The sequence below is a fragment of the Miscanthus floridulus genome, chromosome 7, assembly GCF_019320115.1.
Source record: "Miscanthus floridulus cultivar M001 chromosome 7, ASM1932011v1, whole genome shotgun sequence".
Classification (NCBI taxonomy): Eukaryota; Viridiplantae; Streptophyta; class Magnoliopsida; order Poales; family Poaceae; genus Miscanthus; species Miscanthus floridulus.
The window spans coordinates 115204301-115276061 of NC_089586.1; the positions used below are offsets into that span (position 1 = coordinate 115204301).

Genomic DNA, 71761 nt, shown 5'->3' on the forward strand with positions numbered 1-71761 from the left:
TCCGGTCAACACTTAACCACTGGAGTTCAGGGTTACTGACCGGTGCGTCCGGTCAACATGACCGGAGCGTCCGGTCACCCCGCAGAGGCACATAATGGTTTGTTTTTCAGCCGGTGTTATAAATACAACCTCTACTCATGTGTGGGGCACTTTTGCTCATTCCAACAGCTGAGAAACACCTTAGAGAGTGCCAAGAAGAGCAAGGTTCTAGTGAGGTGATTGAGATTTGAGAATCCCAAAAAGAGCCCTCATTAGTGAAGATCAAGAGTAGCAAAGTGTGCATCCACCTTCTCATTAGGCTTGTCGTGGTCAAGTGAGAGTTCGTGCTTGTTTCTCTTGGTGATCGCCATCACCTAGACGGCTTGGTGGTGATTGGGAGTTTGGTGATCACCCGACAGAGCTTGTGGGTGACCCAATTCAAGTTGTGAGCGGTTGTGGGTGATTTACCGCGACGGAGTGTCGAAGAATCAACCCATAGAGAGCACTTGATCCTTGTGTGGATCAAGGGGGAGCTACACCCTTGCACGGGTGCTCCAATGAGGACTAGTGGGGAGTGACGACTCTCTGATACCTCGGTGAAACATCACCGCGTTCCTCCTTCTCTATTTACTTTGAGCATTTACTTTGAGTAATTCAATTCTTATCTTTACATTAATAGAATTGCCATGATAGAGTAGGATTGGAACTTAGGTTGTAAGTCTTTTATGCGGTAGAACAATTAGAAACACTTTCTAGGCACAAGGGGTTAATTGGGCTAACCATAGGATTTAATTATTGCTAAGAAATTTAGAATTAGCCCAATTCACCCTCCACCCTCTTGGGCATCTTGATCCTTTCAGACGGTTCTACCACAAAGATATTGGGGCCTGAGATTTCTAGACCTAGAACACTTCGCAAGGGTTTTAAGGTTGCAATGGTTGTGGTTTAAATGGAAGCATACGGATGAGGTGTGATATTTGATATATCATGCGATAATTCTTCAATGCATCTACAACAGTCACAGTCGGGAATGGGAAAACCACATTTTTAAGAGGTAAATGCATCATAGGCCCTTGAACTTGTCTTGGGTGCCACTTAGGTCTACAAACTCTCAAATCATACTTCTGGCACCCTAATATTGTTTAAGTATGCCACTTAGGTCCATAACTCATCGGAACAACGTTTTGACCGATGTGGCATGGATAGCGTGGCGCTGACTGTGTCCAAGCACACATGAGTCGCGCGTGAGCCTGGTTTGGGGCGTGCAAATAAGTAGAGAGGCCACCCAGTTCTTTTCATATCCTCTTCCTAGTACTACAACCGGAATAGGGTGGCCCGCTCTGTCTCCCCTTCTCGCCGCCAAATGGGCCCGCCCTGTTGGACCCGTCTCCCACCTCCGGTCTCCGCCCGCCATGGCCAGGCAGTCGTGCGACCGAGCCCCATGTGTAGACCGAGCCGCAAGGACCCCCGTCGCGCCTTGCTGAGTCCCCCCGCTTCACCCTCGCCAAGCTGCAGCCGCTCCCTTTCCCTGCTCTCCCACGCGCCGAGTCAAGGCCGCCATTGTCGGCATGTGGCCAAGCTCGTGACCTGATCTCTCCGCTCCCTCCTCTACTTAACTCAGTGGACTAGAGGCCTTACACGCTCACTCCGCATCCACCTGGCCCGCTCTAACTCTCTCTCGCCCTGTAGCACCACCAGTGCCGCTGCCGCCGCCATTGACGAGCACACCTTCGAGCCGTACGCCGTCTTTGAAGCCGCCGTGTGCCGGGTGGTGCGGATCATCATGCACGATGAGGACGCCACCGACTCGTCTTCCAGGGAGGACGAGGAGGAAGAAGAGGCGGGAGAGGCACATCCGGGCTCGGCGGAGGCAGTGAGCGTGAAGCGCAGCCACGTGCTGCTCTAGTCTGCCGGGTGTGGCAGCGTGGAGGAGGAGGACGATGAGGACAGAGAGGGGGAGGGCGCGAGGTTCACGGGCGTGCGGCGGCGCCCGTGGGGCCGGCGGGCTGCCGCGTCTGGCTCGGCACCTTCGACACCGCTGAGGAGGCCGCCGTGGCGTACGTCACCGCGCGCCTCCACATCCGTGGAGGGCCCAAGGCGTCCTCCTCCAGCAACCTGCTCCCGTCCGGGGGTGCTCACGGCGGCTCGCTCCCTCCGCCCGCCGCCGCTGCCGCGCACCGCCCGGCCCTGCCGCCCCGTCCCCCGCCGCCACCACCGCAGCGGGAGAAGCAGCTGCCGGCACCAGCGAAGCCACCACCGCAGCGGGCAAAGCAGCAGCAGCCGCCACCTCTGCTTCCGCCGAAGAAGCAGCTGCAGTACCCGCCACCGCCTCTGCTGCTCCCGCAGAAGAAGCAGCTGTACCCGCCACCGCTTCGCCCCCTCCCGCCGAAGAAGTAGCAGCATCACCACCACCACCCGCCCCCGCCTCTGCCGATGCTTCCGCCGAAGAAGCGGCTGGCGCCCCCCGCCTCTGCTGCCGGGAAGCAAGAGGAAGTGCATGGCCTCCTCCTCCCGTGATTTTACCGAGACGAATCATGGCCTGTAGGCCCTTCTCTGTGTTCGCTGGCAAGGTTTCGCCTCCGGCAATGGCCGCCGCCGTACCGGCACCCTGTTCCGACCAGTTGAAAACCAGGCTCACGCGCGGCTCACGTGCGCCAGTGCCACGCTGTCCACGCCACGTCGGCCAAAACGTTGTTCCGATGAGTTATGGACCTAAGTGGCATACTTAAACAAAATTAGGGTGCCAGAAGTATAATTTGAGAGTTCGTGGACCTAAGTGGCACCCCAAGACAAGTTCAAAGGCCTACTATGCATTTACCTCTTTTTTTAAAATCACGTTGGATCAACAACGCCCCAACTTTATACACCAAAGCCATTCAAAAGAATACTATAGTGGATAAAAGCACTTACACACAACAAATGGGTCGACCGTATTACACCTATTCACACCCAGCCGAAATAATAGAATTTGCTAACCTGTGGGAGGCAATACAAGAAATAACCTTACACCCATATCAAGATGATCTGATTAGATGGAGGTGGACTACAAATGGAGAATATATGCAAAAAGTGCTTACCAAGTCCAATTTAAATGAAACTTTACCAAGATTAAGATCATGCCAATATGAAAAGCAAAGGCCAAAAAAGTGTCGTTTTCTACTTGGACACTGTTACACCAAAAAAATTCTAACAACAAACAACTTGTGCAAAAGAAACTAGCCACGTGATCCGATTTGCAAACTCCGCAAGGTTAGTCTAGAAACTCCACTGCATCTTTGTACAGACTGTCCGCTCACTGTAGAGGCGTGGTCATAATTCAAAATTGGTCGAACCTCTCCCAACTGCAAAATATTTCTCGAAATAGATCACTCTACAAGCACTCGAGCAAATGCGGAGCGCACTTGGATAAATCCCATAGAACCTCGTTCCATCCTTTGATGCTATCCTCATTTATGCCTAGTGGACTATTTGGAGAGAATGCAATTGAAGAACCTACCAACAATGCAACCGAGACAAATAGATGGTTTGATTCCAAAAAATTCTCAACAAAAAAGATGATACCCAATAGTTTAATTGCGCGACACAGCCTACATCGCTAGCATTGCCTCCGCTTGATTTTAACTCTATTGTATTGGTTCGTTTTTTCCATTCTAGTTTAGTGGATCCATTTAACCTAGGCCTTCCCTTAATCTCTTCTTGTCTTAGTTTTCTTTTTTTTTTTGTATGTGGAGTTGGCCAAGTGGTGAAGTAGTAATGTTTGTTTTTTAGTTTATTGTTCTATTGTCTAACAAAATTGGGGCAAATCTTTTATCGTCCTTTAAAAAACATTAGAATTACACTAAAATAAGACACATTAGAAGGAACAAACACAATTAGTAGAAATTACAAATGCACAAAATCTGCAAATCTTATGCATCATGTTTAGTCAAGAGCCCAACAAAAAAACAAGAACGGCAAGAATGTGGCATACAAAGTGTGTATCAAAATTTGGTTTTAGGTGGCACATGTTTTCCGTTTTGTAGTCCCCATTATGTGTGTGAATGCATTTTTTTAAAAAAAATCTAGTACTATATTCTCCATGACAATGAGGGCAAGCGAAACGAACATCACTTAGAGCAAGCCCAATAAAACTGCTATAAGCCAAGCCAAGTGATCAATAGACAATTTTATAGCATAATACACAATTAGTCTCTTCCTATACACCATATGTACTGTTTTTATTTATGTAGGACCACATGTCAGTGTCATGCCTTGTCTCCGTGATATTCAAAAGTAGAAGAGGAGCATCGATTGTCGTGGTCAGCCGGTCGACGGACACAATGCCAAGCTTTGCATTCTCTGTCCTCCACCGCATGCATGTAGCTCAGTGGCGGTCGATTCACCCATCACTGTACCTGCTCTTATGAGAGCTGATGTAAATGAATAAAGAAACTACACTTTTTGTATTTAAGAGCAAAGGGGGCACGCTAGCACAAAGACCAATGTTAATTTGGATGAGACAATTTGACTAAACCATCTAGTACGTGATCTTTCAAGGTAACAAGGACCAATAACATTCTAACACGACTGCCAACATAAACCAAGTTTCAGAAGATGAGACAAATTGGCCGTTCATGTCATCCCATGACACAAATAAAACAATCACATAACAAGTAAATAACGATATAAAACCCATGGTTCAAGCACATGTCCGCCGTCACCCATTTCCTCACTATTAGAAGACGATTAGATGCCAGTTCGAATTGATTAACAGCATGTAAAATAATCTGAACCACATGCGTTACACCCATTTCAGTTTGATCAACATATGCAAAAAAATACATTACAATGTAGCATCAGGACATGAGCCAACGAGACCATATTAAGGCTGCTACACGCCGCTGCATAGCAGTTCGTAGTCAGGCAAATAGTCTGCCTGGGGATGGTCGGGGTGCTCGTCGGCCATCAGGTATGGCGCCCACCATGGCTTCTGAATGCTATTTGTGCCGCGCACGTGAATAAGAAAAGAGCTGACTTGCATGCTAGCGGCGGTGGCGTTCAAGGTCGCGGCAGGCGAGTCCTTAGCCATGTGCGACTGTTATGTCACCCATGCTAACAGGGTCGCTGACACTATAGATATATTGTTTTTATTATGTATCTAGATATATTATATATTTTAGTGTATAGTAAAATCTACTATATATTAAAAAAAACTAAAACGTCTTAGAATTTAGAACGGAGAGAGAGAGAATCATGTGATAACACATCAATTATGGATCCCACTTTACGACCATGGGGGAATCAGACGCCCTATACACAGCTACGGTACTATCAGCGCTGACTAATTTTTAGATACGCGTGCGCTTCACGTAGCCCTGGCTGCCATTGCCATTTAAGATCATGAGCAAGCGTCGCTGTACACTGCCACAGCGTTTGCCACCACAGCAAGAACAATCATGAACAATGCCAGGAACTTGTCTCTCTTCTTTGCTATGCCATGACGATCCCTGGTAAACCAGGACAAACAACATGAGAAGAGAGTAGCTAACAACAAAAACATCCAAAGCCATGATGCATGGAGAATTTTGTGTTTGTGCTATATATCAGAGTCACCTTAGCGTGATCGCAGCAGGGAAAATGTAGGCAACGCAGACGGAAGCCGTGGCTCCGGTGAACTGGAAGGCGTCCCAGATATTTGGGATGAAGTTTGCGGCGAGGAATATCACCGCAAGGAGCGCCGCCGTCAACCCGCCAAACCTTCGGTTGTCATAGGACAGCGGTCGCGCCGAGGGGAAGAGGAGCCCGTCCATGTTGAGCCGTAGCGCTTGGAACACGATGGGGAAGACGAGCATGAGGTGGAGCACGTAGCTGACCCTGACGGCGTCGTTGAAGAGTGAGCTGTAGGGGATGCCGAGGTTGGAGTCGAAGTTGGCGAGGACATCGTCCAGCGTCGAATCGCCAAAGAGGAGGAAGCCGAACAAGCTGGTGGTGAGGTACACGGCCGAGCACAGCAACAACGACGTGCGCACTATAGACCTGATCTGCTCAGAATCCTTGAGTTCCTTGCAAATTGGGAGAACTGCAAAGTTGTTAGTCAGTACTTAGTAAGCTGTCCTTAGATATATATGTACCAACAAACAAACCAAATCTGAGCAATAATGCATACTCGAGTTAATTAAGCAGCACATGTTTATTACAGTAGATGTTGATCATATATACCATTGTAGTGGCAAATGTAAGCGGTGACAAGAACTGGAGCCGCTGTGAAGAGCCTCCAGACGGATGGCCAGTCATGGACGTCTGGGAACAGCCGAGGCATCAGAATCTGCCCTCTCGCCAGCTTGAACATAGCGATCCCGGCAGTGATCACGACGAACACAACGGCCAGAGCGACCGATAGAGCAGACGTGTATCTCAGTGAGTCTGAAATGGATCACGAAGGAAGGAAGGAAAAGAAACAAGCTATATGGTCAGACCTAGTGACTGACAAAGACAAACAACAAAAATGTTCAGACGTGACAGTTGCTTACCGACATGCTTCACACATGCCAGCGGAGTGAACACACCGAGAGTTGCGATGGTGAGGATCGCGAAGCGTCCGTTCCACCGGTTTGCGCCGAACCATCCTTCAAACACACCGTGATGGTGCACGCCGCTGGAGGAGGTCCCAGAGAGCACGTCACCTTGCATTGTGCAGACAAGATCAGAGTTGTCGTCCTTAATAGATTCATAAAAAGAATTCTTGATGAAAGCAGTAATCACAATTCACAAACATCGACGACGCCGCCGCCATACCAATGATGATCATGTAGACGACCAAGATGCCGAGGTTGTTGACGATGACGCACAACTGGAGCTGTTAGGGAGTTTGGATCATCTAGTAGTGGATCCAGTGGGTGAGTTTTTTTTTTTCCAATTGAATCAAATAGACTTAGAGTTTGCTTCGGGAGTAGGAGACAGAGAGAGAGAGGGAGATGTAGGAGCATCTGACCGTCGGAAGAGCTTCCTGTCTTCGCTGGTTCGTCGGTGAAGATCTGCGCACGGGCAGCGACGTTTGGTGTAGCTGTGGAGACCGGCGGTGGTGGAGGCAGTGGCGCTTCCCGCCGCTGGCAGTGCCACCCTCTGGATCAGATTAGGGTTAGGACAGTGGGGCTGTGGCGGCGGTGAACCTCGTATCCCGAGCCGTTTACCCCACCTCCTCTTTATAGGCACTATGCGACGGGGGCCCACTAGCCACTAGATGGCTGGACGTCCCCGATCAGGACGCGATCAAGGGGTCCGTCTCGACCGTTGGGTCAAGACGGATGAGATTAATTCTAACATTCTCTCTCTTGATCTCAACTCATACTTTAACTTTGAACTTTGACTTTAATCCCTTTCACTTTTATTTGTTCCATCATAGATTAGTGCATAGAGCATGCTTCATCGTCACGGTCAATCGCCGATAGACTTAACAGCTACAATGCACATCTCTGTTCTGAAACAGATTCTTTAACTTTGGGCCCTTTATTGTCCGAAAATCATAGGCGTATCCCATGTCGATTGTGTGTTCTCCAAACACACTGGGTGGTAAGCCTTTTGTACGCGGATCCGCAAGCACTTGCTTGTTACTTTTATGTTCAATACTTTCAGTATGATTTCGGACTTTCTCCTTCACAACGTATAACTTTAACGTCAATGTGTTTGGCAGCACACTTGACCCGTTGTTATAGGAGCGAACTTCTTAAATGGTTATTGCTGTTGTATACCATTATCAATTCCGGGTGTAAGTTCTTTTAACCATTTTGTCTGTCCTTAAGCCTCATAACAAGCTATACCATGGGTATGCATCTTTGATGACACCACAACTGTTTCTTTGGAGCTTTTCCACAATAAAACTCCAACTACGAGTGTTAGCTACTATGTGGGTTTCACTAAACATCTCGCTAAAATTTAACTTTTGTACCCACAACTATTTGAGAGTACTTATTCTTTCTTACTCACCATGAGGCCTATAAATCTTTGCACAATTGCAAAACATTCTCAACTCCATTCCAATGATCTATATCTGGACTGGACTTCTGCCAAAAACATCCCGGATACATAAACTGTGTCAGGGTAAGTTCTTGCTTATAAGCATTCAGTAAGCTTCCAACAGCTGAAGCATATAGGACGTCCATTTGATCGATCTCACATTTATTCTTGGAACACTGAAAGTTCCGAAAACTATTACCCTTGACTATAGGAACAGGCGTAGGTTTATTCACATATATACTTTATTTCTTTAGAATCTTCTCTAAGTATACACTTGAGATAGTTCTAATACCCCTTTTCCTTTTATCTCGGTAAGTTCCAATTCCTGGAACGAATGATGCTTTACCAAGACCATTCTCATTGAAACTTGAGGACAAGAACTGCTTCTTCTCCAACAGTAGATTAACACCACTACTAGCGAGTAAGGTGCTACCCACATGCAGGATTAGGAAAATAAATTTCCCATGTTTCAACTTTGCATAAATACAATTGTCCTCTACATTCTCTTTAAAACCCAAACTTTCTTATTGTACTGTCAAACTTCAAGAACCACTGTCTTGAAGCTTGCTTTAATCCATAAATGGATTTCTTTATGTAACATCCCTTTACGTTCTTTTCCTTCCACGACAAAACCTTTTGAGTTATGTCATGTAAACTTTTCCATACAGATCCCCGTTGAGAAATGTGTCTTTACATCCTTCTGATGTTACTGTAAATCGTAATGTGCCACCAACACCATTATGATTCTAAAAGAATCTTTGCATGCTCATTATAATCTATTCCTTCTCTTTGTGTAAATCATTTCGCCATAAGTGGTCCTTTATAGCTGTCAATATACCCTTTGGATATCTTTCTATATTCCCTTTGGAGTCACCTTTTCTTGTAGACCCATTACAGCCTACTGTTTTGGCTCCATTAGGAATTTCTTCTAAGTCCCAAACATCGTTGGTATTTATCGATTTCATTTCATCTTCCTTTGCTTCCTGCCAATTAGACGAGTGAACGCCACTCATGGCTTTTTCAAATGAGGTGGAATTACCCTCCATTTGAATTTCTTTCTTAACATTGAATCCTTAGTCACCAGAAATATCTATTTTTCTTATTCTTTGAGACCTTCTGGGGCCTCGTGGCACTTCTTTCATATGGGGCTATCGTTACTCTTCATTGCCAAAAGGCAATTGTTCTATAGCCTCCTGTATTACAAGATCCTTATTTGCTTATTCATCTTCTTTAAGAGCTAACAACAGGTGTTGTATATGTCATACAACATCAATATGTATTAAGCAATTTGTTGCTCTAAAACACTATAGTGGATATGTAATCCCACTTCTATTCAAGCCTTAGGTATGTACATACCATGCTCCCCTAGATTACTCCATCTTCTATAAAGATGGTGTATCTACAAATTTCTAATTTTGGGTTTAATCTGCTAAAAACTCATATGGCGCGTTTAGCACCGTCTTGATAACTCTGAACTCATCCAGTATGAATACTAGTCGACTATGCTATCTTCCTATCGAAACTGTAAAAGGTCCAGAAATTTAGCTATTTCTTTACTTTAGGGGTATCGTTATTATGACCGTCTTACTCCCTCAACGATCACATTCATCTTTTATAGATCACTTTTACCCTCAATGCAAAGTATGCATTGCATTATCTGAAGTATAGAGAACTATCTTTCTTAATTAATCTTACATTTCTCCCCCTCGAAATATGGTATGAACTTTTCTACCATAATTTCGAAACATTCAGAACTCTTGTGAATGAGGAAACTTTGATTACTTACTTCATCCACATGATTACATCATACAAACAAAATTCGTATGGGAGTACATTTTCCTCATTACACTTCAAAACTCAACATAGTCTATTATTATCAATACTTCTGTAAGTCACACTTGCATATCATTCTTATCTTTTGGTTCACATGCAACTTTCTTTTGTTCTCAAACTCATTGAGTACTTATGACCATGACACAGTCAGAGTGTACGGTAAATACTAGGATAGCATAAGAGCTATCCCAAACTTCTCTCCATGTGCGGGATATTTCTTTAGAGCACATGAATCATCACATCCTCCTCCCACCATGCGGGATAAGTACTATGCCAAACTCTCCCGCCATGCAGGATTGGTTAACATATGTACTATGTCAACTTTACCCCGCCATGCGGGTATTTTCTCAAACTTTTCCCGCCATACGGGTACTATCACAAACTTTTTCCCGCCATGCGAGATAATTCCCTTGAATAGACATAATTGCCAGGATTGGCTCGTGTTCAATCATCAAATTCAGAAATAAATCCGAATATTCTTTAACACACATGTGTAATCCAATGTTGGTCAAATTAAACATATATATGACTTTTACAACTCTCATAAGTGAAATTGAAAATAAATTCTTCTTCACAGAGAGTACATAAAAGATATTTCTCAATGAAGACTCTCATTGATCTATCTCTTTTTTTGGATCAATATCCTAGAATTCTTTTCTTTTGAAGCCATTCTTGAAAGAGAACACAGTCCCTTAAGCAATGACATTCTTTCATACATAACTTGCCCTTAGGCATTTCATCATCTGAGTCACAAGTACCCAGCTCATTTCTTTTACTGCTTTCAAGACTGAAAGCATAGAGATCTTTTGTCTAAAAAAATATTCAACAATAATGCTCATTAAACTTTGAAATCTTTATGTTCTATTCTATATCACCGTTGGGCAGAAATAGAATAAAACATCATTCTTCTACATTAATTCCACATCACCATTGGGCAGAAATGGAATTAACGTATAGAAATTCAATAATCTTGAAAACATAGAACTGCTCCTCAAAATTAAATTCTCCCGTTGGTTTGAATTTAATTAGAAGACTATCAACTTCATTGCAGCGGAAACATGAAAATACTTTCTCTAGTTTAAGAGCATTCCCTGATCTTTATCTATTCTCTGAAAAATTGGTCACTTTGATGTAAAATTCATCAGAGATTTAAACTTTAAACATAAAACTCATAGAATTATAATATTGTTATCATCAACGTTGGTCAGAAAATAACAATACCATAATTTAACTTTAAGCTTAAATTCATAAATAAACTTATAATATTGTTATCATCAACGTTGGTCAGAAAATAACAATATTATAATTTATCTTAACTATTATCCGACTATTCCTCTAATTAAAATAATCCAAAATTTAATCGGAGTATAAAACAATCTTTGCAGCAGGAACTATGAACATGATTGTTGAATTTTACCCACAGGAAAATTCCCTTTTTCCAATTTTCTTTGAGCCATTTATCATTTTCTAGGAAATTGCATTTTACTGGAAATTAGAAAAAAATGGCTTAATTCTTTACTGCGTTGTGGCCCAATCGGCAAAACGGCCCGACCTAACTCGGCACGCGCGCGCACGCAGCCACCCAGGCCGCAACGTGGGCCTGGGCCAGCAAAGCGCCGTGGCGCACTCGCCCGCCTAGGCCACTGAGTGGCCCGGTGATTCCACGCCGTCGGATCAAATCCGACGACCGTCCAGCCGTTTCGCCTGATCAAAACCCCGCCACGGCCGACCTCCCTCTGAACCCTAGCCTCATTTCTTTCTCCCCTTCTCTCTCGCGCGTATCTCTCTCTCTCAGCAGCGCGCCGCACACGAGCGACAGCGAGCCACGCCAGAGGAGAAGACGAAGACGGCGCCACCGTGGGCCCTCTTGCCAGCGAGCACGCTCCCCGTCGGAGAGCGCGTCGTTGTCAAGCGGCTCCGTGTCGGCACCCTGTACCCGTACCCGCGCGGATGCATCTCGGCGACGAACACCGGCGCGGTCCAGTCTTTCCCGCACGACGGCGGAGATGGTAGCGGTGAGGTAAGCCACCGGCCTTGCTTTTCCCTTTCCCCGTTTCTGCTTGTTTAGATCTTGCTTGCTCTTCTCGGTTTTGACCGATTGGGATGGGGATCGAGTTAGGGTTAGGGTTTCGGGTTAGGGATTCACCCTTTTCTTCTTCTTCCTCGAGTCTGTAGCGGGTTAGGGTTCGGATCTCATCGTTTTCTTGAATCCGAGCCCTCTGTTTCCATCTTCACCCAGTTAGGGTTAGGGTTAGTGAAAACCCTAGTCTGTATGCTCAGATCCGAAAGGATTTAAGCCGTTCTTTTCTTTTCTATTCTTTTGATTCTCTTCCCGCACGTCAGCAAGTCGGTGGCGGGTGCTCCATCCCGTGTGAGGCGGTAGTGACGGCAGCGGGGAAGCCCTGGTAAGACTTCCCCGGACCGTCCAATTTCTTTAGGGTTAGGGTTATATTTTCTCTGAACCGAAGTTCATTTCTCTTTCTTTTCTTTCTTCTTTTCTTTGCCCCGAGATCTGGTCGCGGGTTTAGGGTTCGGATCAAGCGGTCTTGAAGCCGAGCCCCTTCCATCTTCACCCAGCTAGGGTTAGAGTCTGTTCTTTGTTGAAACCGTGTTTCAATCTCATCCCCACTTTTCCCGTACCCGATCTAGGGTTAGGGTTCGATTTGCTTTTCTTTCCCCGATCCAGATCCACATACTAAACCTTGCTCTGGTACCATTGTTAGGGAGTTTGGATCATCTAGTAGTGGATCCAGTGGGTGAGTTTTTTTTCCAATTGAATCAAATAGACCTAGAGTTTGCTTCGGGAGTAGGAGACAGAGAGAGAGAGGGAGATGTAGGAGCATCTGACCATCGGAGGAGCTTCCTGCCTTCGCTGGTTCATCGGTGAAGATCTGTGCACGGGCAGCGACGTTTGGTGTAGCTGTGGAGACCGGTGGTGGTGGAGGCAGTGGCGCTTCCCGCCGCTGGCAGTGCCACCCTTTGGATCGGATTAGGGTTAGGACAGTGGGGCTGTGGCGGCGGTGAACCTCGTATCCCGAGCCGTTTACCCCACCTCCTCTTTATAGGCACTGTGCGACGGGAGGCCACTAGCCACTAGATGGCTGAACGTCCCCGATCAGGACACGGTCAAGGGGTCCGTCTCGACTGTTGGGTCAAGACGGATGAGATCAATTCTAACAGGAGCAACCCCCTGCCGAGCACCCCGAAGGCGTCACCCATGGTCTTGGCGTAGGTCCTGACGCCCGCGGCACGGTTGAACCTGACGAGGAGCTCGATGGAGGCGTCCGTGAGCAGCACGGAGAGCACGATCAGGACGAGGCCCGGGACGAGGCCGAGCACCTTCATGGTGGCCGGGAGCGCCATGATGCCCGCGCCGACGATGGTGGTGGAGAGGTTGAACACCGCGCCGGAGAAGGACGCGCCGTGGAAGTCGTCGCCGGCATCATCCGCCCCGCCGCCGCGCTGATGCTTCTCCAGGAGCAGGGGCTCTGCGCTGCCCTCGCCGCCCACCGCGGCGTGGTGGTGGTCACCGTCGCTCGAGATCGGCATCACCATCCTCGCCAAGGCGCCGCTGAAGCCCGGCTCGTTGCTAGGACGGTGAGGCCTCCGCGGATGGAATTCCAGCTTCCAGTTGCCGCCGGTCCCTCGTTGCACAGAAATGCGAGTGTCTTCACGCATGTATGGATTGGAGAGCTCCTCCGTTATGACTTTTGATGGAGCGCATGCAGCGAGGAAGAATTGGGGATAGTGGAGTGTGGACAAGCTTTTGATCGGAGGAGACGAGGCGTCTTGTAATTAGAGTGCCTCCCCATTTAGCAATATTGAAAGCATGGCCATGCATCCCAGCTGGAGCCTGCCACCCGAGCACCAGCATGGCGCCCATGGCAGCGTGGCAGGATTGCCATTGCCTTCATCCCCCCCACGCGCGCGTTGATGCCTTCGGCCGCCGCAGACTAGCAGTGGGCTGATGGGCTGCTGCGAGTAGTGCCTCTACCAGGCTGAGCCTCTAATGGGCTACAAGTGGCCGTGTTTTGTAGCGCCCTCTAAGTTTGAATGAAACTCAGGATTTTGTATCTTGGGCCCATACAAAATCAGAAATCTACACGGTAAAGTCACCCTTTTTTTTTACTTCACGGTAAAGTTGTTAGAGGAAATTATTTTCTTGACCCTACAAAAGTGCTGCCTAGGTCCTTGGCTCTTTTTTCTCAAACTTACTTATTTGGCCCTAAAATGAATTTCCTTTGGTTTTTTTGGCCCTTCCGTTAGTTTGATGGGCTAACGGTGTTAAGCTGTACGCAAATGACTCTTTTACCCCTCGCACCGAATGCTACAGTTCACGGGTCTTTCTGGCTACCTCTATCAATAATTTCCCAAAATAAAGTACACTATTTTTTCAAGCATGGAATCATTATTTTTTATTTTTTTAATAATATTTTTTCAAGCCAAAGGTAAAAGAGTCATTTCGCGTATAACTTACCACCGTTAGCCCCATCAAACTAACAGAAAGGGCCAAAAAACCAGAGAAAATTTATTTTAAGGCCAAATAAGCAAGTTTGAGAAAAAAGGGCCAAGAAACCAAGCACCATTTTTTTAGCCAAGGAAATAATTTCCTCAAGTCGTTATGGCCAGAACAGAGTCCTTTTACTTGACTGAAAGTGCTAATGGGAAAGATACAACACCAAACTAAATATGCACAACAAAATAGTGGAAGCGATTGTGGATGATCAAAGCTCCACCGAAGATGAACTTTTTTTATAAAGGCTTGCACACAATTGCTTACCAACCGACCAACAATTGAAAATAGGACGTGTCCTAGCCCCCTAACACTTATTTTTATTGCGGCAGAGGAAAAAACTCAAGAACATGGTTGCCTTGCTTGCCAATGTGTTGCTAAAATTTGGAGAGAACCGGAGAAAGAATGGCTTAACAAGGCGCCAGAAAGAACTACTCATCTCCCAAGAAATGGCTATTTGATTATTTGGCAAAGTCCTCACTCAGAAAGAAGCCACGATCGTAACGATCACTTATGGCATATTTGGGAGGCTAGAAATAATGTTAGAAATGGTGATTTCTAGGTGCATCTTCACTTTACTGCAAAGAAAATACAAGTATACACTGAGATAGTCCTACTGCATCTTTACAAAAACTATTGCTTCCAAAAGGTGTGACCCTGCTAGATCTAAACAATGAGCTCCACTGCTAGAAGGATGTTGCATCTTCACAAACGTATGGCTTCCAAAAGTTGTGACCCCGCTAAATCTAAACAATAGGCTCCACCGCCGAAAGGATGGGTGAAGGTGAATGTTGATGCTGCTTTATTTGCATAATCAGAGTATGAGAAATCGAGAATTGGTTTGCGGAGACCATATGCTTCGGGATGCAATAGGAGTATAGGACCAATGATCTAGAACTTGTAGAGGCAATTGCTCTCAGGCATGGTGTCTGTTTTGTCTCAAATATCCCATATAATAATGTGATAATTGCCTCTGATTATCTCTCAGTGATCCATAAGCTCTAATCAAATAGAAAAGATCGCTCTTTGGTGGCTTCCATCATCCATGACATCAAGCAAGAGACAAGAATTTCATCTACTAGTTCTAACTTTATTCATGTCAGTGGAAGCTATAATATGGCAGCTTATATTTTGAGCCTGTTCGGCTGGCTGGTTAGCCGGCTTGTTCTGTTTTTTTTTCTTCAACGGGAGCAGTATTTTTCTCTCACAACATTTCAGCATGAACAGTATTTTCAGTATAAACAGTACATAATCCAGTTCAGCCGAACACTTTCTTTAGCTAGATCACCTGGTCTCGTAATTCAATCTTGTTTGACCTATACTTCATCCGAGCTTCTTTAGGCTACCCATTATTACTTTAATGTTTTGGACTGACGGTACTCAAATTTGCATCCGCACGATCCATCCAAATGGAGAGCGTTGACAACTTATCGCCTCCAGTCTCCCGCATTTAACGCATTGCTCAATCTGGTCCGTTCAGGTCGGATCTCACGGTCCACGGGTGCCAACGGATGGATCGCGGAATCCGTCCCCATTCGCCTGGGCAGAGAAGGGAGCAGCATGAACTCGCCGCCGCCGCCGGCGATGTCCGGGTGCGCCTCCCTCGCCAGACGCCGGTACCCCTCCTTGAATTTACTTTCCAGTCTCCACTCGCCCTAGAACACTCTCAGCGCCTCTCGGTGCGACCTCTCCGTTGCCGCCGCTGTCGCAGGACCCGCACACGGTGACGGGTCACAGCAGCGGCGACCGTCGAAGGACATCATCACTGCTCCACGTATTTTTGGTGCCTGGTAGAGTGGTAGTTGTCTCACATAGCAGCACGTCACTGGCTCAATTTCTTTTGGTTGAGCGAAACTTTGACCCAAGGTTTAGTCCATGACTTGAATTTGGACCGGATTAGATCATTAGATGTGTACAAACGGTCAGTGCTCCGCTGATATGCCAAACTTGAAGCATCAGACTTTTTGTCATACCATACTCGTCCTAGTCATAGGGTTGTTCAACAATCAACATACAAGATGTCTTGGTTCCCTTGTCTTACTCTATTTTATGATTTTGATGCTCATAGTCTTGCTTGTGCTATCCAATCATAACCACTCTTTGGGAATATTTATAAAACCTGGACAGTCACTAGCCATCATCATTTGGTGCAAACCATTTCCTCAAAATAATATTCAGAAATACCTTCCCCTGTTGTCCCTTTGTTTGACAAACCTATGCAATGAAGTAGCTTGTGCGGTTGAGCCTGTGTTGAGCTACAAGGTCTCAGGCCAAGGTAAAATTTAAGAAATGCTCTAGACATTAAAGGTTGCTGAACCATACAATCCTTCTGCTAAAATTGGAGTAGATTAACACACTTAAAAACTAGCAAATTTATGGTGAGCTATCTATGCTTAGCTACTTATGGTTACTGTTTCTGAAGCATGCATGCATTTCAGTACCCAGCAGGTGTTCAAAGTAGTTTGCTCCCTCTAGGAATTTCGATCATGACCTAAGAAGTGACATCATGCCTCTTCCCCATCCTCTTTTTATCTATTGAACCATAAAGCTTTCGGCAACTTCCTTGATATCAGCATCATTGTGTTTTTTGGGGCAGCTTACCAATCTGCCCATAGCCTAACTTTTTTCCTGCAACTGATTTGTATTTTTCTTATTTTATAGTCTGAAGTTCCTAAAGGCTTATTAAGCTAAGTTTTCTGGAAGGATGCCAGTCTGTCATCAAGACTGCGACTTACATGTCATGCTTCTCCTGCTGATGTGGATAGCAGTCTGATGGAACAGAAAGTCAACACATCAGGTCTATTTGGTGATAATTAGTTGCAAGTTGGAAGGGTTTTACGAATACCCAAATAGAAGAGACTATATATTGAACTTATCTTGCTTGGTCTGCGCTATTTGCATTCATCTATCAGAGAATGTGCTTATGCACGCAGGGAACCAAGGCCAGGTTATTTGCTGGAGCAATACTCCTCCTATAACTCTTCTGACGTGGTACCTCTGTAGAGTTCAGATCTTTGAGGTCTTCGCTAGAACCATACAGGTACCTTTTTTGTTTTATAATTATCTTTATTGCTTTATTTAGAGGGTTAGGCTTTGTAGAAGAACACTGCAGCAAGTTCTTCTGAGAAATATAAGGCGGTAAACTTTGTTCAAGAAGAAAGACTTCTATTTTTGCTTCAGCTTAATGGTTATTTTATTTTCATGGTTCCTAGTTTAATAATTTTGGTACAAATAGGCACAAGTATGATAATGCTGTTATCTGCATAGGTTTGCACAGCTATTTTAAAGCTTATCTTCTACTCCATATCCTTATGATTATTTTTTCAGCTCTCTTATGATGATTTGATTTCACTGGCACTGCTTGTTTGAAAAACATTTACATTTCTCTCTTTCAAGTTTTGCTGCTTCGGTGTGGATGCAGTCATGTTGTCAGTAGCTACCACCAATGTCAGCCAAGGGAACACCATGGAATCAGTCATGGCAACAATGGAGCGACAAACAGCTCGAAGGACCCAGACTAATGTGACACAGATGATAGAATCTCTTTCTGCCAGTGTCAATCTTGCTAAAGATCTTTCTGCTAGGTGCAAAGGCAGAACATACACGGCTGATGAGATACAAAGCATAGCACAAGACCTGGAGAATGTCTTGCAGAATATATATGATGATCTTTGCAGGATACCAGCCTCAGCATTTGGCAGTAATTCTTACATGGATGTTCTTATTAAATCACAGTCAATGATGGATTACTGCGAGGCTGATATACCCATAAATGTAACGGGCAACAAGCCTAGGAGAAGGTCTCTCCAAGATAATGATACTCCGAGGCTGGTGGACTTTCTGCAGGGAATGTACCATGAATCACATGAATTTGGTGGCCAGATGTTCAACACTCTCCCAGAGGTTGCAGAATACATTGAGCCACTGTATGATGCGTTCATCTGTCCACTGACAAATGAGATAATGACTGATCCTGTGACAATTGATAGTGGTGTGACATGTGACAGGAGGGCCATAGAGGAGTATATTGAGAGGTTTTCAGACAGTTCTGAACCTGTCTATTGCCCTGTCACAAAAATGACAATGCAAAGTAAGGCAATGGTGAGCAATGCTTCCCTGAAGAGTGTAATTGAAGAATGGACAACGAGGAATGAGGCCATGCGTGTCAGGATTGCTCGCACTGCCCTTTCTCTGTCAACTGCAGACACAATGGTGCTTGAAGCTATACATGAGCTGAAGTTGCTGGCCAAGTTGAGGGTGAAGAACAGGGAGCTGATGCACAAGATCGGGGTCACCAAGTTCTTAGCACGGTTGTTGGATAACCACAATGGACAGATTCAGTTTGACGCTCTCAAGCTTCTGTGCTTGTTAGCTGAAGATGAAGAAGGAAAGGTGAGTAGGAAATTTTCTTGCCTACAGGAGTTCATCTCCAATTTAGAACAGTTTATACTGATTGCTCAGCATCTTAGCCTTGTTCTTCAATTATGATATAAGTTTTCTGCATGACATACAGGATATCATTGGAAAAACTAAGGCCATTGCCAGGACAGCAAAACTACTGTCAAGTAATTCTACTGATGAAAGGCATGCAGCCATCTCTTTCTTGCTGGAGCTTTCAAAGTCACAGTTACTGTTGGAGAATATTGGAATCAACACCTGGAAGCATTCTGATCCTCACTACAATGAAGATCAACAGTTCAGATGATCCGATTTCTGCTGAGAAAGCTGGAGCAGTCCTTAAGAACCTGGAGAAGTGTCCAAAGAACATCAAGTACATGGCTGAAAGTGGCTACTTAGAACCTCTTCAGAGTCATCTAGTGGAAGGTGAGATGCAGAGTATTAGGAAAGCATATTTTGCAAGTATGGTAGTAGTTATCTTTACAAGTTTGGTTTTGTTTAATCCACCAAGTTTCTGACATTGTATAACCAAATGGCAATTCTGTAAACTTAAGCTACTAGAATACAGCTGCACATGTCGAGTCTTGTATTAGCACTTCATCAGTAAAACATCTGAAAGCTTGCTTTGCATACTAGAACTAAGAGATTTCACTAAGGGCGTCATATTCCTGTAGTAAATTGGTGTTTTAAACTGACTTGAAGATTACAAAACAGGCTCGGAAGAGATGCAGATGGAGATGGTCGGCTACCTCTGTGAGCTAGTCCAAGAGCAGGAGCTCACCATTGACATCAACAGAAGCACCTCGGAAATCCTCATCAAGATGGCACACGGCTGCAATCCCATGGTCTGCAAGGCAGCATTCAATGTCCTTGCCCATCTTTCTTTGCACCGCCCCAACAGCAAGATGCTTGTCAACGCAGGCGCTGTCCCTGTCATGATCGAGGAACTGTTCATCAGAAAAATGGATGATGAACCGGTGAACTCCATGGCCACCGCTGCCACTGTCCTGGCCAACATTGTTGAGTCAGGCATTGACCCGGAGACCACGGTAGTGAACAAGGAAGGCCATGTCCTCACTTCAAAGTACTCCATCTACAACTTTGTGCACATGCTCAAGTGCTTCATGCCGGACGACCTCAACCTCAGCATCATCCGCATCCTGCTAGCGCTCACCGTGCTCGCCAAACCACTGGCCACAGTGGTCTCGGTCATCCGGGAGAACCACCGCGGCCATTCTATCATCGAGCTCATGAGCTCCCCAACGGAGGTGCTCAGCCTCGCTGCAACAAGGCTGCTCATCACCCTGTCCCCACACATTGGACACACCATCGTAGAGAGGCTCTGCAAGACACAAGGACAGCCACGCAAGGTGGTCAAAAGCATCAGCCTTGCCGGGCGCATCACCGAACGGCAAGCTGCGTTGGCGACACTCCTCTCGAAGCTACCTTATCGGAACACCTCGCTCAACATTGCGCTTGTGCAGGATGGCGCCGTGCCAGCCATACTGACGGCGATAAAAGAGGTTCAGAATGGCGCTGCTAGATCAAGCAGGCACACGGTGCCATACATGGAGGGTCTCATCGGCACGCTCGTGCGGCTCACTGCGACTCTGTACAGCCCAGAAGTGTTGAAGGCGGCCATGGACCACGATCTGGCCTCGGTGCTCACTGAGCTGCTCGATGGAGCAGCCGGGAGCGACGAGGTGCAACGCCTTGCTGCATTGGGGCTTGAGAACCTCAGCTACCAATCCATCAAACTGTCCCAGCCCCCGCCCGATGAGCTGCAATCGAAGAAGAACACCATACTGAAGCTCCTGAAGGACTCAAAGGCGCACAGCAACAACAAGAAGAGCTCACACCACCAGGTCAACATTTGCCCGGTGCACCGGGGAGTCTGTTCCCCAGCGACGACATTCTGCCTCCTCGAGGCCGGCGCTATGGAGGGCCTCCTGGGCTGCCTCGAGAATGACAACATCCGGGTGGTGGAGGCTGCGCTCGGAGCACTGTGCACTCTCCTCGACGAGAGGGTGGACGTCGAGAAGAGTGTAGCGGCCCTTGCCGAGCTCGATGCTGCTCGGCACGTGCTTGCTGCGCTGAGGCAGCACCGGCAAAACTTGCTGTGGCAGAAGTGCTTCTGCGTGGTGGAGAAGCTCCTGGAGCACGGCGACGACCAATGCGTGAGGGAGGTGACAGGCGATCGTATGCTGCCCACGGCGCTGGTGAGCGCCTTCCACAGGGGGGATGAGAGCACTAAGCAGGCAGCCGAGAGCGTCCTCCGGCGACTACACAAGATGCCTGATTACTCTGCAACCTACGTATCCATGGAGTTCTAGTCGTTGGAATGTACACAGTATCAAAGTCTGTGCATATGCTACTTTTTTACTTGCTTGTGTGAACAAACTTACAGAATCGGGCGACCTGGCTTGCTAGTTTCATTTTTGTACAGCACTATGATTTTCACAACCTGAATGTTGTAACAGATGAATGGATATTGTCAACTAGTAGCGCAACTCCTATGTTGCTTACCTTTAAAAGGTTAAGTTCTCAACCCTGTTTGTTGATTTAAGATCAAAGTACGTAGATTATCTCCCTGTGAAAGACTCCCTTTTGATTTTCTCCCAGTTAAATATTATTCTCTTTCATTCTAAATTATGTCATTTTAATTTTCTTGAGAGTCAGAAAATCTCAAGATTGACCAAAATCGTAGAGAATTACAAAGATTTATGGTATTAGAGCATCTCCAAGACTCTCTGTAAAATGGATCTCTAAAAACTAAGATTTAGAGGATCTCCAAAATAGATAACTTTAAAAGAAACTAGAACACTCCAACAGCCTCTCTATGTATTAAGCAATTCTCTTTATGTGTTGCTGACGACAACACAGTTCTTCCTCCTCGCGCCTCTGTTCTGAGCCTTGGGGCCTCCTCGCACTCCATCACAGCCGTTGCCACCATGGCCCTGCGGCTCCGCTCGATCCAATTAGTGAAGGTTTCTTGAAGCTGAGAAGATGACAGTGAGTGAAGACAGAACTTTGCTGCTTCAGCGGTCAAAAGATTTATCCTTGGGAAGATCGCATTTATTCTTGTTGATTCTCATGTGTTCCTTCTTGCCAACTCGAAATGCAAGCGCTAACCCCACAACTGACTGAAGCCTGTAAAGCTTTTACCCTGGGAAGCAATGTACACGAAGCAGCACAAGGAGAACTTGGCTTGGCCCTGCACCTTGCCGTCGCGCTGTTCGGACGAATTTTGCCATCTCTGGCCTCTTCCGCGAGGCGGAGGCCTCGCTGCCCTGTTCTTGTTCCCCGCGCCCTTGCTGCATGGTACGAGAGCTTTTCCCGCAGCTTGCCGGCGCACTGCTCGACGTCCGGAACCACGCTAGCGTGCAGCGCGTCATACACCACCGATCCCACCACCGGAGTCGAGCATTCCTTGGTGCAAGAATCCAACCTACTCATGGTCGCCATCCTTGGCGCGACGGCGCCCTCTTCACCGTCACGTGAACAACGAAACAGCGCTAGGGGAAAGACCCGGGCACTCGCCCGGGAAGGAGGAGGCACGTGCGAGTAGGGATGAAAACGTCACAAAATCTCTCAACCGCTTTTTACTTCTCCTCTTCTACAACTAAAAAGAACAAAATATAAACATCGTTTTGATGCGACAATTACCTTGGTTCGTCCGTATGCCATCCCACCTTCCACGTTGTCCAACGGACGAACGAGAAAAGGAAAGACGCCTGCGATCCCTGTCTGCTTTATAGATGGTCTTTTAAAGCAGGCGGGGATCGCAGGGATGACAGTTTCTTTTTCTATCGCGTCTTTCCTTTTCTCGCTCGCCCGTTAGATAGCGTGGGAGGTGGGATCGATCGCATGGGATGGCAGACGGACGAACAAAGGCAATTGTCGCACCAAAACGGTATCCACACTTTGTTTTTTTAGTTGTATTGTAGGAGATACGTGCAGATACATAGGCATGGTGTCGACACAGAATTTTCGTCTCCGTGCCGAGGACACACGTAGCAAGCCAGAAGGATCCGCTCGATGGAGCAGATCCGCCTAGCTTCAGCACAAGGGTGGTTGATCCTGCGCAATCCTCCCGAGACGTGTCAGTCAATTTGACCCTGCAATTGACAAGGAGAGAAAGCTCATCAGTAATAAAGGGCGAAACGCGCCGGTGTTGCCAGATAATTCCGAATATGCGGCTCTGAGAGCCGATATGAGAGGAGATCGACTAAATAGTTGATTACAACATATTCATAAGAATAAATCGATTAAACCTCATGAGGTCGTATAAGAAGAATCGGTTATCATTCAGGATAAATATTATTTAAGCAAATAATAATCGATGGCAATAAGATATCAATGATGATCGGTTTATACTGAGCCAATGATTACAAGTAACCGAACTTCTTTTTATATAAAGAGACAATTCAACACCACTTAACCATTTAATAAAGATAAATCTAATGAACATGTTAGATCTCATCCATCGCCATAACCAGTGGGGCATGAGGCAGAATCATGTATGTCGTAGTAACAACAATAGACTCGACGACCCTAACTCATTATTAATATCAGTGGAGCATGAGGCATAATCATGCAGGTTGTAATACAATAATAAGATCATGGAGCTAACATATCTTTTAACTTATCTCTACTTCAATGATCTCGTAATGTGAACTGTTCGTGAAAGCACTCGATATCGGCTAAACAGCCGATTCAGGCATAGCGCACAGTTAAGATCATGCCTCCTTAGAAACGGGTCCACCAACTAACGATCCCTACTCCATGGTGCCAACAGTGGGGTGAGAGGTAGAATCCCACAGGCCGTGATGACGGGTCATGGAACGGTTTTCAATAACCAATAGATCTATTCGAGATCGGACATGCCTTAACCGCACGCTATGCACGATTAAGATTGATGTAAAACAGCCAATAAAAGCATAATTCATCGTTTAAGGTGTAGATTAGGTCAACTTTAAATTAGCAAACGATGAGTTAAACAAGATATGAGGCCGATCCAGATCAATCTCAATCGGACAGAGTGATATTGCTGTAATTAGATAAATGATGAAAACAATAAGCAATATCGGTAACTTAATAAATCTACCAAAGACTGTCATACTAAGGTAGAGCCGATAACTTGACCTTGATCTAAGTCAAGCAGTGGGGTGTGAGGTAGAATCACATAGGTCATACTTAAATTAGACAATAGTCGATAACTAGCCTATACCAGAGTCGCAGTGGGGGTCGACCGGATCGATGCAGCCATACGAACAGAGGTATAAACTATGACGGTACTTACAGACTAGCAGTGGGGGTCGACCGGATCGATGCAGCCATACTCGCTGAAGAACTCACCGAGATCTACTCTACTCCTACTCTAAGGGGTGGCCGGAGTCGGAAAAAATAATTGACTTGTATTTGATTTATTGTTATTTTTACAATAGCCGAGGCTTTGATATTTATACCCGGGACCTAAACATGAATCCTACTCGAGCACGATTCGTTACAATCCTTGGCATAAACGAAAATATTCCTAATTTAAGATAAATTAGGCTCTAATCTCTCCCTTTTTGTAGAGTCCAGCATGTCTTGTCCTGGCGCCGATCATAACCTTCGTCATTATCCATTGGTGCTATCTGAAGAAAGCCGATTCTAGTTTTGCGCTCAAATTAGCTGGTTCCGATCTGCACGTAATTGATTCCCTGACGACATGACCTCAAGAGCCTTTGAGTCCCTGTGACTCTTCTTTCAAATTTTGGTGTAAACACATGCCCCCCAATTTTGGGATAAAAGTAATTTTATTTTAAAATTATCTTGTCTGCATCCCTGATTGGTCCACAGTCACGGGTAGAGAACCTTGATCTAGGATCCACCGTTTGTCGCCGTTTGCGTCTATTCACGAGCCCATGCCTCAAAACTTTTGCAAGAGCACCACTGTTTCACGGACATTTGTATTCATCTTTCCGGATCGGCTATAAAATGCTCGTCTGACCCTGGCGAGAGCAACTCGACACTTCAGCCATGTTTTTCTCCCATCCGTCTTTTCGAGTGCTCCCAACTCTGCTGGACCCTCCATGGCCTATCCCTTTGCGATAAAGATCTTGAGCGGTTAGAAGAATTCTTGTGCATAGGGTGATCGTGTCGCCCATTCTAGCACCTTGTCGAACAAGAGGATCAGCTGCTGTGGCTAGAAGAAGTCTTGTGACATGCCTGCGTCTTCTCACCATGCTCACAGAGCTGTTCTAGTGTTTGCAAGGGCTAGAATGTGTGGACACTTTTTCCTTGTTCGTTCCATCAAATGCCTATCGGGAGGACCGCAAGCTTCTTTCCAGCGGTTTCCCCAGTCATCGAGAAACCTGTGGATATCTGCTAGTCAGGCGGTCTTTCCCCTTCTTTGGCATAATCTTATTAATAGACCGATGTGACTTGGGTTTATGATAATCCTCGGCCTTGTGAGGATCTAGACTTCCTTCAATCTAAAAGAAGCCTTGGTGGGTTGATCTTTGGTCCATGTAAATTCTTTGTATCCGTCCCACGATGTTTTGTAACTTGGGGAAGTGATAAGTTCGAATCTGTTACCTTTCCGTTATCCGTCCCCTAAATTCCTGTTGTGTCGATCCGTTTCCGTCTCTGATTTCAATTTCATATCTCCGGTGAAACTGATTTTGCCTTCCCGGGCTATATATACAGGCCACGGCTGAAGGTCGAACAACAATCCGCTTCGTCTCAATCCCTTCGCATCCTCAATATAGTCCTTGTTTTTCCTGTAAGCTTGAGATCATGGAAACCAGCAAGAGGTCTACTAAGGGGGCTCTCAACGGATCTGTAACATCGCACCAGCGCATCCATCGTCGAGAGGGTGCAGCCCGTGATGCACCCACTGCCTCAGGTCATAGGGCCGACTCCGTTCGGCCCCTAGGGTGTTCCTTGTCAACAGCTTATCGCCAGCTTCCTTGCTACCCGAGGTGGCGGATCGGCAATGATGACCTGCTCGCCACCATTGACAGCCATGACTAGAGTCTTGCCAAATGTCTTTCTCTCGCAGAATCAACCCTGGCCATGGCTCGATGCCGATCGCCTCCCGTGGTTGATTCAGTGGATGATAAATTGGCAAAAGCCGAGGCCAGAATCATGGGTGAAATATCATAACCTTTGTTTCCTTTCAACTTCACCTTCAGGATTCCGATCATCTCCCTTTTGAACTTTTCAGATTTGTCCGCTCAACTGGAGAGCCTTCAACTAGTTGCGGAGTACGCAGTAGGATTTGTCAACGCCAGAGGTGCCGTCCCAATAGTTCGCCTATATGACATCCCGAATCGCGTCATGGAGGTCACTCTTCATGGCGTCCATCATGGTGCTGCCACGGTGTTGGTTGCCGCATAGGCTCGTTCTGGCCACAATCTTCGGCTTCTCCCTCATAGTTTTCCGGATGCGGTGCACCCTGGGGATCATGAGCGTTTGACAGAGGATTTTCTTAGCGCCGCCGACTCCGTGGCCTTCAACACCCTGGCCGATGATATAGTAGACAAAGTGTCTTCTGGCCCATAACTTGTAATAGGTGGTATTTAGCAAACAATTTCTTCGTCTTGAGTGATTTCTCCTTTATTTTATATTCCACATTACACGCATCACTCTGTTAGCATAATCGATACGCATTGTACCAGCTTTCACCCCTTCGGGTTTACTTTTTCGCTAGCAACGATACCCTTCCGGTATCGGCTACTAAACTGATGATCGAGCAACTCGGTTGTTAAGTATCAATCCAAATGCTTGGGTAATATTCCTTCAAATATTTTCCATTTGATCGCTCTGCCGAATTTTCTTTCTCTTCTCAGTATCTACAAGTATCACTAGGCGCATAACATTTGATCCGATAAGGTCCTTCCCAGTTGGCTAACCTTTCGCCGAACCTGCTGTTCCCTGACTTGATCGGTGACTTTATTTTCCAGACTAAGTCTTCTTCAGAAAATTGCTTGATCTTGACCTTTTAATCGTAATACCTTGCAATCCTCAGTTTATTGGCTTCAGTGTTTTTAAGAGCATGCAGCTGAAGGCACCTCAAGTCTTTAAAGTCATCCATCACAAAAATCTGGTAGACTTCAGCTTGATAAATCATTTTGCAACGTAACACGCCTTGATCCAGTTTGAACTTCCCAAAGAAAGATTGCATTGTATTTATGCACAAGTCCATAAGGCGGTCATATTAGCTCCTCTGCTCTTGGTTATCAAGGACAACCTATTCTCAGCCTTCCCTAGAGTCTTGTCTCCCTTTTACATTTTTGAAGATCAGGTCCTAAAGGTGAAACAGGCTCGGAGGAGTTTGTTTGACCATGAAACCCCTTTGGCCAAGGGGCATTCGAATAGGTGGGAGGTTTAAAGAATCACTATAGTTGACTGATCACCTCCGCTTCGGCTAAAGAGCCGATTCTTTTGCAAATAACTGATTCTAGACTCCCGATCTCAATCCCACTTAGGTCTGAAAACACGGCTTTTGTCAAGAGAGCCATTCGATCTCCTATCCTCAGTTATATGGCGCCGTATTTCAACATTTGTGGAGTGGCGATTCACCTTCTATCAATTGCTGTTGTCTTTTGCGCGTCCTGAGGCGTCCGCCTATTCGCTTCATGTCTTCAAATACCAACCGAGGGCTTCGGCTTCAAATGCCTCTCTATCTGCAACTGTTCCTTCGCTTTCTTCCGTCTACCAAAACCTTGTAGCAGTTCCATTCCTCTTTTCTGCAGATTCAATCATTCCTCATGGCCAGCGAAGGTAATGGAGGTAAGCGTGTGGCAGAGGAGATCCCGGCAGAAGACATGTCGATAAACCAGCGTCTGCGACGCAAAAGGTAAGATTGGCAACCCCTGTTCATGATGATGACCTGTTCCGACTTGTCTATAAGCTCATTGTGAATGACAACCTTCACCCTTTTCCCAGGACTGACAATCCCGCTAACACTACATCTTCAGCACCGGCTTCATCGTTGGGTTCTTCTAGCTCGTATGACAGTGATGATGCCCGACGCTTCTTCCGAGAAGGGAGGGCGGCCAAGGACCGCTATTCCAAGGCGATTCAGAAAAATGGCCAACTGGAGATTCGTCTGGGAGTCCTCTAGGCTGCTCTTAATGCGGCGGAGGAGGAGACCAACGCCGTCTGAGCGCGGCTGGCTGAGTCTGACGCCGCGATAGCAGGTAAGATGAGCTCCATGAATGTTTCCATTCTGGTTTCTATTGCCTTTGCCTTGATATTCTTCTGCAATCGCTAGCCCAAACGGTGCAACTGGAGTCTCTTCACTTGGCGGCGAATGCGGCCATGGACGCCGTCAATGCCAGGGGTTCCCTCATTAACGCTCGTCTCCAAGACATCCTAGTCCGTGTCCAGAAGATTGCCCTTCATGGCGTTCATCACGGCGCGTCGGTGGCGCTAGCTGCGGCGCTGGTCCAAACCGAGCATGATCTCCACACCATGGAGGTTGGCTTCCCGATCGATGATGGCCCTAAGGGACATGAAGATCTAATAGAAGATTTCACCGCAGCGGTAGAGGCCATCGTGGACATCACACCCGCTCAGGATGTGGTGAACAAGGTCTTTGACTAGTTTGTATTTAGGATAAACTGATGAATGAAGACTCCTGTTCCTTTATGATTGTGCTTCAGTGTGACATCCTTGCATATGACTATTTTTGCTTTTTGTTTTTGCTCTGTAGGCGATACATATCATATCGGCTTTTATTATCTTTGAAGATTTTTTACTTTTTGAACTAGAGGCAATACCCTCCTGGTACCGGCTATTGGAGCCGAGAACGAATCGGCTATCAAATTCAGATGTCAGGATAACATCTCTTCATGCATTTTTCATTCCAAAGATCAAACGATCGATCAATCCAAGTCAAGCATCCTATTAAGTAAAATAGAACTTCTCTTAAGAAATCCAATAGCTTTGAATCGCACTTACACTTTAATTCATCATTCACATACGTCGGCCTAAACCTATTTCCAAGACTCAATGTTTATTTTTCCTTAACTCAATGGCTGATGCGACGCCATAATTATCGATTAAAACAAACTTTCAGAGCCGATTGCTTGAACCGGCTGTTGGCCTTCATTATTAATCCTGATGAAGCCTCCTTCCCATGTTCTTCCAAAAAGGCATTCGAAGTCTCCTAATTCCCAAAACACTGGATTGGTTGTTGTGATGCTCACAGACTCATCAGCGCGAACCACCTCGACATCATCCCTATGCCATTGAATCAAACATTGATGCATGGTTGATGGCACGCAATAGTTTGCATGAATCCAGTCATGACCGAAGAGTAAACTGTATGAGCCTTTTCCATCAATGACAAAGAACGTGGTGAGCAGAGTTTTACTCCCGATTACCAACTCGATGTTTATTGCCCCTAGATCTTAGATGTATTCCCTCCGAAGTCTCTAAGCATCATGTCGGTCTCAAGCAAATCTCCTGGTCCCTTACCAAGCTTACAAAAAGTAGTGTATGTCATAAGATTGATACAAGCACCTCCGTCCACTAATATTTTGTTCATCGGCTTCCTATCAACAAAACTTTTCATGTATAAAGCCTTCAAGTGCCGATGTTTGATTGGCTTATCAAATATCGCTTGGTGTGTAACCATCAACTTGGCAACCATCTCTTCATACTCTGATTCATCGAAGTCTGAGTAAACTTTCTGATCTGCCGGAGCTCTGAATTCTGATGGCAACAGAAAAGCCATTTGGATATTAGCCGATGGTTGCTTCTTATCAACTATTTGCTTGGTACGCCATACTTGAGTTTTACCGGATGACTGAGCCTATTCCATCTCCTTATTCCTTAGGCGTTGCACTCTTCTTTTCTGGCTTCTTGTTAAACCTCTAGGGCACCATTGGCCTTTCTACCAAACATGTTCCCTTTGGTTGCTTCCTTCTTCATGATCAGCCCAGTCTTGGTCAATAACTCTTTTTCCCAGCCGATCATGAATACTTTTATTTTTAAGCACCGATCCATATTATTATGATGATATGCATCCTAGGCATGGATAGACCGATGGTTGACTTGAGATTGCCTAAACTCCTAATATTGATTGCTACATTCTGGACAGTTATGTCTGGTAGGCAATTTCAAACCTTCGTTCCAGTAGTATCTGAAGAAAGGACAATTCCAGTGCGATTCGGCTTGCTTCCTTTCATACCTCTCTTCTTCTAGTTGACGCTGGTATTCTTGATCCTCTAACCATCGCTGATAATCTTTTTCCTTCTGCCACTGCCACTTGTTTAACAGGATCCGAGATGTGACTCGTGGCTTTGTCGCTCCATCCTTTGACGTTTCCCCTGTTCATATTGGCTCCTCTGCTAATTAGGATGTTTTCTAATCTCTCTGTATTCGTCAGCCGATATTTGTATCTTGGGATCAACTGTTCTAGCTTCTCTCGATTTGGCCGATGTTAGAACCTTAGTTTTTTCTTTGAATAGGCCAACATCAACCATATTTTGATTTCCTAGGAAAGGATTATCATCTACCTTCATCTTTTGAGGTGTATCAAACTTGAGCCTCCCTTGCTGAATAGCCCTCTGTATATGCTGCCGGAAAATTCTGCATTCATTGGTGGAATGAGAAGTAGCATTATAGAACTTGCAGAACTTCGTATTCTTCAACTGTTCGGGGGGCAACATAACATGATTGTCAGGCAATTTGATCTGGCCCTTCTCAAGCAAGAAGTCAAAGAGCTTATCTGATTTTGTGACATTAAAGTCATAGCTCTCCTCGACTCTTTCCCAAGGATTTAGCACCATTACTGTCTTCTTGCCCCAATTTCATTTAGCTGCAGCAACCTTCTCTTCTTCATCTTCATAGCCATCATCTGCTGAGTATGGATCGTAAGCTTCAGCTATGGTGGTACTCTTCTAAAATCGGGTATCTCTACGCGTACTCTAGAATTGGCTATTGAGCGCTGCTACTCGTTGAGCCAATTGACCTAAGTTGTCAAATTCCTGTCCTAGCAGCTTTTCTTTTCATATTGGCAACATTCCTTGGAAAGCTAAAGCAGCTAGCTGATCATCGGCCAAGTTCAATGAGAAGCACAAGTTCCTAGTCTCTCGGAATCTCTGAAGAAACTCAATGCCCGATTCATTAGTCCTTTGTCTCATGGTTGTCAAATCGGTTATCTTCTTTTCTCTAGTCCCAGTGTAAAAATATGTATGAAACTTCTTTTCTAGGTCAGCCCAATTGGTAATGGAGTTGACTGATAGTGACAAAAACCAAGTGAAGGCTGACCCCGATAGGGATAAGGAGAAGAAATGAACTCGATGAGCATCCTCAACTAACGCTTCGCCCAATTGTATAAGATACCGACTGACATATTCTATTATGCTTGTACTGTCTTGACCGGTGAACTTGGCGAACTCTGGGAGCCTGTAATTTGTAGGAAGAGCGACCAAATCATACCATTCTGGATATGGGCGTTTGTATGAAAAGGTCAGTCCCTTTGACTTCAGACCGAACTGATTCTTCATCATATCAGTCACCTTTAGTAGCAACTCGTCAGCTTGCGGACTTAGGTTTCTCGGTACTTGCTGACCCATCTATGGATTGAAATCCCGCGTGTCTTGATATCCTGGATTTGGCATCATGTGGATGGTGTTATAATCCATAACATAGTGATAGCCTTGTGGAATCTTAATCTATTGGGTCCTTTGCTGGCTCGCTGCTTGAAGCCTCTGGTTATAGATATAAGGATCTATATCTCTACGGATCCTTTGAATTGATGGCACTATTTTTTGAGCCGACAACGGTATGTGGCCTGATGTGCAAAAATTGATCACCTGATTCTGACCTTGCCCCGCCGGCTATTGTATATGTTGTATTGACGGTCTAGGTTTGTATTGTATCTTATTCGTAGTGGTACCTAAAGTTTGTTCAGATGAACCTTGAAGTGTCTAGACATCACCATTATCAGCTGGTGCTGCTTCTTGATGGCTGGTACCGACTTGATTAGTTCCTTGAGTCGATGGATCTGGAATGTTGTAACAAGTCAATCCAACCTGACCAACTGGAATTCCATGAATCACCTCTTTCATGACGTTGTGAAATACGTTAACGAAAGCTTCATTGCGGCTTGATATGGCATCACGAATAGATTTATCTATGGCTTCCGTAAAGAAATGCATGTCTTCAGTTTTGACTGTATCTGTCTGCCCGTGTAGTAGAACTCTTGGTAGTGGAAATTTCTGAATAATTGTGATGTCATGTGTTTTGGTGTAGGACAACAAACACTTCTTTTGAAATTCTTCTGTAGCTTTGCTGATGATATCCTTATCTTCATCAGGTAGGTCTTCATAATGTACCATAAGGATGTTGTCGTTGTTGTGAGCTGCCATGACGATTGTGGTGTCCCACCGAGCGTGCCAGAAACGTGTATCGACACAGAATTTTTGTCTCCATGCCGAGGACACACGCAGCAAGCCAGAAGGGTCCGCTCGATGGAGCAGATCCGCATAGCTTTGGCACAAGGGTGGTCGATCCTGTGCAATCCTCCCAAGACGTGTCAATCAATTTGACCCTGCAATTGACAAGGAGAGAAAGCTCATCAGTAATTAAGGGCGGAACGTGCCGGTGTTGCCAGACAGTTCCGAATATGCGGCTCTGAGAGCCGATATGAGAGGAGATCGACTAAATAGTTGATTCCAACATATTCATAAGAATAAATCAATTAAAGCTCATGGGGTCGTATAAGAAGAATCGGTTCTCATTCAGGATAAATATTATTTAAGCAAATAATAATCGATGGCAATAAGATATCAATGATGATCGATTTATACCGAGCCAATGATTACAAGTAACCGAACTCCTTTTTATATAAAGAGACAATTCAACACCACTTAACCATTTAATAAAGATAAATCTAATGAACATGTTAGATCTCATCCATCGCCATGACCAGTGGGGCATGAGGCAGAATCATGTTGGCCGTAGTAACAACAATAGACTCGACGACCCTAACTCATTGCTAATATCAGTGGGGCATGAGGCAGAATCATGCAGGTTGTAATACAATAATAAAATCATGGGGCTAACATATCTTTTAACTTATCTCTACTTCAATGATCTCGTAATGTGAACTGTTCGTGAAAGCACTCGATATCGGCTAAACAGCCGATTTAGGCATAGCGCACAGTTAAGGTCATGTCTCCTCAGAAATGGGTCCACCAACTAACGATCCCCACTCCATGGTGCCAACAGTGGGGTGAGAGGCAGAATCCCACAGGCCATGATGACGGGCCATGGAACGGTTTTCATTAAGCAATAGATCTATTCGAGATCAGACATGCCTTAACCGCACGCTATGCACGATTAAGATTGATGTAAAACAGTCAATAAAAGCATAATTCATCGTTTAAGGTATAGATTAGGTCAACTTTAAATTAGCAAACGATGAGTTAAACAAGATATACGGCCGATCCAGATCAATCTCAATCGGGCAGAGTGATATTGCTGTAATTAGATAAACGATGAAAGCAATAAGCAATATCGGTAACTTAATGAATCTACCAAAGACTGTCATACTAAGGTAGAGCCGATAACTTGACCTTAATCTAAGTCAAGCAGTGGGGTGTGAGGTAGAATCACACATGCCATACTTGAATTAGACAATAGTCAATAACTAGCCTATACCAGAGTCGCAGTGAGGGTCGACCGGATCGATGCAGCCATACGAACAGAGGTATAAACTATGACGGTACTTACAAACAAGTAGTGGGGGTCGACCGGATTGATACAGCCATACTCGCTGAAGAACTCACCGAGATCTACTCTACTCCTACTCCTAAGGGGTGGCCGGAGCCGAAAAAAGTAATTGACTTGTATTTGATTTATTGTTATTTTTACAATAGCCGAGCCTTTGATATTTATACCCGGGACCTAAACATGAATCCTACTCGAGCACGATTCGTTACAATCCTTGGCATAAACAAAAATATTCCTAATTTAAGATAAATTAGGCTCTAATCTCTCCCTTTTTATAGAGTCCAGCATGTCTTGTCCTGGCGCCGATCATAACCTTCGTCATTATCCGCTGGTGCTATCTGAAGAAAGCCAATTCTAGTTTTGCGCTCAAATCAGCTGGTTCCGATCTGCACGTAATTGATTCCCTGACGACATGACCTCAGGAGTCTTCGAGTCCCTGTGACTCTTCTTCCAAATTTTGGTGTAAACACATGCCCCCCAATTTCGGGATAAAAGTAATTTTATTTTAAAATTATCTTGTCTGCATCCCTGATTGGTCCACAGTCACGGGTAGAGAACCTTGATCTAGGGTCCACCGTTTGTCGCCGTTTGTGTCTATTCACAAGCCCATGCCTCAAAACTTTTGCAAGAGCACCACTGTTTCACGGACATTTGTATTCATCTTACCGGATCGGCTATAAAATGCTCGTCTGACCCTGGCGAGAGCAACTCGACACTTCAGCCATGTTTTTCTCCCATCCGTCTTTTCGAGTGCTCCCACCTCTGCTGGACCCTCCATGGCCTATCCCTTTGCGATAAAGATCTTGAGCGGTTAGAAGAATTCTTATGCATAGGGTGATCGTGTCGCCCATTCTAGCACCTTGTCGAACAAGAGGATCAACTGCTGCGGCTAGAAGAAGTCTTGTGACATGCCTGCGTCTTCTCACCATGCTCACAGAGCTGTTCTAGTGTTTGCAAGGGCTAGAATGTGTGGACACTTTTCCCTTGTTCGTTCCATCAAATGCCTATCGGGAGGACTGCAAGCTTCTTTCCAGCGGTTTCCCCAGTCACTGAGAAACCTGTGGATATCTACTAGTCAGGCGGTCTTTCCCCTTCTTTGGCATAATCTTATTAATAGACCAATGTGACTTGGGTTTATGATAATCCTCGGCCTTGTGAGGATCTGGACTTCCTTCAATCTAAAAGAAGCCTTGGTGGATTGATCTTTGGTCCATGTAAATTCTTTGTATCCGTCCCACGATGTTTCGTAACTTGGGGAAGTGATAAGTTCGAATCTGTTACCTTTCCGTTATCCGTCCCCTAAATTCCTGTTGTGTCGATCCGTTTCCGTCTCTGATTTCAATTTCATATCTCCGGTGAAACTGATTTTGCCTTCCCGGGCTATATATACGGGCCACGGCTGAAGGTCGAACAACAATCCGCTTTGTCTCAATCCCTTCGCATCCTCAATATAGTCCTTGTTTTTCCTGTAAGCTTGAGATCATGGAAACCAGCAAGAGGTCTGCTAAGGGGGCTCTCGATGGATCTGTAACATCGCACCAGCGCATCCATCGTCGAGAGGGTGCAGCCCATGATGTACCCACTGCCTCAGGTCATAGGGCCGACTCTGTTCGGCCTCTAGGGTGTTCCTTGTCAACAGCTTATCGCCAGCTTCCTTGCTACCCGAGGCGGCGGATCGGCAATGATGACCTGCTCGCCACCATTGACAGCCATGACCAGAGTCTTGCCAAATGTCTTTCTCTCACAGAATCAACCCTGGCCATGGCTCGATGCCGATCGCCTCCCGTGGTTGATTCAGTGGATGATAAATTGGCAAAAGCCAAGGCCAGAATCATGGGTGAAATATCATAACCTTTGTTTCCTTTCAACTTCACCTTCAGGATTTTGATCATCTCCCTTTTGAACTTTTCAGATTTGTCCGCTCAACTGGAGAGCCTTCAACTAGCTGCGGAGTATGCAGTAGGATTTGTCAACGCCAGAGGTGCCGTCCCAATAGTTCGCCTATATGACATCCCAAATCGCGTCAGGGAGGTCGCTCTTCATGGCGTCCATCATGGTGCTGCCACGGCGTTGCCTGCCGCACAGGCTTGTTCTGGCCACAATCTTCGGCTTCTCCCTCACAGTTTTCCGGATGCGGTGCACCCTGGGGATCACGAGCGTTTGACTGAGGATTTTCTTAGCGCCGCCGACTCCGTGGCCTTCAACACCCTGGCCGATGATATAGTAGACAAAGTGTCTTCTGGCCCATAACTTGTAATAGGTGGTATTTAGCAAACAATTTCTTCGTCTTGAGTGATTTCTCCTTTATTTTATATTCCACATTACACGCATCACTCTGTCAGCATAATCGATACACATTGTACCGACTTTCACCCCTTTGGGTTTACTTTCTCGCAAGCAACGATACCCTTCCGATATCGGCTACTAAACTGATGACCGAGCAAATCGGTTGTTAAGTATCAATCCAAATGCTAGGGTAATATTCCTTCAAATATTTTCCATTTGATCGCTCTGCCGAATTTTCTTTCTCTTCTCAGTATCTACAAGTATCACTAGGCGCATAACATTTGATCCGATAAGGTCCTTCCCAGTTGGCTAACCTTTCGCCGAACCTGCTGTTCCCTGACTTGATCGGTGACTTTATTTTCTAGACTAAGTCTTCTTCAGAAAATTGCTTGATCTTGACCTTTTAATCGTAATACCTTGCAATCCTCAGTTTATTGGCTTCAGTGTTTTTAAGAGCATGCAGCTGAAGGCACCTCAAGTCTTTAAAGTCATCCATCACAAAAATCTGGTAGACTTCAGCTTGATAAATCATTTTGCAACGTAACACGCCTTGATCCAGTTTGAACTTCCCAAAGAAAGATTGCATTGTATTTATGCACAAGTCCATAAGGCAGTCATATTAGCTCCTCTGCTCTTGGTTATCAAGGACAACCTATTCTCAGCCTTCCCTAGAGTCTTGTCTCCCTTTTACATTTTTGAAGATCAGGTCCTAAAGGTGAAACAGGCTCGAAGGAGTTTGTTTGACCACGAAACCCCTTTGGCCAAGGGGCATTCGAATAGGTGGGGGGTTTAAAGAATCACTATAGTCGACTGATCATCTCCGCTTTGGCTAAAGAGCCGATTCTTTTGCAAATAACTGATTCCAAACTCCCGATCTCAATCCCACTTAGGTCTGAAAACACGGCTTTTGTCAAGAGAGCCATTCGATCTCCTATCCTCAGTTATATTGTGCCGTATTTTGACATTTGTGGAGTGGCGATTCACCTTCTATCAATTGCTGTTGTCTTTTGCGCGTCCTGAGGCGTCCGCCTATTCGCTTCATGTCTTCAAATACCAACCGAGGGCTTCGGCTTCAAACGCCTCTCTATCTGCAACTGTTCCTTCGCTTTCTTCCGTCTACCAAAACCTTGTAGCGGTTCCATTCCTCTTTTCTGTAGATTCAATCATTCCTCATGGCCAGCGAAGGTAATCGAGGTAAGCGTGTGGTAGAGGAGATCCCGGTAGAAGACATGTCGATAAACCAGCATCTCCGACGCATAAGGTAAGATTGGCAACCCCTATTCATGATGATGACCTATTCCGACTTGTCTATAAGGTCATTGTGAATGACAACCTTCACCCTTTTCCCAGGACTAACAATCCCGCTAACACTACATCTTCAGCGTCGGCTTCATCGTCTGGTTCTTCCAGCTCGTATGATAGTGATGATGCCCGGCGCTTCTTCCGAGAAGGGAGGACGGCCAAGGACCGCTATTCCAAGGCGATTCAGAAAAATGGCCAACTGGAGATTCATCTGGGAGTCCTCCAGGCTGCTCTTAATGCGGCGGAGGAGGAGACCAACGTCGTCCGAGCGCGGCTGGCTGAGTCTGACGCCGCGGATAGCAGGTAAGATGAGCTCCATGAATGTTTCCATTCTGGTTTCCGTTGCCTTCGCCTTGATATTCTTCTACAATCGCTAGCCCAAATGGTGCAACTGGAGTCTCTTCACTTGGCGGCGAATGCGGCCATGGACGCCGTCAATGCCAGGGGTTCCCTCATTAACGCTCGTCTCCAAGACATCCTGGTCCATGTCTAGAAGATTGCCCTTCATGGCATTCATCATGGTGCGTCAATGGCGCTAGCTGCGGCGTAGGTCCAAACCAGGCATGATCTCCACACCATGGAGGTTGGCTTCCCGATCGATGATGGCCCTGAGGGACATGAAGATCTAATAGAAGATTTCACCGTAGCGGCAGAGGCCATCGTGGACATCACACCCGCTCAGGATGTGGTGAACAAGGTCTTCGACTAGTTTGTATTTAGGATAAACTGATGAATGAAGACTCATGTTCCTTTATGATTGTGCTTCAGTGTGACATCCTTGCATATGACTATTTTTGCTTTTTGTTTTTGCTCTGTAGGCGATACATATCGTATTGGCTTTTATTATCTTTGAAGATTTTTTACTTTTTGAACTAGAGGCAATACCCTCCTGGTACCGGCTATTGGAGCCGAGAACGAATCGGCTATCCAATTCAGATGTTAGGATAACATCTCTTCATGCATTTTTCATTCCAAAGATCAAACGATCGATCAATCCAAGTCAAGCATCCTATTAAGTAAAATAGAACTTCTCTTAAGAAATCTAATAGCTTTGAATCGCACTTACACTTTAATTCAGCATTCACATACGTCGGCCTAAACCTATTTCCAAGACTCAATGTTTATTTTTCCTTAACTCAATGGCTGACGCGACGCCATGATTATTGATTAAAACAAACTTTCAGAGCCAATTGCTTGAACCGGCTGTTGGCCTTCATTATTAATCCTAATGAAGCCTCCTTCCCATGTTCTGCCAAAAAGGCATTCGAAGTCTCCTAATTCCCAAAACACTAGATTGGTTGTTGTGATGCTCATAGACTCATCAGCGTGAACCACCTCGACATCATCCCTATGCCATTGAATCAAACAATGATGCATGGTTGATGGCACGCAATAGTTTGCATGAATCCAGTCACGACCGAAGAGTAAACTGTATGAGCCTTTTCCATCGATGACAAAGAACATGGTGAGCAGAGTTTTACTCCCGATTACCAACTCGATGTTTATTGCCCCCAGATCTTAGATGTATTCCCTCCGAAGTCTCTAAGCATCATGTCGGTCTCAAGAAAATCTCCTGGTCCCTTACCAAGCTTACAAAAAGTAGTGTATGTCATAAGATTGATAGAAGCACCTCCGTCCACTAATATTTTGTTCATCGGCTTCCCATCAACAAAACTTTTCATGTATAAAGCCTTCAAGTGCCGATGTTTGACTGGCTTATCAAATATCGCTTGGTGTGTAACCATCAACTTGGCAACCATCTCTTCACACTCTGATTCATCGAAGTCTGAGTAAACTTTCTGATCTGCCGGAGCTCTGAATTCTGATGGCAACAGAAAAGCCATTTGGATATTAGCCAATGGTTGCTTCTTATCAACTATTTGCTTGGTACGCCATACTTAAGTTTTACCGGATGACTGAGCATGTTCCATCTCCTTATTCCTTAGGCGTTGCACTCTTCTTTTCTGGCTTCTTGTTAAACCTCCAGGGCACCATTGGCCTTTCTACCAAACATGTTCCCTCTGGTTGCTTCCTTCTTCATGATCAGCCCAGTCTTGGTCAATAACTCTTTTTCCCAGCCGATCATGCATACTTTTATTTTTTAAGCACCGATCCATATTATTATGATGATATGCATCCTAGGCATGGATAGACCGATGGTTGACTTGAGATTGCCTAAACTCCTAATATTGATTGCTGCATTCTGGACAGTTATGTCTGGTAGGCAATTTCAAACCTTTGTTCTAGTAGTATCTGAAGAAAGGACAATTCCAGTGCGATTCGGCTTGCTTCCTTTCATACCTCTCTTCTTCCAGTTGACGCTGGTATTCTTGATCCTCTAACCATCGCTGATAATCTTTTTCCTTCTGCCACTGCCACTTGTTTAACAGGATCCGAGATGTGACTCGTGGCTTTGTCGCTCCATCCTTTGACGTTTCCCCTAATTATATTGGCTCCTCTGCTAATTACGATGTTTTCTAATCTCTCTGTATTCGTCAGCCGATATTTGTATCTTGGGATCAACTGTTCTAGCTTCTCTCGATTTGGCCGATGTTAGAACCTTAGTTTTTTCTTTGAATAGGCCAACATCAACCATATTTTGATTTCCTAGGAAAGGATTATCATCTACCTTCATCTTTCGAGGTGTATCAAACTTGAGCCTCCCTTGCTGAATAGCCCTCTGTATATGCTGCCGGAAAATTCTGCATTCATTGGTGGAATGAGAAGTAGCATTATAGAACTTGCAGAACTTCGTATTCTTCAACTGTTCGGGGGGCAACATAACATGATTGTCAGGCAATTTGATCTGGCCCTTCTCAAGCAAGAAGTCAAAGAGCTTATCTGATTTTGTGACATTAAAGTCATAGCTCTCCTCGACTCTTTCCCAAGGATTTAGCACCATTACTGTCTTCTTGCCCCAATTTCATTTAGCTGCAGCAACCTTCTCTTCTTCATCTTCATAGCCATCATCTGCTGAGTATGGATCGTAAGCTTCAGCTATGGTGGTACTCTTCTAAAATCGGGTATCTCTGCGCATACTCTAGAATTGGCTATTGAGCGCTGCTACTCGTTGAGCCAATTGACCTAAGTTGTCAAATTCTTGTCCTAACAGCTTTTCTTTTCATATTAGCAACATTCCTTGGAAAGCTAAAGCAGCTAGTTGATCATCGGCCAAGTTCAATGAGAAGCACAAGTTCCTAGTCTCTCGGAATCTCTGAAGAAACTCAATGCCCGATTCATTAGTCCTCTATCTCATGGTTGTCAAATCGGTTATCTTCTTTTCTCTTGTCCCAGTGTAAAAATATGTATGAAACTTCTTTTCTAGGTCAGCCCAATTGGTAATGGAGTTGACTGGTAGTGACGAAAACCAAGTGAAGGCTGACCCCGATAGGGATAAGGAGAAGAAATGAACTCGATGAGCATCCTCAACTAACGCTTCGCCCAATTGTATAAGATACCGACTGACATATTCTATTATGCTTGTACTGTCTTGACCGGTGAACTTGGCGAACTTTGGGAGCCTATAATTTGTAGGAAGAGCGACCAAATCATACCATTCTGGATATGGGCGTTTGTACGAAAAGGTCAGTCCCTTTGACTTCAGACCGAACTGATTCTTCATCATAGCAGTCACCTTAGCAGCAACTCGTCAGCTTGCGGACTTAGGTTTCTCGGTACTTGCTGACCCATCTATGGATTGAAATCCCGTGTGTCTTGATATCCTGGATTTGGCATCATGTGGATGGTGTTATAATCCATAACATAGTGATAGCCTTATGGAATCTTAATCTATTGGGTCCTTTGCTGGCTCGCTACTTGAAGCCTCTGATTATAGATATAAGGGTCTATATCTCTACGGATTCTTTGAATTGATGGTACTATTTTTTGAGCCGACAACGGTATGTGGCCTGATGTGCAAAAATTGATCACCTGATTCTGACCTTGCCCCGCCGGCTGTTGTATATGCTGTATTGACGGTCTAGGATTATACTATATCTGATTCGTAGTGGTACCTGAAGTTTGTTCAGATGAACCTTGAAGTGTCTAGACGTCACCATTATCAGCTGGTGCTGCTTCTTGATGGCTGGTACCGACTTGATTAGTTCCTTGAGTCGATGGATCTAGAATGTTGTAACAAGTCAATCCAACCTGACCAACTGGAATTCCATGAATAGCCTCTTTCATGACGTTGTGAAATACGTTAACGAAAGCTTCATTGCGGCTTGATATGGCATCACGAACAGATTTATCTATGGCTTCTGTAAAGAAATGCCTGTCTTCAGTTTTGACTATATCTGTCTACCCATGTAGTAGAACTCTTGGTAGTGGAAATTTCTGAATAATTGTGATGTCATGTGTTTTGGTGTAGGACAACAAACACTTCTTCTGAAATTCTTCTGTAGCTTTGCTGATGATATCCTTATCTTCATCAAGTAGGTCTTCATAATGTTCCATAAGGATGTTGTCGTTGTTGTGAGCCGCCATGACGATTGTGGTGTCCCACCGAGCGTGCCAGAAACGTGTATCGACACAGAATTTTTGTCTCCGTGCCGAGGACACACGCAGCAAGCCAGAAGGGTCCGCTCGATGGAGCAAATCCACATAGCTTCAGCACAAGGGTGGTCGATCCTGCGCAATCCTCCCGAGACGTGTCAGTCAATTTGACCCTGCAATTGACAAGGAGAGAAAGCTCATCAGTAATTAAGGGCGGAACGTGCCGGTGTTGCCAGATAGTTCTGAATATGCGGCTCTGAGAGCCGATATGAGAGGAGATCGACTAAATAGTTGATTCCAACATATTCATAAGAATAAATTGATTAAAGCTCATGGGGTCGTATAAGAAGAATCGGTTATCATTCAGGATAAATATTATTTAAGCAAATAATAATCGATGGCAATAAGATATCAATGATGATCGGTTTATACTGAGCCAATGATTACAAGTAACCGAACTCCTTTTTATATAAAGAGACAATTTAACACCACTTAACCATTTAATAAAGATAAATCTAATGAACATGTTAGATCTCATCCATCGCCATGACCAGTGGGGCATGAGGCAGAATCATGTTGGCCGTAGTAACAACAATAGACTCGACGACCCTAACTCATTACTAATATCAGTGGGGCATGAGGCAGAATCATGCAGGTTGTAATATAATAATAAAATCATGGGGCTAACATATCTTTTAACTTATCTCTACTTCAATGATCTCGTAATGTGAACTGTTCGTGAAAGCACTCGATATCGGCTAAACAGCCGATTCAGGCATAGCGCACAGTTAAGGTCATGCCTCCTCAGAAACGGGTCCACCAACTAACGATCCCCACTCTATGGTGCCAACAGTGGGGTGAGAGGCAGAATCCCACAGGCCGTGATGACGGGCCATGGAACGGTTTTCATTAACCAATAGATCTATTCGAGATCGGACATGCCTTAACCGCACGCTATGCACGATTAAGATTGATGTAAAACAGTCAATAAAAGCATAATTCATCGTTTAAGGTATAGATTAGGTCAACTTTAAATTAGCAAACGATGAGTTAAACAAGATATAAGGCCGATCCAGATCAATCTCAATCGAGCAGAGTGATATTGCTGTAATTAGATAAACGATGAAAGCAATAAGCAATATCGGTAACTTAATGAATCTACCAAAGACTGTCATACTAAGGTAGAGCCGATAACTTGACCTTAATCTAAGTCAAGCAGTGGGGTGTAAGGCAGAATCACACAGGCCATACTTGAATTAGACAATAGTCGATAACTAGCCTATACCAGAGTCGCAGTGGGGGTCGACCGGATCGATGTAGCCATACGAACAGAGGTATAAACTATGACGGTACTTACAGACAAGCAGTGGGGGTCGACCGGATCGATGCAGCCATACTCGCTGAAGAACTCACCGAGATCTACTCTACTTCTACTCCTAAGGAGTGGCCGGAGCCGAAAAAAGTAATTGACTTGTATTTGATTTATTGTTATTTTTACAATAGCCGAGGCTTTGATATTTATACCCGGGACCTAAATATGAATCCTACTCGAGCACGATTCGTTACAATCCTTGGCATAAACAAAAATATTCCTAATTTAAGATAAATTAGGCTCTAATCTCTCCCTTTTAATAGAGTCCAGCATGTCTTGTCCTGGCGCCGATCATAACCTTTGTCATTATCCGCTGGTGCTATCTGAAGAAAGCCGATTCTAGTTTTGCGCTCAAATCAGCTGGTTCCGATCTGCACGTAATTGATTCCCTAACGACATGACCTCAGGAGTCTTCGAGTCCCTGCGACTCTTCTTCCAAATTTTGGTGTAAACACATGCCCCCCAATTTTGGGATAAAAGTAATTTTATTTTAAAATTATCTTGTCTGCATCCCTGATTGGTCCACAGTCACGGGTAGAGAACCTTGATCTAGGGTCCACCGTTTGTCGCCGTTTGCGTCTATTCACGAGCCCATGCCTCAAAACTTTTGCAAGAGCACCACTGCTTCACGGACATTTGTATTCATCTTCCCGGATCGGCTATAAAATGCTCGTCTGACCCTGGCGAGAGCAACTCGACACTTCAGCCATGTTTTTGTAACACCCCCGGTGTTACGAGCTCGCTTAGCACCTAGATTAAGGCTTAAAAGAAATTAACACACCAAGTTCTCGAGTTTTAGAATTTTAAATGCACATGAGATGATAAACGAATCGTATGTGATTTCACCTTTGTGGCGGAGAAAATCAAAATAGGTATTGTAAGTTAGTTTACTTAATGCGTAAATGTGCTAATGACAATTCTAGCAAGAAAAATAGAATAAGTAGTTTTAATCGTTTGGCACAGAAAACAATTTCTTTAAGCAACTTGTATAAATCAAATAAAATCCATTAATAAATAGAACGATATACATATATATATGTAGCTTTTGAATCAAATTTAAAATTTGAACTTGCTAAAATTTTTCTGTGCCTAGACATTACAATTTGTGTAAACTAGTAAACCATTATATATATATATATGTTACGTAACCAGTACTTCAACAGGCCTGAGGGTAGGGACGAAACGAAGAGTCACAGCATGCAGGGGCCAGCACGATCTCCTTTGTTGATTAACGCTGTTGCTTGCCTGCCTCGCTTGTCTGCCCGCTGCTCATATGGTCTCATCACTTTGCTGTCTGACGTGATGGAAGTCTGGCCGACCCACGTGCTGCTGCTCCCGCTCTGCTCTCTCATATGATTGCCGACTCGTTTGTTTTCTTCTCTCGCCGAGGCCAGCGCTCTGCTCTGCCTTGCCTCTTCTTCTTCACGCACAGGCGCAACCGAGCCCTCGCGTGTCTTCCCTGCGCTGCCCCATGCCGTAGCGCCGAACCGCTCAGCTTGCCTCCCTTTATTTCCTCGTGCCGATGCCGCCGTCCGCGCGCGCCCTCGGCCCGCGCTGGCCCTGCTGCGCCACGGTGCTGCCCTCCAGGCACCTCATCCGCACCCGTAGGCACGCCCAGCTCACGTGTCCGCGCCGTGCCGCTGCTCCTCCTGCTGCGCCCGCTTTGGCGATGCGCCGCCGTCGCACCGCAGCGCCCGACCGGGCCGCGTTCGGCCGCTGCCCCGCAGCGCCATGGCCGCTTCCACCGCCGCTAATGCGCGCGAACATGCCAGGCCGCCGGAGACGTGGAGCCATATCGTGCCCCCGCATACTCCTCGACGACTGCAACTCCATGCCGCTGGGTGCGCCGCGCCGTTCGCCCGGCCGCGCACTCCTTCCCCGCGGCTCCTCCGTGACCGCGCGCGAGTGCCGCTGCACCCGAGCGACCCGTCGACATCCACACGCGGCTCCGCGTCGTCCTCGCCACGCCGTCCTGGAGCGCCGTCCCGCGCCGAGCCCTGTGCGCCCATGCCGAACGGGGTCGTGTCCTCGCTGCCGTGCCGCATCCGACCGCCCGCGCCCGAGCCACCTCACCAGCCTGCTACACCTCCCGAGCTGCGTCTCCGTCGCCGGCCACTGCCGCGAAGGCGCACCCGTGCCCACGCCCCGGTCCCACGCTAGGCCAGCTACTCCGCGGCACCGTGTCGTAGCACTCGGCCGCACCGCGTCTCGTTGCTGCCCCGCGCCGTCGTCCCCCACCGGCGGGTGCGTTGGTGGCCGGGTTTTGGTCGACCGTGCCCGACGGCCGGACCTCCTCTGCCCCTCCGCCGAGGCGCAGTCGCCGTGGCCACTGCCGTGCGCCCTGGCTCGCGTGGCCAGTGGGCCAAGGGCTGTCTTGGGCCACGCTGCGGGTGTCCGCAGGTGCGCCTCACCGTCGCGCAGCTCCCGCGCTGCTCCTCCGCCGCCGCCGGGCCGCTGGCAGTCGGCCAGCAAAACCGGCCCGATGCTCCTCCTAGCTCCTCTGCTCGTCCCTTCGAAGAAGACATTGCGAGGGGTATGAATCCAAGCCGAGTTTTTATACGGGGACCTTTCTGCAAAATACGTGACACGAGTGAATAGTGCCAATGTCCGGTAGGTTGATTTAAGTAACGTACGAGGGTCAAAATGCTATTTGGCGCCGCTGCTGTCTGGTCCTAGCCGGGTGGGCTGGCCTGCTCGCTGCGCCGCACGTGGGCCGCTGGCCTGCCTGCCGTTGGGCCAGCCGTTCAGTGCAGCGTCGCGTTGGGCCTACTCGCGCCCGCCTGGGCCGGCCGTTGGCCACCGACCGCGCCTGGCCCGTTGGCCTGCCGCCAGCGTCGCCTGGGCCGCGCATGTCGCGCCCGCCTGGGCTGCCCTGACCGATTGGGCCGAGTTGTAACTACTGGCCCTTTTGTTTCTAAAGCGATTAATAAATTAGTTTCGGGAACAAACTTATAAAATAAATATAAGGTTATGTAGTTGTCCAAAAATGGTGAAACCAGTCTTGTTGCGTTCCTAAAATCATAACCTACCTATTAGCGTAATTCGTTCACATACTTTGATGATGTTTTTAGGATCTATATAATTAAAATGGGATACTTAATATTGTAAAATATAAACTTGTAAGGATTTTCCGTGGCAAATTGGTAATAGCGTGGATCTGAAATCTTTACAGTAGGTTCCTAGCAATATTAGCTGCTCACCATAATTTTGTAGCTCTAGAATAATTAGTTGCTAGATAAATAATAATGTCCTATTGCGAATAGAGAAACACCATTGGTTTATATAACTAAAAGGATTGTTGAGAAATAATGTCTTATCCGACAACATGGATATGTAGCCTAAGTACGGTCGTCGTTAGATCTAGCTTGTTAATGTGAGTGGCGTAAAGCGTATTTATACGAGTCACGATTTCAGTCAATTAATTATATCTTTGCATGGCATTACATTGCATATCATAATAGGGACGTCGGTGGATCACGGAGTCGTTGGGAGTTGCTGGAGGAATGGTGCTTTTGGAGATCATGTCGCCATGATGGAAAGCTAACTTCTGATTATATTTTTCCCAAGCAAGCCCCGGTGCATAACCCCTACTTTCTGCAGTTTAAATTATAATTGTGCATTAAGTTTTAAGGAGTTGAATGAAACCCACTTGCATATATATATCTTTATCCTATGAGTCTTACTAGTATGACAGGATCGTGTAGATTGCTATGCTACAGGACTCCGGTAGAAGTCGAGTGATTGCCTGTCACTCGCGAGATATAGGAAATATGTTACTATATGATTATCACCTGGAATATATAAAATGGTGGAAAGGAAAAATGGTGACTGGGCAGGGATATGGTTTGGGTATTGGTGGGTGTAAGAAGTTGTGTCGCCGCGGAGGAGGGTCATAGCTTGGTTACACTGTTTTTTCCTGTCTGGTCGGTTAAGGACCGATCGTTGCATATGACTCTAGGCAGGTCACAGACTTATTATCCCGAGCACATACTTGTGTATGGGCGCTTGGAAGACTTGTTGCTCTCTTGTCGCGGATCCGGCTCTTTCCGGACCGACTGTTAGGGTTTATTTTGGTGGAGGAGGTCCTTGCCCCGCGCTGAGTCCGGGACTCGGGGGCGGGGGCTTGGAGTCCCAATTTGGACGGGGACCTGGACACCCGGGATAGGAGAGTGATGGGTTGGTCCTGCTTGTGCCTGGGGTACAAGCGGGGCGTGTGTTTTCAGGGGTACCCAGCTGGGGGCATTGATTCGCGAATCGCCGGGCTATCCGGTACGGCTTGTCTACGATTTAGCATCGTAGTAAGAACTGAAAGATGAAAGATGGAAGATGAACAAAGGAAATCTGATTGCTTACCACTTGCTTGAAAGTAGCACAGGTGCTTACTTAGAATGGTTAGTTAATGAACCAATGCGGCTATTAATAAAAATCAAATATAAGGACGCACGCTTAGTAATGCTTCTGCAAATGCAACCCACAAACCAGATAGCCTTGCATATCCTTGGAGTCTTTTCTTTTCTCCTATCGGGTTAGTCTTGCTGAGTATAATTGAGTACTCAGGGTTTTATTTCCCCTGTTGCAGGTAACAGGTGGACGCTTGAGCTGACCTTTGTGTGTGGATTCCTCCTGGTGGGCTCAGAGAGGATTTCCTTTACGCTGCGATCGTAGTTGTTATTTTTAACTCTCACCAAATACTTTTATAAATAAAAGTTTCATAATCTGTTGCCGTAGTCTCTATATATCAATACTTCACCATGTCATTAATAGATGTTTATTTCCGCTGTAACTCTGTTCACATATTTCTATTCCGCTGTTCAATTAAATTATTTATAACTCTGATAACATGATTTCATTCCGCTATTATATTAATAAATATTATACTCTGATGTTGTATTAAAAGTGATGTAAGAAATGGTTACGAATGATGTAAGCTTTATTCTCTCATTTGTGATTCTGGTGGCAAAAATGTGGATTTTTGGGTTCTCCCCTGGGGTGTGTCCGATGGAACCGAGTAATCTAGTGTTCTCCCCTGAGTGCTTAGTGTCTAATGGAAGACAAGCACTCCTGTGAGGCATTAAATTAGGCGGTTCTACCACAGGTGGTATTAGAGCATAAATGAGAAAATAAAGCTTCGAAAACCTTTTCTAAACTAAAATTTGACAACATGTTTTTGCAAAAAGTTAGGACGTTTGTATGCGAAGTTATATAAGTAGCCCTATTACTATGGTTATGTATCTAGGATAGATGGCACTCTGCTGACTTAGGTAGACTTAATCAAGTTTCTACAGGTACACTGACTCGAGCATAGTCCGATAGTATCGGCTAGTTACAGGGAGAGAACGAGGTGCCAAAAACTCTGAGAACGGTTGCCCTATATGTGGCAACAGTGCAAGGACGTATAGGACGTGCATTCATGCATATCCTGTTTGTGCATTGTAGTGTCGTATTGCTGGTAGATACGCCATCCATAGGTGTCACGCGTGTCGTATTGTGCACGTCTGACTCGTTCCTGTTCTAGAGTTAGGTCGGCACTGTGGCTTCGTGTTTCGCGTTCGCCCGTGGTTCATGCCGATCATGACCCACATCTCCCCATACCCTCTTTCTGCGCTCTTGTCGGACCCTTGCCCTACAGTCGTACTAGCCAGTAATGGCATCGCATGTCGCTCGCCTCGAACGCGCGAAAATTGGTCGATTCATCGTAGTGACCCCGCGCGGGAACCCTGGTGAACTGCGCCAGGACCACTGAACGCTCCGCCTTTATAAGTAGAGCCTGACTTAGCCATTGGTACCACCACTCGGTGCACTTTAGCTCGCTTAGCTTTTCCTTGAGCCAGCTTTTCGCTCAGCCTTCCTTGCAACCACCGCCAAAGATGGCAGGAGCCTGGGTTAGTACCTACTGCATGAACGTTGAGGGTTTTCCCAGAATCCTGCATGCCACCCTGCAAAAGCTTGGAGTCAATGATCGCCCCGAGTATGAGGGCCATGAGTATGAGGAGCATGGCACTGAGCGGTGTGAGGTTACCGTCTACATCGGGAAGAGTGAAGAGTTCCCCGACCTCACTGAAGCCTGGAGTGTGACCGCAACTGGGTTTCGCTTCGTCGACACCTACCAGGTTGTGGCCCGCAAAGCCTTGCGGTACCTCTACCAGATCTATGAAGAACCCATTGCCCGTACCCCCATGCAGTTCTTTCCTCCTTTGGACAAGAATCGGCGGGCATGGAGGGCCCGCATGGAGGCTTTGCAAGGACGAGATGTGCAAGAGGATAGTCCCACTATGGTGCACTTGACCACATACCTGCTCGCTCTGGAGGAGCAGTACGACCGTCAAGCCTTGGAGCTGAGGGCGTGCCTTCGGCGCGCCGAGGAAGCCGAGATCTTCAACCGGATGCTCCAGGTGCAGCTCGCCGAAGCGCATGCCAGCGCTGCAGCTGCTGAGAGCCAAGAGGCTGCCATGAAGGAAGTTCTAAAGGAGGCCGAAGATCGGCATGTTCATCAGCTGCGGGTGGCCTATCTTGTCACCAGGGCCGAGCGGAGGATGTTGGCCGCTGGAAGGCAGGATGCCCCGATCTTGGAAGGGATCCCTATCCACCCGCCAGGAAGAAGAACTGGTGTTGCAGCACCGCCCGCACCTCCACCCTCGGAAGTGTCAGAAGAAGAACCCTCGATTCCTCTCGCTCAGCCATTGCCACGAGGGGATGTAGACTAGTTGCCTTGGGACGTTGTACCCGTAGTAGTAGTGTTTTTTGTTGCTGTCCCCCTGTATTGTACTCTTGCTATTGTTGTCATCCGTAGTGTTGAGATCGCCCGACCGTCGGTAAATGCTATGTCGTGAAAGGGAGCATGAGTGTCTGTACGTTGTACCCGTATAAGATCGTTGGAATGTGCATTTTAATTATTTCGCTGTGTTTGTTGCGTTCATTTACTTTAAAGCCTCGTTAGACGTGCTCCAAGTTTTCCAGGGTGATATTAAGCAGGTTACAAGAGAAGTTGACATTTGGATGCCAGCAGATTAGCCGTGATTGGATAAATTTGGACACTGTATCGACTAATTGTGGATGTCCCAAGCGAACACTTGAATCTTTTTAAAAAAAACAAATCCATCGTTGGATTTGAACTCCTTGTCCCTTGTTGTGAAGGGAACTTTTGTTGTTTGAATTTGCCTTTGCGCTACTCCCTTATTCTGTGGTCTACGACCCCACTGCCTTCATGGTGTGTAAGTTGGTGATAGTTGCCTGGTTAATAGCTTATGGTGCCGCGACGAAACCAAGGGCTCCGTGTGGAACAGCTGCCACATGTGACGCTGCTCGGCACGCGTGGGTATCGAGGTTGTTAACCAAGTACCTTTACCAAGTTACACCACCGTACTATTTGTTTTAAAGTTTTCTCCTTGAAAATGTTCGGGTGTTCAAACGGGAAATCCATAATGGGGATGCAAAAGTGTCTTTCAAGGTAAACAAGAGATGATTTGGAGAAAGAAAGTATGACATGGTCTCAGTCTACATGAAAGACGGATGTGGTCAAGGAAGGAAAGCAAAGAAGAATAGTAAAGGAAGGTTAGCAGTGGATAGTCGGGAGTAATTGCAAAAGTCGGAGTGGACGTCTTGTCCAAAGCCCTGTGCTTAGTTGACCGCTACGCATGTTGGGTCATTTCGCTGCGTGCCCTGCGAACGCCGTCGGTGTCGGGTCCATATTCGTCCCGTTTTCGCGTGGCCACGGCATCGTGCAGTGCTCACCATCTCTGTGCACTGTGCGTGGCTCCTTTTCCCCAGCATCCGGTCGGCTCTCGACTCTCACGCCTTGTCCCTCGTACCGGACCCCCCTTCCCCTCCCTCTTTTCTTCTTTTGTGAACATGGTCGCCCGCACGCCTGCCTCGTCGAGCGGACCCCCCCCCTCTCCTCTCCTTTATTTCCCCCTCCGTCGCTCACGCAGGGAGCGCAACATGTCCAATCTTATCTCCACTCCGGTGTGTTGCTTCCCACCTTCGTTCGCCTATATAAGATACCCTTGGTCCTTGCTCTTCTTCTTCATCCCCATTCCCCTCGCGTTCTGACGCATAGCTACGAGATCTGGTCGTCATTTTGAAGCTAGGTTCGTCAGTTTGAGGTGATGGTGTGATCTGAGAAGAAGAAAGGAGCCGGTTCGTCAAAGAAGTTCAAGTTCCCATTTTGGGTAGTCAATCTTCGGGTTCCCGATGTTTTACTTCTCAGTCGACTGTTTTTGGATCTGTTGGTGCTACGCCATGTTTTGGATAATCATTATCTTGTTGTTTCTCCATTGTCCTCGTCTATCTCGACTTTAGAGTAGGTCTCGATTGTATCAAGTTGCTCCTAACCATGTATCCCGAGATCCCCGTGTGGTTTAGTATTCGAAGTCGTGTAATGTTTCGTGTAATCCCCAATCTCCGAAATGTAATCGCGTTTTCCCCTTCTCGTTCTTATTTCGAATCTCGGGACGAGATTCTTTTTAAGGGGGGTTGGTTGTAACACCCCCGGTGTTACGAGCTCGCTTAGCACCAAGATTAAGGCTTAAAAGAAATTAACACACCAAGTTCTCGAGTTTTAGAATTTTAAATGCACATGAGATGATAAACGAATCGTATGTGATTTCACCTTTGTGGCGGAGAAAATCAAAATAGGTATTGTAAGTTAGTTTACTTAATGCGTAAATGTGCTAATGACAATTCTAGCAAGAAAAATAGAATAAGTAGTTTTAATCATTTGGCACAGAAAACAATTTCTTTAAGCAACTTGTATAAATCAAATAAAATCCATTAATAAATAGAACGATATACATATATATATGTAGCTTTTGAATCAAATTTAAAATTTGAACTTGCTAAAATTTTTCTGTGCCTAGACGTTACAATTTGTGTAAATTAGTAAACCATTATATATATATATATATATATATATATATATATATATATATATATATATATATATATATATATATATATGTTACGTAACCAGTACTTCAACAGGCCTGAGGGTAGGGACGAAATGAAGAGTCACAGCATGCAGGGGCCAGCACGATCTCCTTTGTTGATTAACGCTGTTGCTTGCCTGCCTCGCTTGTCTGCCCGTTGCTCGTATGGTCTCATCACTTTGCTGTCTGACGTGATGGAAGTCTAGCCGACCCACGTGCTGCTGCTCCCGCTCTGCTCTCTCATATGATTGCCGACTCGTTTGTTTTCTTCTCTCGCCGAGGCCAGCGCTCTGCTCTGCCTTGCCTCTTCTTCTTCACGCACAGGCGCAACCGAGCCCTCGCGTGTCTTCCCTGCGCTGCCCCATGCCGTAGCGCCGAACCGCTCAGCTTGCCTCCCTCTATTTCCTCGTGCCGATGCCGCCGTCCGCGCGCGCCCTCGGCCCGCGCTGGCCCTGCTGCGCCACGGTGCTGCCTCCAGGCACCTCATCCGCACCCGTAGGCACGCCCAGCTCATGTGTCCGCGCCGTGCCGCTGCTCCTCCTGCAGCGCCCGCTTTGGCGATGCGCCGCCGTCGCACCGCAGCGCCCGACCGGGCCGCGTTCGGCCGCTGCCCCGCAGCGCCATGGCCGCTTCCACGCCGCTAATGCGCGCGAACATGCCAGGCCGCCGGAGACGTGGAGCCATCTCGTGCCCCCGCATACTCCTCGACGACTGCAACTCCATGCCGCCGGGTGCGCCACGCCGTTCGCCCGGCCGCGCACTCCTTCCCCGCGGCTCCCGTGACCGCGCGCGAGTGCCGCTGCACCCGAGCGACCCGTCGACATCCACACGCGGCTCCGCGTCGTCCTCGCCACGCCGTCCTGGAGCGCCGTCCCGCGCCGAGCCCTATGCGCCCATGCCGAACGGGGTCGTGTCCTCGCTGCCGTGCCGCATCCGACCGCCCGCGCCCGAGCCGCCTCACCAGCCTACTACAACCTCCCGAGCTGCGTCTCCGTCGCCGGCCACTGCCGCGAGGCGCACCCGTGCCCGCGCCCCGGTCCCATGCTAGGCCAGCTACTCCGCGGCACCGTGTCGTAGCACTCGGCCGCACCGCGTCTCGTCGCTGCCCCGCGCCGTCGTCCCCCACCGGCGGGTGCGTGGTGGCCGGGTTTTGGTTGACCGTGCCCGACGGCCGGACCTCCTCTGCCCCTCCGCCGAGGCGCAGTCGCCGTGGCCACTGCCGTGCGCCCTGGCTCGCGTGGCCAGTAGGGCCAAGGGGCTGTCTTGGGCCACGCTGCGGGTGTCCGCAGGTGCGCCTCACCGTCGTGCAGCTCCTGCGCTGCTCCTCCGCCGCCGCCGGGCCGCTGCAGTCGGCCAGCGAAACCGGCCCGATGCTCCTCCCAGCTCCTCTGCTCGTCCCTTCGAAGAAGACATTGCGAGGGGTATGAATCCAAGCGAGTTTTTATACGGGGGAACCTTTCTGCAAAATACGTGACATGAGTGAATAGTGCCAATGTCCGGTAGGTTGATTTAATACGTACGAGGGTCAAAATGCTATTTGGCGCCGCTGCTGTCTGGTCCCTAGCCGGGTGGGCCTGGCCTGCTCGCTGCGCCACACGTGGGCCCGCTGGCCTGCCTACCGTTGGGCCAGCCGGTCAGTGCAGCGTCGCGTTGGGCCTACTCGCACGCCCGCCTGGGCCGGCCGTTTGGCCACCGACCGCGCCTAGCCCGTTGGCCTGCCGCCTGGGCCACCCAGCGTCGCCTGGGCCGCGCATGTCGCGCCTGCCTGGGCCTGCCCTGACCGATTGGGCCGAGTTGTAAACTACTGGCCCTTTTGTTTCTAAAGCGATTAATAAATTAGTTTCGGGAACAACTTATAAAATAAATATAAGGTTATGTAGTTGTCCAAAAATGGTGAAACCAGTCTTGTTGCGTTCCTAAAATCATAACCTACCTATTAGCGTAATTCGTTCACATACTTTGATGATGTTTTTAGGATCTATATAATTAAAATGGGATACTTAATATTGTAAAATATAAACTTGTAAGGATTTTCCGTGGTAAATTGGTAATAGCGTGGATCTGAAATCTTTACAGTAGGTTCCTAGCAATATTAGCTGCTCACCATAATTTTGTAGCTCTAGAATAATTAGTTGCTAGATAAATAATAATGTCCTATTGCGAATAGAGAAACACCGTTGGTTTATATAACTAAAAGGATTGTTGAGAAATAATGTCTTATCCGACAACATGGATATGTAGCCTAAGTACGGTCGTCGTTAGATCTAGCTTGTTAATGTGAGTGGCGTAAAGCGTATTTATACGAGTCACGATTTCAGTCAATTAATTATATCTTTGCATGGCATTACATTGCATATCATAATAGGGACGTCGGTGGATCACGGAGTCGTCGGGAGTTGCTGGAGGAATGGTGCTTTTGGAGATCATGTCGCCATGATGGAAAGCTAACTTCTGATTATATTTTTCCCAGGCAAGCCCCGGTGCATAACCCCTACTTTCTGCAGTTTAAATTATAATTGTGCATTAAGTTTTAAGGAGTTGAATGAAACCCACTTGCATATATATATCTTTATCCTATGAGTCTTACTAGTATGACAGGATCGTGTAGATTGCTATGCTACAGGACTCCGGTAGAAGTCGAGTGATTGCCTGTCACTCGCGAGATATAGGAAATATGTTACTATATGATTATCACCTGGAATATATAAAATGGTGGAAAGGAAAAATGGTGACTGGGCAGGGATATGGTTTGGGTATTGGTGGGTGTAAGAAGTTGTGTCGCCGCGGAGGCGGGTCATAGCTTGGTTACACCGTTTTTCCCTGTCTGGTCGGTTAAGGACCGATCATTGCATATGACTCTAGGCAGGTCACAGACTTATTATCCCGAGCACATACTTGTGTATGGGCGCTTGGAAGACTTGTTGCTCTCTTGTCGCGGATCCGGCTCTTTCCGGACCGACTGTTAGGGTTTATTTTGGTGGAGGAGGTCCTTGCCCTGCGCTGAGTCCGGGACTCGGGGGCGGGGGCTTGGAGTCCCAGTTTGGACGGGGACCTGGACACCCAGGACAGGAGAGTGATGGGTTGGTCCTGCTTGTGCCTGGGGTACAAGCGGGGCATGTGTTTTCGGGGTACCCAGCTGGGGGCATTGATTCGCGAATCGCCGGGCTATCCGGTATGGCTTGTCTACGGTTTAGCATCGTAGTAAGAACTGAAAGATGAAAGATGGAAGATGGACAAAGGAAATCTGATTGCTTACCACTTGCTTGAAAGTAGCACAGGTGCTTACTTAGAATGGTTAGTTAATGAACCAATGCGGCTATTAATAAAAATCAAATATAAGGACGCACGCTTAGTAATGCTTCTGCAAATGCAACCCACAAACCAGATAGCCTTGTATATCCTTGGAGTCTTTTCTTTTCTCCTATCGGGTTAGTCTTGCTGAGTATAATTGAGTACTCAGGGTTTTATTTCCCCTGTTGCAGGTAACAGGTGGACGCTTGAGCTGACCTTTGTGTGTGGATTCCTCCTGGTGGGCTCAGAGAGGATTTCCTTTACGCTGCGATCGTAGTTGTTATTTTTAACTCTCACCAAATACTTTTATAAATAAAAGTTTCATAATCTGTTGCCGTAGTCTCTATATATCAATACTTCACCATGTCATTAATAGATGTTTATTTCCGCTGTAACTCTGTTCACATATTTCTATTCCGCTGTTCAATTAAATTATTTATAACTCTGATAACATGATTTCATTCCGCTGTTATATTAATAAATATTATACTCTAATGTTGTATTAAAAGTGATGTAAGAAATGGTTACGAATGATGTAAGCTTTATTCTCTCATTTGTGATTCTGGTCGCAAAAATGTGGATTTTCGGGTTCTCCCCTGGGGTGTGTCCGACGGAACCGAGTAATCTAGTGTTCTCCCCTGAGTGCTTAGTGTCTAATGGAAGACAAGCACTCCTGTGAGGCATTAAATTAGGCGGTTCTGCCACAGTTTTTCTCCCATCCGTCTTTTCGAGTGCTCCCAACTCTGCTGGACCCTCCATGGCCTATCCCTTTGCGATAAAGATCTTGAGCGGTTAGAAGAATTCTTGTGCATAGGGTGATCGTGTCGCCCATTCTAGCACCTTGTCGAACAAGAGGATCAGCTACTGCGGCTAGAAGAAGTCTTGTGACATGCCTGCGTCTTCTCACCATGCTCACAGAGCTATTCTAGTGTTTGCAAGGGCTAGAATGTGTGGACACTTTTCCCTTGTTCGTTCCATCAAATGCCTATCGGGAGGACCGCAAGCTTCTTTCCAACGGTTTCCCCAGTCGCCGAGAAACCTGTGGATATCTGCTAGTCAGGCGGTCTTTCCCCTTCTTTGGCATAATCTTATTAATAGACTGATGTGACTTGGGTTTATGATAATCCTCGGCCTTGTGAGGATCTGGACTTCCTTCAATCTAAAAGAAGCCTTGGTGGGTTGATCTTTGGTCCATGTAAATTCTTTGTATCCGTCCCACGATGTTTCGTAACTTAGGGAAGTGATAAGTTCGAATATGTTACCTTTCCGTTATCCGTCCCCTAAATTCCTATTGTGTCGATCCGTTTCCATCTCTGATTTCAATTTCATATCTCCGGTGAAACTGATTTTGCCTTCTCGGGCTATATATACGGGCCACGGCTGAAGGTCGAACAACAATCCGCTTCGTCTCAATCCCTTCGCATCCTCAATATAGTCCTTGTTTTTCCTGTAAGCTTGAGATCATGGAAACCAGCAAGAGGTCTGCTAAGGGGGCTCTCGACGGATCTGTAACATCGCACCAGCGCATCCATCGTCTAGAGGGTGCAGCCCATGATGCACCCACTGCCTCAGGTCATAGGGCCGACTCCGTTCGGCCTCTAGGGTGTTCCTTGTCAATAGCTTATCGCTAGCTTCCTTGCTACCCGAGGCGGCGGATCGGCAATGATGACCTGCTCGCCACCATTGACAGCCATGACCAGAGTCTTGCCAAATGTCTTTCTCTCACAGAATCAACCCTGGCTATGGCTCGATGCCGATCGCCTCCCGTGGTTGATTCAGTGGATGATAAATTGGCAAAAGCCGAGGCTAGAATCATGTGTGAAATATCATAACATTTGTTTCCTTTCAACTTCACCTTCAGGATTCCGATCATCTCCCTTTTGAACTTTTCAGATTTGTCCGCTCAACTGGAGAGCCTTCAACTAGATGCAGAGTACGCAGTAGGATTTGTCAACGCCAGAGGTGCCGTCCCAATAGCTCGCCTATATGACATCCCGAATCACGTCAGGGAGGTCGCTCTTCATGGCGTCCATCATGGTGCTGCCACGGCGTTGGCTGCCGCACAGGCTCGTTCTAGCCACAATCTTCGGCTTCTCCCTCACGGTTTTCCAGATGCGGTGCACCCTGGGGATCACGAGCGTTTGACTGAGGATTTTCTTAGCGCCGCCGACTCCATGGCCTTCAACACCCTGGCCGATGATATAGTAGACAAAGTGTCTTCTGGCCCATAACTTGTAATAGGTGGTATTTAGCAAACAATTTCTTCGTCTTGAGTGATTTCTCCTTTATTTTATATTCCACATTACACGCATCACTCTGTCAGCATAATCGATACGCATTGTACCGGCTTTCACCCCTTCGGGTTTACTTTCTCGCTAGCAACGATATCCTTCCGGTATCGGCTACTAAACTGACAACCGAGCAAATCGGTTGTTAAGTATCAATCCAAATGCTAGGGTAATATTCCGTCAAATATTTTCCATTTGATCGCTCTGCCGAATTTTCTTTCTCTTCTCAGTATCTACAAGTATCACTAGGCACATAACATTTGATCCGATAAGGTCCTTCCTAGTTGGCTAACCTTCCGCCGAACCTGCTGTTCCCTGACTTGATCGGTGACTTTATTTTCCAGACTAAGTCTTCTTCAGAAAATTGCTTGATCTTGACTTTTTAATCGTAATACCTTGCAATCCTCAGTTTATTGGCTTTAGTGTTTTTAAGAGCATGCAGCTGAAGGCGCCTCAAGTCTTTAAAGTCATCCATCACAAAAATCTAGTAGACTTCGGCTTGATAAATTATTTTGCAACGTAACACGCCTTGATCCAGTTTGAACTTCCCAAAGAAAAATTGCATTGTATTTATGCACAAGTCCATAAGGCGGTCATATTAGCTACTCTGCTCTTGGTTATCAAGGACAACATATTCTCAGCCTTCCCTAGAGTCTTGTCTCCCTTTTATATTTTTGAAGATCAGGTCCTAAAGATGAAACAGGCTCAGAGGAGTTTGTTTGACCGTGAAACAGTGGAGGTCGATCGGATCGATGCAACCGTACTCGCTAAAGAACTTACCGAGATCTACTCTACTCCTACTCCTAAGGGGTGGCCGGAGCCGAAAAAAGTAATTAACTTGTATTTGATTGATTGTTATTTTTACAATAGCTGGGGCTTTGATATTTATACCCGGGGCCTAAACATGAATCATACTCGAGCATGATTTGTTACAATCCTTGGTATAAACAAAAATATTCCTAATTTAAGATAACTTGGACTCTAATCTCTTCCTTTTTGTAGAGTCCGGCATGTCTTGTCCTGGCGCCGATCATAACCTTCGTTATTATCCGCTGGCGCTATCTGAAGAAAACCGATTCTAGTTTTGCACTCGAATCAGCTGGTTTCGATCTGCACGCAATTGATTCCCTGACGACATGACCTCGGGAGCCTTCGAGTCCCTGTGACTCTTCTTTCAAATTTTGGTGTAAACATATGGTGGTGCAAGTGAGCAGCCAACAGGAGTCAAGAGTCAGGAGTGTTTGGATCCTAGACTAAACTTTAGTTCTTGTCACATTGAATTTTTAGATATCAATTAGGAGGAAACATGAGCTAATTATAAAACTAATTACATAAGTTGTGGCTAATTCGCTTGCCAGCACCGTGTACAGAATGGTATGTAGATGTGGTGGAACTTATTCATGAATTTGTTGACGCACGAAAGAAATGGATATCGGAAATATCTTCCTACTGGTTTAAAAAATGATCTTAGCCGCATCACGGAAAGATCTACACAGTAGAATTTATGAGCCGCGACGCCACGCTCTCTGTGACTGTGTAAATTTCACGAACTTAGCTTTTTGGATTAAATGTCACTTTAACGTCAGTCATATACTTTTACAGTATTATTATCTTATTGTGCGATCCGTGTGTTTTTAGTACAAAAGTTTAGCTGTCCCGTAGCAACGCACGGGCATGAACCTATTTGCATATATACTCGAACCTGTGTGTACATGATTATATAGAGATGCAGCGGAACTTATTCGTGGATTTATTGGCGCATGAAAGAAATGGATATTGTAAAATTCTTTTTGCCAATATAAGATATTATCTTAGCCGTATCACGAAAAGTCTATACAATAGAGTTTGTGAGCCTGCGACGTCACGCTCTCTGTGACTGTGTTAATTTCACGAACTTTGCTTTTTCAATTAAATGTCACTTTGACGTCGGTATGTAATTGAACAATATTATTATCTTATCGTGCAGTCCTCGTGTTTCTAGTATAAAAGATTTAGTTATCCCGTAGCAATGCACGGGCACGCTACCTAGTCTACATTTAAATACGAAAATAAAAACAAATGCAGTAAAACCGGACACGAAAACAAATGCGAACTAATTTGAGCGAAATTACGTCGAACACGGTCAGTATACGAAAAATCAATATAGAATAGTAACCCTTAGGACCAAGTATATAACAATTAACAAGTGAACAATAATTAACAAGTCCTACAACTTTCTTAAAAATTATGTCCATACGACACCATGTATGAAAGATTTGATTTTTCTAACACAACAAGCGCCGGTACGTGATTAATATACTGCTGAAATTTTGTTTAATTTTTTAAACATCTTAAATACCTCAAATGAAAAAACTAAAAGCTAGAAAGTTGTAGATCTCGTCGAGAGCTACAATTTTCATATAAAATCCATCTTCATCCGAGATCGTACGAAAAAGATACATTTTTCTGTAGTGGGCTAAATTTGGCTTAAACCGAATTTCGAATTCGGGATATTCCGAATTAAAAGTAGAAAAGTAGAAAATGGTCGGACAAATGTCTAAACCATTTTTGTTCCGATTTCGAATTTTGTGTTTCGAATTTCGAACCGAATTCGAATTTATCCGAAAATACGAATTTAATCGAATTAAATATAGAAAATAATGTAGTTCGATAAGGAATATTTCCGTATCATTTTTATCCCTACGTGCGAGAAGGACGAGGTCCATGCGGGAAACCCAAAGCCACGCGGATGGAGAGTGGGTGCTTGCTCGCCTTCCCTAGCGACCGAGAAAGGCGGAATAGAAGACTCAGAATTTTAGAAATCGTTGTAGCGTGTCTGTTGGACGCGTTTTATCGCTCAAAAACGCTAAACCGGATTACACGGAAGGTTTTACCGAGTCTCTCGGAGATGCTTTAAATAGGTAATATTACAAAAATATAATTAATAATGAATCTAATAATATTTATTTGGTATCATAAATGTTATTATTTTGTTATATAATATAAATTTGGTCAAACTTAATATATTTTGACTCTAAATTTTTTTTAGAATAACTTATAATTTGAGATGGAGGAAGTAGCTCCCATTTTTCATCTAAATCTAAATGCATCATTGTATAAGAAAAACATTATCTTCTGGGTCACACGTGCTCGTCGTGCCGTTCCCAGTACAGGCCAGCTGTGCTCGCGCTCCTTCGAGCTCGCCGTGTTGTACGTGCTGCGCGGTCAGCCGGTCACTGACCGACTGACGGCATTGCTGTATCGATGGTCGAAATTTAAATGGGCTCATATGATGACAAGATAGGAAGGCCCAGCCCAATAATATCCAAGGTCCTTCCTCCTCAGCCTTGATATATAACGCTAGGGCGGGGGCAAACCCTAGCCGCCAGGCGGCCAGGGAGCGAGTACCAAAGTTCATACGGTTTATATCCTGTTCTACGCAATCATTTTTGAGCGATTTTGTTGCTTGTTTGTTTGTATTCAATGGGCGTTGCTTGGGTGATTTTGTCTTTGCCTTGCTTCGCTTTGGGATCGGCGTTGCTTTCCTACTTTTTGGAAATCAAGAAGCGCAGTCTTTCGCTTGATTTGCGTAGACATGAATCGACGACTTCTGTTTTGGTTAAGTCGCACCATTAGCCCCCTGCTCTGTGAGGGTGGACGCAGGGAAAAATGCGAGAAAAGGGTATCTATGGGTGCAAGATTAATGGACCGGGCAGGGACTCTACCTCTGTGGAAACTAGTGATTTTCCTCAGAGTCATATCTTCTGCCACAGCATCATCTTGCTGTTGTTTTCTTTCTTGTATTACTATCAGAGATATGTTTGCTCCCTTCAGTTAATCTATCGAGTGTAGTCATGCTGTGAATTCTGTTTAGAAGCGAAATGAGGAGACTGAAACATCTGAATGTTTTCATGTGGAGAACACACGTATGGTCTTCAAAGTTCTCTGATTGCTTCATGTTCAGACTTTTCTTGTCTCACATTCTTTCATGTGAATTAAATCAACATGTAGCGATTGCAAAGCAAATGAGGAAGCTATACCATCTGAAACTGTGTTGTTGATAATTCTCGGATGGTCTTCAAAGTTCTCTGATTGCTTTCTCTATGTACCTTGTACCTATGGTATCCAATTGATGTTTGTCTAGTGCAGCAGTATTCTATTTTTTTTAAAAAAAAACTATGCCATCTGAATATTGGTACAATGGTACTAGTTATGCTTGAGTATGCACTGTAGTGTTTAGTCACTGAGAAGCAGCATGAAGAGGTCTTGTAATCTGAAGATATCATCTGATGTTGATACATACATTCATGGTCTTCAAAGTTCCCTGATTGCTTCCTTCACCTACATCTTCTCATCTAAAATGATTCTGGGTTATGTTTAGTTTCTTTTCTGCCTGAAGCTATAGCTTTATACTATCTCTTAATTAAGAGCTATGAAGTCTTATGTCCAGAAGCAAAATGAGGAGGTCATATGATCTGAAGTGTGATGTTGATACACCCATCCAAGGTCTTCAAAGTTCTCTGATTGCTTCCTGTACACATTCTAGATCATCTTTATTGAAGTCATACTTAAATTTGGTCATCTCTAAAAAAGCGTGTATCCTATAGGTTTACAATTTTTTCTTAATTATGCTTGAGCAAAGTTTTAGTTTTTAAGATGTCAAAAGAAACAAAATGAGGAGGCTATATGATCTGAAGTATCTGATGTTGATACATCCATTCATGGTCTTCAAAGTTCTCTAATTGCTTCTTATACTGACATGCTAGATTGTCTTTATTGAAATTATACTTGAACTGTGTCCATCTTAAAAAAGATTGTGTATCCTTTAGGCTGTAGCTTTATAGTGTTTCTTAATTATGCTTGAGCAAAGATTTAGTGTTTAAGATGTCAAAAGAAGCAAACTGATCAGGTTATATTATCCGAAGTATCAGATGTTGATACATCAATTCATGGTCTTCGAAGTTATTTGATTGTTTCCTGTGTCATATTTCCATCTAAGTGATTGCAATTTATGCCTTCAGCTTGGTGCGCTATATTACTATGAAACTGGTTCGATTTCGACTCTGGAACTATAAAAGTCTTGTTTTCACTATCCCACTCCAATATCCTTATTTAAAAATCCCTCCCATGCCAAACATTCTATAACATCAAACTTTTCAAAACCATTCACTTTCATCTTTTATCTGGTTTAGTGGGCATTTTTCACCACGCGGGGGGCCATGTCACCTGTTTTAGCTGACATGTCAGACTAGTCAGCAACAGTAGAAAATAAAGCAAAAATAAATTTGGATTCCATTTGGCTTCCCAAATATCTGCTTCCTTGTGCGCTCTGTCAATCTATTCTTCTGCAAATTTCATCCGCTCTATCTCCTCCGAGGGTGTGATTACGAGGCATCAGCTTCGACTGAGCTCCGCCATTTTCTTCTCCATCAATCACCATCGTTGGTCCCTACACTTTCCCCCAAAAGCTTGGCTTTCCTTCTCCCTCACCAGTCACCACCATCTCCAGATCGGACCAGGACAAATGCTCTTAGAAAGCACAGGATCTTCAAGATCCACAGATCACAAAACTTAACAGCTCATTCTCTTGCAACACAAGCTAGAGCTTCTCAGTTTGTATGCTCGAAACCCCATCACAGAGGCTCATGTCCTGTCCTGGACAGCCTTAGACCTATAATCTGCGAGACCATAACTCTCCTAAGTGTAAAATGTTCTTAATTTAATGTATTCCGTTTCTTATTAAAAAAAAGAGAGGGTGAGGCATGCCAGGCAGGCATGTGCCACACGGGAGCATCTGCAGAGATGGTGAGCATGAAGAAAGGACACTAAAAATGCAGTGGTGCCATTTCCACAGCCACACACGCACTGATGGCACCACGCGGAGTGGGAAAAAGGTCGCAGGCCAAGCTGCTGATGAGTGACTGCCAAGTGATCTCGAGCAACTGGGAGTGGATGGCCATGGTGAAAACCTCATCACCATGACACCACCACATTCCATGTATCATTCCACTTTTACTTCCCCACCACTTCTCAACTCTGACTGACCCAACTCCTTATGATTTGATCAGGAAGAAGAGCCCCTCGCCAGATTGGTTAAGAAGGTCATGGGAGTTAGGAGGATTTTGTTCACGAATCTCGATCTGGAGGAAGAAGTTCCACTGGAGAACAGATATGTCATGAAGCTGCACTCAACCTTCTAGGACGAGAAAGCAGGCGGTGAATGGGGAAGAAGCCCCACTGGAGAACAGCAAGGTGACGAAACTGCCTTCTAGGGAGAGGGGAGGTGGTGAATGGGGGTGAGAAAAGGAAGAAGACTGGCTAAAGGTTACTTGTGGAGCCAGTCAACTAAGCAACTGAGCCTTGGTGAACAGTGTATGAAAATCAGACGCTTTGCAATAGTTCGGGGCCTAAAATAGTCTTTTTATTATTTTGCCATATATTATTTTGCCATACCTGATCGGCTGGGAGCGGCTGGCTGGGGCTGGCTGGCCAGCCCTCTCACATAAACACTGTTTACGCGAACCAGCTAGCAGTACTTCTCTCTCACGTAAACAAACCAGCAACGATACGAACCAGCCAACCTGATGCATCCGTTTGTCTCAAGCAGATTTGGTCTTGTTGACGTGTCATGTGAACTGGGAACTGATTGTTGTGCCCCATCTAGTCTGTATTTTGGGTAAATTGCTGATATAGCGAACAGATTTGTTTGTAGATTTGAAAAAAAGAACTGAGCTATTAGTGAACAGCTAAATCATCTATATTTGGTAATTGATGACAGTTTTTGCAGCAGACTAAAGGAATAATATTTGTGTCGATTTGTTGATTGTTCTGCATGAGCACATCACAGCACTGACATCACCAAATTATGATGTATTGCTGCTTATCACGCCCTATTAGCGATTAGCGAAGTTGGATCAGCAATTTTGCCACGATAGGCTAGGTGGGCAAGGATTTCCAATCCAACTGGTTCTCAAGTCCATGAACGCTTGTTTCCATTTTCAGACAAAATGGAAATAATATACAAACGCAAGAACATATCTTTGTATCAAAGATCAATCAATTCAATTTAGTTCAGATTGCTTCAAGTGGACCTCGATTTGGCCAGACTTGTTGATGCATCAGAAGTTGTACTTCCTAATTTTTAAGTACTCTAGCCTGGTGTAACAATTTGTATGACTACTAATTTATCTTGACATAAGGACATAATGTCATGTTGATCTGACTTTTGTGCACCAATTTGTGTATACTTTGTTGTTTAGCTCTGCCATTGTATTGAAAGAAAATGAGTTTCCTGGAAAGTTTCTCAAGATCAAAAGCTGATCACATTTTGAACTAAACGATTGCAGCTAAAAGGGGCAACCAAAAAATAGCTTAAACACGCGATCAGAATACTTGGAACATGTTTTTGAAATTAAATATCGTCTCCTGGTGGCAACAGGTCGTTTTACAACATATATAAAATGATACTCCCTCCATCCCAAATTATAAGACGTTTGACTTTTTTGGCTTCAACTTTGACCACTCGTCTTGTTCAAAAAATTTATGCAAATATAGTCAAATTTAAGTCATTCTTGAAGAACTTTTATTAATAAACCAAGCCATGACAAAAGAAGTGATATTTTGCATAAATTTTTGAATAAGACGAGTGGTCAAACTTGATATAAAAAAAGTCAAACGTCTTATAATTTGGGATGGATTGAGTACTACATAACATGCCAACATAAAGCTGGATAGACCCAGCATACAATTGTTTGTGCGTAAAACACAGCAGTTTTGGCTATGTTAGCCAGGGCCAACTTTGGGGATGGCGTGATGAGGTTTGCCAGGTACTGGTTGAAGACTTGAAGTCCTGGATGCGGTCCCTGTGCGACTTGTTGGCAACTTTGGCCAGCTTCTGCATGTCGCGGTAAGGGGCTTGCAGTGGCGGGGAGTGGTGGCGACGGGGGTGTGGGCGGGAGGTGAAGATGGAGATGGCAGTGGGAGACTGGGGGAGAAGGCTGGCCATGGCAGTGACGCGAGGAGAGGATGGTGATGTCGTTGGATAACTCCCGGCATTCTAGACTCTTCGAGTGCCTTGGGTGAGCGCTGGCGCTTGGCGGGCCTCCTCTGAGAAAGGCCAGCCTGCGCCCAACGTGGACTTTCCCTTCGTCACCACCGAGACCAACGACGCCTTTTGCCATCCTCGCCCACCTCCCTGGTGCGCATCCATCTGCGGGTGAGCGGGAGCGGGAGCGGGGGCCGCCACACAGGGGCACGGACGAGCCGCGAGCGAGCAGCCGGGATGGGCGCGGCGATGCGCGACAGAGCAGAGGAGGGGCGAGCCGGCAGGGGCATCGGAAGGAAGGAAAAAGAGACTTTTCCCTACACGCCATTATAAAAGTTTCTAATTCCTTCTCTGCCACAGAAATTTTGGTTGTCCCTCCTCAGTCCCTCGCGCAAAGTTTTCTGGTCCCGTGTGCCACTTCCGTCAGGTTACAGAGTGACGGCCGGTAATGGAGGGATAGGAAGACCTTTTTGCCCCTGTGTCTAGACGTCAGGAGTAGAATTTTTTCACTTGCCCTTAACGCCACAAATTTGACAAACCAGTTAACACAGATTCAGAAAGAGATCTCATTCAGAAACCACAACAACAAATTTGACAAACCAGTTACGAAAATTTCACAAACCATAACAACATTTCACAAACCAGTCATGACATAGACCAGACCATTGTTTTGGTCATGACATAGACCAGACCATTGTTTTGGTCATGCACAGACCACTGTTTTGGTCTTACAAAATGCAGATTATGGTCAATAGATAGACCACATGAGTTACAAAATATCTGGAGTTTTGAGTCATCCCACAGACAACTAAATGTCAAGCTTCCTTTTGTTTCTGGTACCCATAGCAGGACTATCTGGAGTTGTAGATACCTTGGCTCTTGTATTCATAGCAGGACTGTCAAGTTTCATTTTCTTATTCACTGCTGTCTTGGGTCTCCCTTTGTTCTCAGTTGTGTTGATATCGTCAGCAGTGTTGACATGCTCAGGTTCTGGCTCCAGCCTAGCAGGGAACACAATGCTCAAAGGCACAGGCTGCAGGCTTCCAGTTTCTGGCTGGTTGGAGCCTGTTCCAGATCTTCTAAAGCAAAAAAAAGTATAGGGTTAGTTGACTTATAAACCTGTAGTACAAGGAAAATGTCAAGAACATGAGCCTCTGTATTGGTTTTCTTCAGTGACATGGAAAGCTTAATGTAGTGTCTAACCCTATGGCATCATAAATTAGTTAGTGCCTTAGTTTGCTTAGGAGTAAAAGTAGTACCTGATCAAGGCTGCCATCAGCCACCTGCTGCGGCTGCGAGTCGTCACCGGAGCCCGTCCTCCCGCCGGCGTGCTTCGTCTGAACTACCTGCAGCAGCAGCTGCTGCTGCGCCCTCCGGGTCTTCTCCTCCTCCTTGGCCTGCAGCGCCTTGGTGACCTCGACGACGGTGATGAGGCGGTACGCCTGGCCGAGCACCAGCGTGTCGCGGGGCTTGAGCAGCTTCACCCGCGTGACGCGCGCGGCGCCTTGAGCAGCACACTGAGCTTACTTGTGCCCTGCTTGGGCTTTTGTTCCCATTTATGATGTGCAACTGTACAAGAGTAACAAGATACATGTCCTACCCAATCTATCGTACAATGTATACATGTGAACTGTATTTCCATGAAACAAGGCATTGCTTCTTGTTATCTCAGCTTTTCGATTAATAAATTACATAGCTGTAGCTATTACAGAAAATAATATAATAAGAGTTATCACATGGGAATGGGAAGTAGGTTCATATGTTTAATAAGACAGGATCTCGGACAGAGTTTAGTAGAGCTAATATTCAGAATTAACTAAACTGTTGAGCAGGAATTTTCATTTCTTTGTTTTGGGAAAGTGGAAAAAAGAAACTAACAGTTAATTCAGAAGCAGCTATCAAGCGCAGCTAACTTTGTGATGTGACTATTAGCCTAGGAAAACTAGCCAGATCAACATATTTAAACCATACAAGACAAATAGCTGCTAATCAGTAAAAAATCCTCCTCAAAGAATCCCACAATTTCATTAAGAAATGATCCATGGGCAAACAGTATTTCAAAATTTCTTAGAAAAATTATTACTGGTCATAACAACAGCTGCTACATTTAGCTAGAATAAATGACAGGTCACAGGTTGCTCCATCTGACAAATACATTGTGAACTGATATACAGAAGCAAACGTCTACAGAAACATAGTACGCCGCAATGCTGAGAATGACCCAGCTCAATATGGACAAATCATCTTGAGCTATCCAAAAGAACTTTGATATTAAAGTTGAAGGTCATAAGTCTTCAGTCCAAAAATTAGCTCAGTGAGTACGAATTACAAATAAAGAGTTTGCTATGTTAAGGACCACTTAGCTCAGTATTAGCCAGTAGTACCAGTGTTACTGCTAAGATAGTTAGCAGTATATAATGTTTCGACCTAGCAATAAACAAAAACAGTGGTGGAACACTGAATCCTTAAGCGCCATGGTTCCTGGGTCACATGGGGCTCACAAAACAGTTTTTTTTTTTTTTTTTTTTGCAATGCTATATGACCCCTATGACAGCAGGCTGTTAGTAAGCAATCATTCTTCCTAAATCACAACCTTGACCTCAAAAAGAAGGTGAAAAATGGAGCTCAAAACAAAAAATTTGTCATCAGCCTCATGATCCAGGCAGGCATCATACAACCAACATATGTCTAAAGGACCATTGTTGCTGACGTTTACCAAGCCTAAAGTTATGTCCATGCAGATGCAGCTAAACCTCCATTGCTTCACAGTGTACACTCTTACAGAACCCCCTCCCCCTTCTGAGTGGCGCAAACCACAACTTTATGTACAGAAACTAAACCTCGACAATAACTAGAATTGCACGAGCGTCGAATTCTTGTTTCTCTTGATGACCAGTGAACGCAGCTAACAAATAGCTGCTTCTAAGCACCTCGTGTCGTGTATTAGACTACTTGGCAGTAACGTTGCCACCTTATTTGCGGGTATTCTATTCAATTAACAGACGAACATGAGCTGCGAGCGATGATCTATCACAGGAGGTAGTCATCACAATATGAACCGTTTGCTGGAACGTAGATCTTATTCCTGACCCAAGTCCCAAAGGCCCGGAATTTCATGAGACATCAAATTTCAAACAGGGAATGATTACGGGTAGCGGCTTTCCAGCATAGAAACCTCAAAATCGGGGCCAACGAAATCCATGGATGCTAATCATGCAGTAGTATTCGATCGATACTACCACCAACTATACTAATTGGGGTGGGGGGGATGAGGCTGGTCGTTCGGGCGATGTCCCCGAGGTAGGCGAAGGCTCACCTTGGAGGGTCCATGTACGGGCCTCCCCCGCGCGTGCAGCTCGTCGAAGGGCGACGCGGACGCGGCCGCCACCCCGACAACCCTCCTCCGACGGGCGGCCCCTCCACCCGCCGGGGTAAACGGCAGCTGTGGCAGGGGCGGCGGTAAGGGCAGCCTGAGGCGCTGCTGCGCGGCGGAGGGCGGCGCGCGGAGGCTATAGGCGGTCGGCATGTGGGCCGTCGCCGAAGGCTAGGGTTTTGAGAGAGAGAAGTTCGCGAGAGAGACGAGAAAAGAGGAATGGGAGACTGTGGTGTGTTTGGTGGGACTTAAGTGGACACAGGGACAAAAGGGTCATTGTATCTCTCCGTTATCGGCCGTCGTACTTTAGACGGACGGAAGTGGCATACAGGTCCAGAAAACTTTGCGCGAAGGACTAAGGAGGGGCAGCTAAAATTTCTGTGGCAGAGAAGGAATTAGAAACTTTTATAATGGCTTGTAGGGAAAAAAGGGTCACGGGCTCACGGCAGAGAAAACGCGAGCCCACGGTCGCGGTACGCAGAACGCAGGATACTACTGGAACATCGATTACTTTAATCGCTGCGTTCGAAATTAATCAAGAATCGATGTGTTTGGGCGGGATTTTTACTTATTTTTCACCTAGAAGCCGATTATAATCGGAAACAAACGCCCTAAACTTATTTGTAAAGACCCTTGTGTCAGGCGATGTGCCTGATGGAGTGATGGTCAATGTTAAATGGAACTGCGTTCCCGTTCCAGAGAGAGAGAGAGAGAGAGAGTAGCCATCAAACTCCGGACGACTGCTTTCTAAGGTCCACATACGCACCATTACGGCCAACAGGAGCGCCTGCAGAACATGATAGTATGATACAGCAGTAAACTGACTTTAGAGAAAAAAAAAATGTATAACTAACATTAAATCAGATATTATAGTTACGCTGCAGATTTGAGACCCATCTCAGAAAATGTCTACACAACACAAGCAGTAACCTTTTTTACAGCGATAACAGTTGCGGTGACAAACCAGAGGGTGAAACAAAGTCTCAATAGGAAAACACGACGCAGTCATACTGCCAGGACCCCACCAAGAACACTTTGTCACCTCCCCGTCCTTATGTCATAAGACAAGATATGTCCATACAGCTGCTTCTAAAATAGCTCATCTTCATCCAAAAAATCAAAAATCAAACTCACCCGCCGCCTGCAAATTCGATTTATCGAATCCATGTCAGCAATGCAACAAGCGTACCACACTGAAGCAGTCGTACATCACAACACATTTTTTAGGCCAACATTGCTGAGTTGTCAAGCCCATGATAAATTAACTACAAAGTTGCACAATAGTTGACTTATGGCCTTACAGCAGATTTGGAAGTTTTTTAAAGGAATAAAGGTGCAGAAAAACATAACATTTCCCTTCTGGTAATGAATGAATTACATGCTGTAACAAGCCAGGAAAAGCATCAGCATCTTCCAACTACCTACCTACTCTGCATGTATTCTGTGCCAGAATCACAATTTAAGATGATTATTATGTGGTCAATTAGCTGAAATTAGCTGCCTCTATCCTCTAATATAATATAATATAATTTTCCAAACATGTCAAGGGATTTAGCTATTATTTATGGTAAAAAAACAGAATAAAATTTGAGGCTCGGTTAATATTCACAAACTCGACCAAAAAAGATTATGTTACCCACCTTGTTAAATAGAACATCCCTGCCATTCAAATGCATGATTCCATCCTTCAAAGTGCACTTCCAACGATTCTTGGTCCTTGTCACCTATTAATCATTGAAGAGGATGTAAGACAAAGTGGACTGAAACTAGAGGGAAAACCTAAGCATGGATAGCAAATATTAACTTAAACAAAGTGCACCTACTTTGTCAAATTGTGCAAGTACAAGATGTTGTGTGTTAGGTTCATCCTCCCCTTGCTCAAGGTCATCTAACTCGTCGTCGTCGTCATCGTCTTCATTAAGAGGAGGTTCATCATCGTCGTCATCATCATCTCCAGCATCGTTTGTTTGTTTTGGTGTTCCAACAGCAGGTGTAGGAGCTCGATACTCCGCTAATAAACATAACAAAAATATGTAAAGGTAAGTAACATAAAGTAATGAATAAGCAATAAACATAAAATTGCACAGTTTCATGACAATTTACCAGATTCTCCAGGGGTATTATAATCTTCAGTTGGAACTCCTTGAAAGAAAAATTGCTGGAAAAAATATCACAGTAAGTTTGTCTGAAATATCTATGTGAACAGTGAACGCATTAGTTTTAGAATAATACATCATTGTAGTCATCTTGAATCCCATCACACTGCGGAATAACTGGAGTGATTGTCTTGGTTGGTGTTTCAAGCTTGTTGATGATGGAACTCCAAAGTTGGTTAGCATTTTCCTAAACACGGATTAACAGAACTGAGGACTTAACACACAAGATATTGAACATTAAAAAAAAATTCATAAACAGAGTAATACTACATAAATCAATTAGACGGAAAAAATTATGTCATTCTAGTTGGACATACTCAATATATTCCTTTATGATAGAAACATATTCTCAGCTTACAAAATGAATGATTTAGTTACTTCTCCAGAGGATCCGACCGTTAAATATAAAGAGGATGCACACTGCACCAGAAGTACAAGCTTTACAATTGTGTTAGTGTCCAAATTGACTATACATGACAGGAACAGATTTGAGTGAACGGTCAACTACTTAATGCACAACAAAAGCATACAAGGTCTAAGCAGACTCAGAAAGCTAGGCTAGCTCAGTTGGTCAAGGGGTGGACCAGGTATCTAATAGCTACTAGTTATGTCTTGTTGTACTCGCACATCACAAATACCGTGTTTAAGTATGGTATGCCATGGCTTTAGTGTGCAAACTATGGGAAAAAAACATGAATGTATGATTGGTGGGTCAGATGCAAAAGAAAGTGTGGAACACCAAAGTTACTTGCATAAAACAAAAACTAGACACATTCCATCCTAATAAAAACAAAAACT

The 71761-nt window shown here is 45.5% G+C and overlaps 2 protein-coding genes, 6 non-coding genes and 2 pseudogenes across 8 annotated transcripts in view; 8 read left to right on the forward strand and 2 right to left on the reverse strand.

Annotated features, from left to right (window-relative positions):
* The first annotated feature begins 1391 nt into the window (after positions 1 to 1391).
* Positions 1392 to 2524, forward strand: LOC136466110 (ethylene-responsive transcription factor CRF4-like; annotated as a pseudogene).
* Positions 2525 to 5356: 2832 nt separating this feature from the next.
* Positions 5357 to 13641, reverse strand: LOC136467656 (amino acid transporter AVT6A-like; annotated as a pseudogene).
* Positions 13642 to 15713: 2072 nt separating this feature from the next.
* LOC136467657 (putative U-box domain-containing protein 42) lies at positions 15714 to 21263 on the forward strand. Its single transcript, XM_066466423.1, is given in 7 exon segments — positions 15714 to 15933; positions 16979 to 17114; positions 17251 to 17357; positions 17714 to 18709; positions 18831 to 18965; positions 18967 to 19141; positions 19430 to 21263. Coding segments are annotated over 6 exon segments (3057 nt in total). The 5' UTR covers positions 15714 to 15933; positions 16979 to 17089; the 3' UTR covers positions 21049 to 21263.
* Positions 21264 to 61265: 40002 nt separating this feature from the next.
* On the forward strand, positions 61266 to 61344 carry LOC136468254 (small nucleolar RNA R160). The gene has a single exon (XR_010761772.1). It is a non-coding gene; the product is annotated as a small nucleolar RNA R160 (small nucleolar RNA).
* A 66-nt stretch (positions 61345 to 61410) lies between these two features.
* LOC136468256 (small nucleolar RNA R160) lies at positions 61411 to 61487 on the forward strand. Its single transcript, XR_010761774.1, has one exon. It is a non-coding gene; the product is annotated as a small nucleolar RNA R160 (small nucleolar RNA).
* Positions 61488 to 61639: 152 nt separating this feature from the next.
* Positions 61640 to 61723, forward strand: LOC136468252 (small nucleolar RNA R160). The gene has a single exon (XR_010761771.1). It is a non-coding gene; the product is annotated as a small nucleolar RNA R160 (small nucleolar RNA).
* A 118-nt stretch (positions 61724 to 61841) lies between these two features.
* On the forward strand, positions 61842 to 61919 carry LOC136468249 (small nucleolar RNA R160). The gene has a single exon (XR_010761768.1). It is a non-coding gene; the product is annotated as a small nucleolar RNA R160 (small nucleolar RNA).
* A 138-nt stretch (positions 61920 to 62057) lies between these two features.
* LOC136468248 (small nucleolar RNA R160) lies at positions 62058 to 62137 on the forward strand. Its single transcript, XR_010761767.1, has one exon. It is a non-coding gene; the product is annotated as a small nucleolar RNA R160 (small nucleolar RNA).
* A 148-nt stretch (positions 62138 to 62285) lies between these two features.
* On the forward strand, positions 62286 to 62365 carry LOC136468251 (small nucleolar RNA R160). Its single transcript, XR_010761770.1, has one exon. It is a non-coding gene; the product is annotated as a small nucleolar RNA R160 (small nucleolar RNA).
* A 6867-nt stretch (positions 62366 to 69232) lies between these two features.
* LOC136467658 (uncharacterized) overlaps positions 69233 to 71761 on the reverse strand; it is a 5132-nt gene continuing 2603 nt past the window's right edge. Inside the window, exons 7-11 of the mRNA XM_066466425.1 lie at positions 71040 to 71150; positions 70911 to 70965; positions 70631 to 70818; positions 70448 to 70531; positions 69233 to 69948 (exon numbers count right to left, since the gene is read on the reverse strand). Of these exons, the coding sequence (XP_066322522.1) occupies positions 69925 to 69948; positions 70448 to 70531; positions 70631 to 70818; positions 70911 to 70965; positions 71040 to 71150 (462 nt within the window). The 3' untranslated portion in view covers positions 69233 to 69924. The remainder of the gene's footprint in view (positions 69949 to 70447; positions 70532 to 70630; positions 70819 to 70910; positions 70966 to 71039; positions 71151 to 71761) is intronic.